Source organism: Leptonychotes weddellii, chromosome 6 (assembly GCF_054177405.1).
Source record: "Leptonychotes weddellii isolate Sample4059 chromosome 6, ASM5417740v2, whole genome shotgun sequence".
NCBI classification, from domain to species: Eukaryota; Metazoa; Chordata; class Mammalia; order Carnivora; family Phocidae; genus Leptonychotes; species Leptonychotes weddellii.
Window position 1 is genome coordinate 91,465,682 of NC_138374.1, and position 72,089 is coordinate 91,537,770.

The 72,089-nt window shown below is 36.5% G+C and overlaps 1 protein-coding gene across 1 annotated transcript; it reads left to right on the forward strand.

Annotated features, from left to right (window-relative positions):
* The first annotated feature begins 1,019 nt into the window (after positions 1-1,019).
* Positions 1,020-4,797, forward strand: GPR52 (G protein-coupled receptor 52). The gene has a single exon (XM_031027903.2). It carries the CDS (start codon positions 1,886-1,888, stop codon positions 2,969-2,971), a length of 1,086 nt encoding a protein of 361 aa, XP_030883763.1. The 5' UTR covers positions 1,020-1,885; the 3' UTR covers positions 2,972-4,797.
* Positions 4,798-72,089: the final 67,292 nt, after the last annotated feature.

The window sequence follows — 72,089 nt, forward strand, 5'->3', positions numbered from 1 at the left end:
CTGCTTTGTTCCTGAAGGAAATGTTTTTATTTCTAATGCATGTTATTTCTTCAAGAGGTATGACAACAAAGACTGACAAGAAACTCTCTGAAATACATGTACTTTAAAAAAGATTTTTGACAAATGTTCACCTGATGTCAGAATGACCTTGGAAGCCGTTTGGATGGATTCTATCATGCAAGCCTTTCAGTATTTCAAACTCTAGGATTTAAACTCACCTTGATGCTTTAGAGGTATTTTAAAATAAGACCATCTTATAACCTACCTAATGGCCCCTGTATTAATTGAGCACTTGCTCAAAATAGAATACAGAAATAGAAGAGGCATTTTCTTAACATATGGCTGCTATAAAACTGCAAATATAACAAACAAGGTAATTTTCCACTTTCAGAAGATTTAGTCGAAGTAATGATCTAATGTGTTAATCCTCTGATGAAAATAGAAGAGATAGAAACGTAGACTACAAAGCGTACTAGAAATACCTAAGTAATAAATAATGGCAGCATTTCTGGTCAAGTAAGCTCAGAGTATATAGGAAAGTTTCTATTGTCTAAATTTCATATATATGTGAGATATAGGTGTGGTTGCGAAGGTGAGAAATAACTTTGAGCTATTATTTTATGATCATGCTCCATTATTTAGAAGGTGGCATATCAGATAATGAAAGTTACTTTCAGTTATTGATGCTGAAATTAGTAACAGTTATTTATTTTCCTTTGAAAAGGAAAAAGTATAAATTACATTGTTGGTGGTGGCACTAGTAATTGTGATGGACTAAAACTGTTTTCATCTGAATGCTTAAAAAATTGCATGCAGGGGCGCCTGGGTGGCTCAGTCGTTAAGCATCTGCCTTTGGCTCAGGTCATGATCCCAGGGTCCTGGGATCGAGCCCCGCATCAGGCTCCCTGCTCAGCGGGAAGCCTGCTTCTCCCTCTCCCACCTCCTCTGCTTGTGTTCCCACTCTCGCTGTGTCTCTGTCAAATAAATAAATAAAAACTTTAAAAAAAAAAATTGCATGCAGAATTAAAACTTTAAAGTTTATCATCTTTTGTCAGGTGTTAACCTATTGTATATTATCTTCCCTACTGGAAATAAGCTTTTATTTCCTCATGAGAGTTATAGGACAATCTGGAGTCTTTTACCTCTGCTCTGCTCCTTTGTGCCCAAGTAGAGCTGAGTCTTTTAGAATTAACCTCGTGTGTGTGTTTGTCAGGGGAGTTAGCTTTTTTGAGAAATGAGGGAGAAATAGATCATAAAGTTGATCCACCAGCATCAAACCCTGAACTGAGTCCAAAGACACTCTTTGCTGCAATGAACTTTTTCTTAGATTTGCGACTAGATCTTAGATCTTAGTTATTTAAACTGTAAAGTATGAATCCACTTCTTATGATAGATGAAGCAGAAAGCCTGAGACAATTTAAGACTTTTTCTCTTCTCATTCATTCTAACTGACCCCTAACAAACTACCTTTCTGAGGAGACCAAACACCCCACAAAGGCTTTTCTTCCCTTGGCAATTGATATTTTTTTTTTTTACAGATTTAATTTTTAATAGTGCAAGGTAATAAGAAATCCATTTTCTCTAGAAGTGCCTGTGTCTTCAGAAAGTTGTTTGGGAGCACTGGAGGAAGCTAATCAGTGACCTTTTTTCACCTCCTTTCTAGCTTACCTCCCTTTCTCCCCCCCGCCCCAAAGTTGAGATGTGTCACTGCTGCACTGAGCTGATGAAGAGGCTTGAGTACTCTCTGGGAGGCTCAGCTGTGACAGAAGCACCGCCACTGTCTTCCGAAGCTGATCCCAAGACACTAATGTGCAGAGTGTAACACATGCTGGACAGGGCACCTGCTTGCTGGAACCAAGGCTACCCGTTCCCTTAATTCCAAGCCATGAATGAATCCAGGTGGACTGAATGGAGCATCCTGAACATGAGCAGTGGCATTGTGAATGTGTCTGAACGTCACTCCTGCCCACTTGGATTTGGCTACTACAGTGCAGTGGATGTGTGCATCTTTGAGACCGTTGTTATTGTCTTGCTGACATTTCTAATCATTGCCGGGAATTTAACGGTCATCTTTGTCTTTCACTGTGCTCCACTCCTGCACCATTATACTACCAGCTACTTTATTCAGACAATGGCATATGCTGATCTTTTCGTTGGAGTTAGCTGCTTGGTTCCTACTCTCTCACTTCTTCACTACTCCACAGGTATCCATGAGTCATTGACTTGCCAGGTTTTTGGATATATCATCTCCGTTCTAAAAAGTGTTTCTATGGCATGTCTTGCTTGCATAAGTGTGGATCGCTATCTTGCAATAACCAAGCCTCTTTCCTACAATCAACTGGTCACCCCTTGTCGCCTGAGAATTTGCATTATTTTAATCTGGATCTACTCTTGCCTAATTTTCTTGCCTTCCTTTTTTGGCTGGGGGAAACCAGGGTACCACGGTGACATTTTTGAATGGTGTGCCACCTCCTGGCTCACCAGTGCCTATTTTACTGGCTTTATTGTTTGTTTACTTTATGCTCCTGCTGCCTTTGTTGTCTGCTTCACTTACTTCCACATCTTCAAAATTTGCCGGCAGCACACCAAAGAGATAAATGACCGGAGGGCCCGATTTCCTAGCCACGAGGTAGATGCCCCCGGGGAGACTGGACACAGCCCTGACCGTCGCTACGCCATGGTTTTGTTTCGGATAACCAGTGTGTTTTACATGCTGTGGCTCCCTTACATAATTTACTTTCTTCTAGAAAGCTCCCGGGTCTTGGACAATCCAGCACTGTCCTTCCTAACAACCTGGCTTGCTATAAGTAATAGTTTTTGTAACTGTGTAATCTATAGCCTTTCCAACAGTGTTTTCCGGCTAGGCCTCCGAAGACTGTCCGAGACAATGTGCACGTCTTGTATGTGTGTGAAGGATCAGGATGCACGAGACCCCAAACCTCGGAAACGGGCTAATTCCTGCTCCATTTGAAGAGAACTATACAGAATTCAAATGTAATCTGTAGGAGTTTTGGATTGTATTCTTGGTTCATCTGGAAATTTGCCACTAGAGAAATATTTACTTGAATAGTTGACTTTGAGATGAAGGGACTAGAGGTTTCTTTCTTTTTTTTTTTTTCCCCTCTTTTTCCATGGTGGTGGTGGGGAGCTAGAGAAAAGAATGTACAGAGGGTAATCTCATGAGAGAATTATAGTGTGTGAATATAAATGTACAGTAATAGCAAAATTAAGAAGGAGGACAAAAAAAGTATTGAAAAAAGTATCTCAGATCTTCCACAGGACATGAGCAAAGCTCCTCGGCATCCCTGTCTTCTCTGACTGAGCTCTCTCCTCTGTCTTTTCCTCTCATTCTGTCCGTCTCTGTCTCTCTCACTCTCTTTGTGTTTGTGGAAATCACTTACATAAATTGCCCTTTATAGGAAAATGCTACATATTATATATGTGGCAAAGTACAATTTTTTGCATTGTACTTTGTGGTTTCTCCATGAAGGATGCGTAGTAAGTATTGTATTTTATTACCTACCACATAACCCTTTTGCTTGTGTTTTTATAATATCCACAGCATAAAATTTCTGCTATAAACAAAAAGAAACAGTATTTTTGTTTCTTCTGGGTAAAATTATGCTTAACCCTCCACCCCCTTTCTAACAGCCTGCTATTTTTTTCTCTGTCCATTTTTCTTGATCTGCATCCTTCAGTACCTTAATCCAAAAGTGTCTTAGCTAAAGAAAGAATCTACTATATAAAGCAATCATAATGTTAAATAATCTATTCCTTCCAATAAAGCAATCTATAGCTTGTTTGAGATATTGTGTTAAATATTTTTAATAGCTTTTGTAAACATTTTTATCTGGTTCCTTTTCATTTAGTTCATGTGCCCAAAGTGGTATCTTTTTTTGCTATAATAAAGCTTTGTTTTTCTTTAAGAAAATCCACAAATAATTCTCATGCAGACGCAGAGTATTCACCCAGAAGTGAGGTATTGATTGCCCTTTCAGACCATACTCCGTGTGACCCCCATTTTTTTCCCTCTTAAGAGTAAATATTAACCTTTTTGTGTTAGGTCTACAAAGCTTAGTGTTGCGTCCACCAATCGTTTGTGTGATATGAATTTGCATATAGTATATTTTTTACAACAAAGAACATGTAAATTATATTATGTGATCTGTGCCTGATGTTTTCTTAGCACAATATATAGATCAATGTTGCTTAAGTCATCAACATTGGAAAAAATATACAAAAACTTCTTTGAAGAGAAAAATACTTTTGTGTAGTTGTTATTTAGATATTTATATTAGACCAAGCTGCATTCTTACTACTGCTGAGAATACAATATACTTAATTATCAAATACAGGTAAGAGCTGTCAGTATTTTCTTTTGTAATGATCTGTTTTCATACACAAAGATTAAATTAACTTATTTTTTAGTGTGCTACATGGAATTGTATAATAAATTGTCAGGGGTTTAGATGTAGCAAAATGGCATTTGGGGAATAGTAGTGAAGCAGGTGTGAGTGGTAAAACATCTAAATCTTACTTTTTTTACTATAAGTTTCCTGCCTGACAGATATTTTAAAGTTTATATCAAACTACTGAGTATATTTCTTCTCAGCATTTTGATTTCTTTGTTTTATGAAATGCATTTAATGAAATGTGCCTATGACTTCAAATTGGAAGCCAACTGTGTTTGCACACCAGTGGTTTGACTTCAGAGGTCCTTTAATAGAAAATGTCATCATTTTATTGAGGTTGTTCTGAACCCATGTATATTTTTAAACATGTAAGAAAGGTTTAAAATAAAGAATAAAATAGTATTCTATATATCAAAATCAGACTTTGTTTCAGTTTAATAAACACTCACTTAGAACGAGAGTTTGCTTGTTTGGGAATCAAAATTTAATTGTTTAACATTTCTGTGGTTTGGGTTATGTATATTCTTGCCCTCTGTTTGCCAGTGACATTTTGGGTAAGTTGAAATGAGCCTTTTAGGTTCAGACCAGTTCAAGGAAAACAAAATTCAAGAAAGCATAATACTACTAACTTTTCAGCTGTCACAAATAGAATCTTCAACATGATATGCATTATTTGGGAATCAGATTTTGATTCCTTTAGTTTGGTGTGTAAATAGAGTTAGAAAGGACTCAGTAGATCTCTGTAGAGGAAATCTGAGGCTGTGTTTATTGCATTTTCCTCTTCTGGCTTTTCCTCATGATAATAACAGTTATGTGTCAAGTTTTAACACTGTTAAGTTTTACATACATTATAACATTTAATCCTCACTGCAGCCCTTTCAGATAGGTACTTTTATTATTCTTATCCTAGAGATGAGCAAACTAAAGAAGGGTGATTAATGCCAGGTCACTCAGTCAGTAACAGAGGTTCATTCACACTCAGCTGGGTTGGAGCTAAAGCCTATGCATTGAACCATTCTGCTCTACTGCTTTTCTTTCTTTCTTTCTTTCTTTTTTTTTTCTCAAAAGCTTTCACACCTTTGTATCTCTGTCTGTACCTTGTCCTTACAAAATTTCTCTGAGTTTTATTTCTTTTTCCTCGCCTAAATCTTTTGCTTTAGTCCTTTCCATGTCTTGTGATATCTTTTTCCTTGATCTTACAAATTTCTTTTATTAAAACACCAATCTGGTAAGCCCAAACTTGCCAGTTTAGTCTATAATCAAACAGAAACCCTAGGACATAGCATTTCCTTGACATTGCCTTTATTCACTTTTGTTAAGTTTTTGTTGAATAGTTTCTTCAGATCTCTGTAAATTTCCTATAGAAAAAAAATTTTTTGATGAAGGAGAGTAGAGAAGGAAAGCTTTACTCTAGGCTGCAGGGGGAGCCTCTATAAGGCAAGTTCTAGGTTTAGATTTTTCATTTATTATGTTTCACATGCAACTGGAAGGCAAGCCACTTAACTTCCTTTTGACATATTTTAATGTGTGTTTATATAATAAGATAATACTTATTTTGAAACCACTCTTTTTTAGATTAATGTGTTTTAAGAATAGAAAGCATAACCATTATTCTCATCATTATATTGTATTTGGTGGTAATTATCCAATTTGGTTATAAGTGACAGCCAAACAATAACACTGTAGTCTATTACTGGAGGTTCTATTATCTGTGGAGTCATTTCTAAAGTTATGTAGTCTTGGAAGTCTTTATAACCCACCAGTGTATGAAACCTGGACTGAAATCCTGGCCTGCAGAAGCTGTTTGTACCTAGGTAAGATACCAAGTCCTCAGTTTTCTCATCAGTGAAACCCAGAGACTTGTACCCTCCTGTTAGGCTGGATTTGAGGACTAAACAAGATAATGTAGTCTGTGTGCTCGGCATGGCTCCTGGCACATAGAAAATGTTCAGAATGTGGTAGCTCCTTTTCACTGTGGCTGCCATATTTGTTGCCATCACAATTTAAAGATCACTAATTCCAATATACATTTTATAACAATTAATCCATTGATTTTAAGAGCTTCCTAAAATGGCATTTTTCCCTATCTGTTTAAACTCAGATTTTGGCTTAAATTCAGGTGTTTTTAAATATAGAAAACTTCCATAATTTCTGAAAGTTCATTTTCCAGGAATACTATTCATGAAGACATTTGAGATTAAGGATAAACTAGCAAGCAGTTGTTGGGATGATTCTGAGATTGACTTACTTCCTTACCTGGTTGTATTAAAATATGCTTAAACATTTTTCTTTTGTCAGGTTGGCACTAGTAGGAACGGATTGTTCAGGAATGTTTTGCCATTTGTCTTTTTATTTTATTTTTCTTCACTTACTGAAATGGAATTTACACACTTACTGTATGTATTTTGTTACATACTTGTTCCCTGGAAGAAACAAAGATTAACCAACAAGTTCCTTGTACATATAGCACTGATTTATGAGTTTAGAAATAAATGAAGTTGTTGCTTTGAAGGACTTTCCTCTATCTCTTTCCACCCTGGAAGCTAATCATTAGATATGAAAAAGATATAATTGTGTGATAAATAAAGGAGGTTAAGATGTGGGGAATTTGCTAGTATAACATGTTCAGGTTGGGCCATCGCAATGCATAGGAACTGAGTTGTACTGAGTTGTACTGAGTACAGTGTACTGAGTTGATGTGATATTCTGATGTGTAGATTCCAACAGTTGCTCTTCTCCCTGAACAAAACTTTTTTTTGGATTAAGAAGACTATGTAGAAAGTGGCATACTCTACCACCAAATATATAGACATTGAGGAAAACAAAATGACTAGAAAAGAAAAGAAAAGAAAACAAAACAACCAGATTCCCTTTTCAGTGTTTCTTCTAAGTGAGTTTTATCCAGTGCTAGTTCTGCTCTATAATTTAAAATATTCATAACCTTGTTTAATAGTATAAATGGTTGTGTTTTAAAATATTAAAAGTGAAGTGATTGAGTCTTCTTTATTCATGTTCTGTTTAATTTTTTTAGAATAACATTTACTTCTTTTATAATCAGAAAAAGTAAATTGTTTTATTAAAAAGAACACTGAGGGGTGCCTGGGTGGCTCAGTTGGTTGTGTCTGCCTCTGGCCTAGGTAGTGATCCCGGGGTCCTGGAATCGAGCCCCATGTTGGACTCCCTGCTCAGTGGGGAGTCTACTTCTCGCTCTCCCTCTGCCCCTCCCCCACCACTTGTGTTCTCTCGCTCTCTCAGATGAATAAATAAAAATCTTTAAAAAGAATGTTGAAAAAAAAGAATGCTATTTTAAAAATATTTTGAGGGGCGCCTGGGGTTAAACGTCAGACTCTTGATTTTGGTTCAGGTTTTGAGATTGAGCCCACATCAGGCTCCGCACTCAGGATGGAGTCTGCTTGAGATTCTTCCTTTCCCTCTCCCTCTGTCCCTTCTCCTGCTCATGTGTGCTCTCTCTCTCTCAAATAAATAAATAAATCTTTTAAAAAAATATTTTGACATTTCACAAAACAGTTTTTGTTGGTTTTTCAAGTAACATTATCCAATTATGTCTCAATATTATTTTCTTTTGAAGATAATCTATATAGTTTTTTTTAAGTTTTTAATTCCAACTAGTTAACATAAAGTATTATATTAGTTTCAGGTGTACAATATAGTGATTCAACAGTTCCATACATCATCCAGTGCTCATCACAGGTACACTCCTTAATCCCCATCACGTACTTAACCCAGTCCCCACCCTCCTCTTCTGTGTAACCATCAGTTCTCTATAATTAAGAGTCTGTTTCTTGGTTTGTCTCTCTCATTTTCCCCCTTTGCTCATTTGTTATTTTCTTAAATTCTACATATGAGTGAGATCATATGGTATTTGTCTTTCTCTGACTTATTTCGCTTAGCATTATACTGTCTAGCTTCATCCATGTGATCGCAAATGACAAGATTTCATTCTTTTTTATGACTGAATAATATTCCATTATATATATATCACATCTCATTTATCCGTTCACCAATCAGTGGACACTGGGCCGCTTCCATATCTTGACTATTGTAAATAATGCTGCTATAAACAGGGGTGCATGTACCCTTTTGAATTAGTGTTTTTGCATTATTTGGGTAAATACCCAGTAGTGCAATTGCTGGATCATAAGGTAGTTCTATTTTTAACTTTTTGAGGAACCTCCATACTGTTTTCCATAGTTGCTGCACCAGTTTGCATTCTCACCAACAGTGCAAGAAGTTTTCTTTTTCTCCACATCCTCACCAACATCTGTTGTTTTTTGTGTTATTGATTTTAGTCTTTCTGACAGGTATGCGGATAGCTCATTGTAGTTTTGATTTGCATTTCCCTGATGGTAAGTGATGATGAACATCTTCTCATGTGTCTGTTGGCCATCTGGATGTCTTCTTTGGAGAAATATCTGTTCATGTCATCTGCCCATTTTTAACTGGATTATTTGTTTTTTGGGTGTTGTATTAGTTCTTTATATATTTTGGATACTAACCCTTTATGAGATATGTCATTTGCAAATATCTTCTTCCATTCCAGGTTGTCTTTTAATTTTGTTGATTGTTTCCTTTGCTGTGTAGAAGCTTTTTATTTTGATGTAGTTCCAATAATTTATTTTTATTTTTATTTCCCTTGCCTTGGGGATCTAGCTAGAAAAAAGTTGCTATGGCCAGTGTCAGAGACATTACTGCCTGTGTTCTCTTCTAGGGTTTTTATGGTTTCAGGTCTCATATTTGGTTTTTAATCCATTTTGTGTTTACTTTTGTGTATGGTGTAAGAAAGTGGTCCAGTTTCATTCTTCTGCATGTTGCTGTCCAGTTTTCCCAACATCATTTGTTGAAGAGACTGTCTTTTTCCCATTGGATATTCTTTCCTGGTTTGTTGGAGATTAATTGACCATATAGTTGTGGGTTCATTTCTGGGTTTTCTATTCTGTAATGTTGATCTGTGTCTATTTTTGTGCCCATGCTGTACTTTCTTGATTACCACAGTTTTGTAATATAACTAGAAGTCCAGAATTGTGATGCCTCCAGCTTTGCTTTTCTTTCTCAAGATTGCTTCTGCTATTCAGAGTCTTTTGTGTTTCCATACAAATTTTAGAATTGTTTGTTCTGTGAAAAATGCTCTTGGTATTTTGATAGGGATTTCATTAAGTGCAAAGATTGCTTTGGGTAGTGTAGATATTTTAACAATATTTGTTTTTCTAATCCATGAGCATGGAATATCTTTCCATTTCTTTAAGATAGTCCATATAGTTTTCTGATTTCTGTAATATTTACTTCAGAGAAAATTTTCTGAGATATTTGATGCAATATTAGATATTCTTGAGTTATTTTTGCTTCAACACAGTGAATACAAATGTATCTTTGAATGCAGTGTACACTAATGCAATGAATGCATTGCAGCAAGAAATGACCAGTGCACTTGTCTGAGGTTATACGAGACGCAAATAGTTGTTCATGTATAAACTCTGTAATGTAAAACATTTACTTTACTGACGTTCCTAAGAGAGTTTCAAGTTTAAAATAGATATTGTTAAGTTGTACATTTTATACTAATAGCCTCTTCATGTTATACTCTGTCAGGAATTTTATAATTAAAAATATTAAATTGGTAAAATTGATATTGTAAGTGACAGATTGGGGAATATTAAAAGAATTTCTGAAAAAGCAGATAAAAAATCCTGAAAATCCTTGTTTAATGTTTTAATATATTTAAATCTAATTTAAATTAAATTATATTTGGATTTTTCTTTATTATCTTGGCAAGGAAAGGATTCAAATTTTGGTTTTTGGAATTGCTTGAAGTTACCAATTTTAAAATAGATCATAGTTTTCTGTTTCTAAGAAAATAACTTCTGTATAATGTATACCTAGGTTTAAATGTAATTTGTATTGAAATTAAAAATTATAGTGAGATAGAATTTGATTTCTCTTTTCAAATAGATTTTGAGGAAAACATAACATCCCAAGGATTAGTTTTCTCTCATTCCCTACTTCTCTTGTCCCAAGGCAATTTTTTAAAAAATGTATTACATCTCCAAGATCTTAAAACTTTACTGGATTTCTAGGTATTTTTATTTGTAAAGAAATCTGGAAAAGTGCATTTTGAAGATTTGCATTTGTGATGTCATGTTACTAAAAAGGTCTTGTGATGGCTTCTGTTATTTCAGTCATCAATTTCATGTATCAGCCCTTTTTCTAAATGTGATTTAACACTTACAATTGAACAGACTTAAAATTTATTAGAGGACTATATTGGGATTTACTTTTGTAAATTTTGAAGTCCAGGACATCCATTGGTAGCACAGGGACAAATAAAGGTGTGTGTGTGGGGGCAGTGGGGGGGGAGGGCAGGGGGTTGTTTTAATGCTTTTACCACATTACAAATTTAGGGGGGAAAATCCTGGCATTTTTGATGTGCAGTCATTGTAGCATGTTTAATTACTTTTGCAATAATTAAAGGTACACATCTTCTATAGAAGACATATTAGGATTTGAAGCAATGTTCTTGAGCAAGATTACCATGATGGGATATATTCAAATGATTCAGTGTACCACGAGGAAAATGGAGACAAGTATGTGCCTCTCCTATCAAATCTGAGGATTAAGAAATTATTAGAAAAGACTTCAAGTTAAAATTTTTTTTTAAAGATTTTATTTATTTATTTGACAGAGAAAGACACAGCGAGAGAGGGAACACAAATGGGGAGTGGGAGAGGGAGAAGCAGACTCCCCGCCGAGCAGGGAGCCCGATGCGGGACTCAATCCTGGGACTCCAGGATCATGACCTGAGCCGAAGGCAGTCGCTTAACCAACTGAGCCACCCAGGCGCCCCTTTTTTTTTTTTTTTAAAGATTTTATTTATTTATTTGACAGAGAGAGACACAACACAAGCAGGAGGAGTGGGAGAGGGAGAAACAGGCTCCCTGCAGAGCAGGGAGCCCGACGTGGGGCTCGATCCCAGGACCCTGGGATCATGACCTGAGCCCAAGGCAGACGTTTAACGACTGAGCCACCCAGGCGCCCCTCAAGTTAAAATATGAAAAGAACTTAAAATGCTTTTGAACATGTGTAATACCCTTGACATTATTAATTAGATGTATTCTAAAAGCTTCTGTGAGTAAGCACTGTCTCATTTCACATATAGAAATCTGAGGTAAGATTTTTAAGTGACACTAACAAGATCATATAGCAAGACAGAGATACTAGTGAGTGTATATCTTTGTGATAAGGCTCTTGAATAATGTATTTATGGATGGCTGGTGGTTGAATGACCTGACCCTTCTTTCTTGAGTAGAAAATGAAGAATTATTTAGTTGATACAGGAAAAATTCTATGTGAAATTTTAACTTTTAACTTATGAAGTAGGAATCATTACCTTAAAATTAACTGTATGTTGTAGATGAGATTTTGAGATCATAGAAAATGTTAATAAAATGTATTATTAGCACTGCTCATTGTTTTGATATTTCTTAAAACAATTTCTAGTCCATAGAGGGTAATGAAAATTTATATCTTTTAAAAACACAACAGTCAGGGGAGCCTGAGTGGCTCAGTCAGTTAAGCGTCTGCCTTCGGCTCAGGTCATGATCCCAGGGTCCTGGGATTGAGCCCCGCATCGGGCTCTCTGCTCAGCGGGGAGCCTGCTTCTCCCTGTCCCTCTGCCTGCTGCTCTGCCTATGTGTGATCCCTCTCTCTCTCTCCCTCTTTGTTAAATAAATAAATAAAATATTAAAAAACAACCAGAAAAACAAAAAACAAAAAAACCCCACAACAATCATCTGCTAAATATATTAAGAGATATATAGGCTGAGTTGAATAACATTAGCTGTGTATTTAAAGCACTGTAATGATGAAGAACCGTCAAAAATCACACTATCTTTATGTAAAACTGCTTTTGAAAAGTAAACATGTCATAGCCATGCACTTTATATTCTGAATGCTGTTTTTTTTTTTTAAGATTTTATTTATTTATTTGACAGAGAGATAGCGAGAGCAGGAACACAAGCAGGGGGAGTGGGAGAAGGAGAAGCAGGCTTCCCGCTGAGCAGAGAGCCCGATGCAGGGCTCGATCCCAGGACCCCGGGTTCATGACCTGAGCCAAAGGCAGACGCTTAACGACTGAGCCACCCAGGCACCCCATATTCTGAATGTTCTTTGTAATGGATTTGTAGTATGGTTGAAATCATAGGATGGGTTTTTCTGAAGCATTATGATGGAAAAGGTTTTGACATTTCTGGCTATAGTGCTTTATATATGTTTTGTGTTTAGTATATAAAATAATACCCAGGAAATCAGAGATCAGTCTGAATCAGTGATGTTTTATTTTATTTTATTTTATTTTTAAAGATTTATTTATTTGAGAGAGAGAACACGTGCATGTGGGAGGGGCAGAGGGAGAGAGAATCTCAACCAGACTTTGCACTGAGCGTGGAGCCCAGTGCATGGCTCCATACTATGACCCTGAGATCACAGCCTGAGTCGAAAACAAGAGTTGGATCCTTAACTGACTGACCCACCCAGGCATCCCATGAATCAGTGACATTTTAAATAAAACCCTTCTAATATATGATTCAGTTTTATTTCAGTGAAATAAAAATGGTTACAGAAAAATTAAAGGAACTCAATTTAGTCTAACACAGGATTGTCTTATAAATGTCCTTAGATGGAACATTTTCTTAGTTTCTAGTATATGCAGCAATTGAAGTAAATAAATTCAACTCAGTTATTTGAAAAGTTTATTTTCTTACAAATTTAAAGTTTCTGTGATTGTTACTACTTAATTTATAGTACTAATTAAAATGACTTACAAAGTAAGTCATTGCATAATACAAATTTTTGAAATCTTAATTTGCATTCCATATTGACAAATTAGGACAATGAATATTTATGGATTGTGTTTTATGTGCAGAGTATAAATTGTGGTTTGTAATACTCCTGATCCTAGGTCCAAAGAATAACTTATTGAATTGTGGGAAGCAAGCAAGAGGACAGATCATCTAATTTCCAGGATTTGAGGGAGAGTTTGCGGAAAAGTCTTAGGAACAGTACAATAGATTGAGGAATTAAAGGGACCGGTGCATTTATTTGTTTACTGGAGCATGAGCAGGGTGAGGGGCAAGCGGACTCCTTGATGCAGGGCTTGATCCCAGGACCCCGAGATCATGACCTGAGCCGAAGTCAGATGCCTAATCGACTGAGTCACCCAGGGTCCCTGGACCGGTGCATTTAAAAAGATGAACTGACCTAAATATTTGGCCACATGTTTAGATTCTGAAGTCTCAGAAGATACCTTGGGATATTTGAGAAGTTATTAAAGTGAAAGGAAGGGCAGTGTTCAATATTCAACACAATACAAAAACATTATGGGGATACTTCGAGTTGCAGTATATTACAAAGAAAATGTTCTTTTATATGGGTTAAATCTGATTAGAGTAAAATAATTAGTTTAGATGTAAAGTATAAGCTTTGAGACTAGGACAAAAACATTAACATTGGTCGATACAACTTGAGGGATTGCACATGGGACACATTTTATCAACTCAAGCATCATCCTAGACACTACTTCTTAGATTTGTTTTTTTCTAATATTTGTCACCTGATTATAGGTGAATCTCTCTTTATGATGGCTGTCTTTATGACAGGTGGGTTTTAACTTGTCTGTCATTCAAGCTAATCAAATGATGTGGACCTGATATTTATTTATTCATTCTTTATTAGGTTGTTACTATATGTGAGGGACTATACTAAATTCTATGCAAAATGATGAGATTTATAAGTAAAACAAATTTGCAGTTCTCCAAGAGCATATAGACTATTAGGAGATACATGGACTACATATGGATAACTGTAGTATAAGATAGGAGTTGACAAATTAAAGCCCACTGCCTACTATTGTTAATAAAGTTTTATTGAAACATAGCTGTGTCCATTCATTTATATGTTGCCTGTGACTGCTTTTGTACCATAATGGCAGGGTTAAGTTATTGTGACAGAGATTGTATGTCTTACAAAACCTAAAATATTTACTGTCTGACCCTTTCAGAAAAAAATTTCCTGACGTCTAGTATAAGACGTTATAAATACTTTTTATATGGTATGCACATAATAATAGAATGTTGTACTTTTATAATTGCTAGGGATCTCATAAGGATGATTGCTAGTTTCAACCTGATTCATCCAGACATCAGGAAAATTTCTAACATGTGGGTAAAATGCTAGATCCAACTAATGGTGTTTTAAACTAAGATATCAGAAAGTTTTGGCTTTTCTCAAGTTTAGTCAGCTGGGCTAGAAAATGAATGAATGATCTCGACATTTATATTGAAGATATACTTCTTCAATAAGAATAAAAACGAACACTTATATATGCTTTTTATGCACTAGGTACTGTTCCAAGTCACTGAGGTAGGAGAGCCATTATTTGAACCTATATAGTCTAGCTGAACACCTCAGTAATTTATTTGTCATATATTTTCTGTCAAAAATGAATAGGAATATCACTCAGCCATAAAAAAGAATGATATCTTGCATTGGCAACAACGTGGATGGATCTAGAGGGTATAATGCTAAGTGAAATAAACAGAGAAAGACAGATACCATATGATTTCACTCATGTGGAAATTAAGGTAAAAACAAAGAAAAAAAAGAGGCAAACCAATAAACTATGGAGAACAAACTGATGGTTACAAGGGAAGTTAGTGGGAGGGATTAGAGAGTACACTTAATCATGATGAGCACTGAGTAATGTATAGAATTGTTGAATCACTATATTGTACACCTGAAACTAACATAAGACTATATGTTGGGACACCTGGGTGGCACAGTCAGTTGAGCGTCTGACTCTTGGTTTTGGCTAAAGTTGTGATCTCAGGGTCATGAGATTGAGCTCCGTGCTCAGTATGGAGTCTGCTTGGGTTTCTCTCTCTGTCTCTCCCTCTGCCCTTCTGCCCCTGCTTGCATATGCTTTCTCTTTCTCTCTCTCCAAAATAAATAAATCTTAAAAAAAAAAAAGACCATATGTTAACTATACTGAAATTAAAATTAAAAACTTAATAAAAATACTAAAGAAACCAAATGAATGAAGAAAAAACAAAACCAAAACCAGACTCTTAAATATAGAGAACAAACTGGTGGTTACCAGAAAGGAGGCAGGTGGGGGGTTGGGTGAAAGGCAAAGGGGAGAAAGAGCACACTTAGCGTGTGATGAGCACTAAATAATGTTTAGAATTTTTTAATCACTATATGGTACACCCAAAACTAACAGCACTGTATGTTAATTACAGTGGATTTAAAAATAATTTTTTTAAATGAATAGGATAATTTCACATAAAGCTGAATAATAAACAACAGCAAATTACCAGGTTTCCGTTAGTTTGATTTTAAGTGAAAGCTCTCCAAAGGATCATTGGGTCTTCTTGCCTTTTTCAGAGGAGTCGCTGGATGGCAGGTTCCTAAAAGAAGACCTTAGGGATTTCTTACAGAGTTAATTTGAGTGTTAGGATATTGTCTGTATTTCTTCATATATTCAGCAACTTGCCTTTCCATAATTCTGCCTCTTAATTCTTATCCCTTTTACGTAATTTCCCCTTTTCATCCTCAATCAAGGTTTATTTTAGTTGTTTTTATTTTTAATTTTTAAAGAAGTCATCTTCTTAAGGAAATACAGGGAATATATAAAAGGACAAAAAAGAGAATAAATCACCCATAATTCCATTATCTGTATATAATTGGAACAACTTTTCAGTTTTTTTTCATTCCATATTTTCACTATGGATTAGGACCTTTTCTGTGTGAAGGATTTTTTTTAATCCACTGTGTTGGTTTTTTTTTAAAGATTTTATTTATTTATTTATTTTAGAGAGGAAAAGAGAGAGTGGGGGGGAGGAGCAGAGGGAGACGGATAAACAGATTCCTCACTGAGGAGGCTCAGTGCGGGTCTGGATCCCACGACCCTGAGATCATGACCTGAGCCGAAATCAAGAGTCGGCCACTTAACCGACTGGGCCACCTAGGTGCAGCCCTGTGATAAGGATTTTTAAATGTATTTATGTATTCATATCTTAAGCATTATTCCACGTTATTGCGTACTCTTTACAAGCATCTTTATAAATGAAACTTTGTCTGTATTTAGTATTATTTTCCTACAGTTTTTAAGAAAGAGAAATACTAAGTCAAACTGTGTAAGATATTTTAAGATTATTTGCATATATTGCCAGTTGCTTTTCAAAGGGAGTGAGCCAGTTTTTCTTCACACCAATAACTATCAAACTAGGATATTTCACTACAAACTTGCCAGCAGCAATTCTACATTAACAAGTGAATTAAGGTAATTAGTTTTTCACTTTATTGCCTCCTAGTCCCTATCAGAGGTTGCTTTGTTAATGTGGTTTTTTATGGTATTTTTCTTCTCCACTTAAAAACAAAAAAAGTAACTAGGGTGGGTCTGCTCAGCCACATTTAAACCAAAGTGTCCAAATTCTTTATTTCAGATATTTGAGCTCAGATCATCTTCTCACTTTTATTAGCTTACCATTTACTTGGTGCTTCTGCTTTGTTAAGCCAAAACACTGAATTCTGTCAGTGCTGTTTTCCCATTGTTGGTGCTTTATCAGCATCGCCTCTTTCTTTGAAGGCTGTGTTATCAGCATCGCCTCTTTCTTTGAAGGCTGTGTATGCCGCATGACCACTTCTATAGTGGAGTTTGAGAAAGATTTAGAACATTTTTTCCGTTGTACTCTTCATCCTCTAGCAGTAATAACCCTACTGGCCTCTCTCATTTTAGGGGAGGATTTTTTTTATAATTGGAGACTTTCGAACCCTGTGTCCTTGGAATGTGTGTGGACATCAAGACTTCAGCTCTTAAGGGCTGAGAACCCCAGGCCTAGTTTTGATACTGAGGATTTCCCTAAAAACCATGGGTATAGTTCCCACAGTGATAACCTCAGCTGCGGTTAGCAATTGAGTGGCTTTTATCACTTTGGAGAAGTCAAACCTGGGGTGGATGTCTAAGTAGCAGGGTTGCTTATAAGTCTTTTCTCCTCATTGTGTTTTTTACATGTGTTTCTTCAGAGTGTTTTGTATATAATGATTATTTGTTGAGCTGAGTGTAAAGTACTCTCTATATAGTAAGTCATGTATTTTTTAGTGGAATGGAATGAAATTGTCCAGATTAACTGTATTTTTGGGTCTCTCCCCTTTTCCCGCCCAACTCAGTTGATGGCATGGTTGGACTGAAGATTACTTCAAAATCTTTTTCCTCTCTGCCCTTCTAGTAGAGTGTAAATGGGGAAGCTATGGAAAAGAGTATAAGAGTTGAAAGATTATTTAATACAGGTATCATTTAATATAGGTATCCACTCTAATTTAATTCTTCCTTCCACGGTCAGCATTCAGTAGACTTAAAGGCTTTGAATATGTGTTTTTAAGGAGGGTGAATGTACTTTGAGGTAGCTTTGGATTTGGGATAACTTTTATTATATTCAGCTGAAATGAATCTCTGATTTCTTCCCACCATGATTATATAGAAAGAATGAGGGGCACCTGGGTGGCTCAGTCAGTTAAATGTCTGCCTTCGGGGGGGCGCCTGGGTGGCTCAGTCGTTAAGCGTCTGCCTTCGGCTCAGATCATGATCCCAGGTCCTGGGATCGAGTCCCGCATCGGGCTCCCTGCTCCGCGGGAAGCCTGCTTCTCTCTCTCGCACTCCCCCTGCTTGTGTTCCCTCTCTCGCTGTGTCTCTCTCTCTGTCAAATAAATAAATAAAATCTTTAAAAAAAAAAAATTGTCTGCCTTCGGCTCAGGTATAATCCCGGGGTCCTGGGATTGAGCCCCACATTGGGCTCCCTGCTCAGTGGGGAGCCTGCTTCTCCCTCTCCCTCTGCCCCTCTGACCCCATTTCTACTCATGTGCTTGCACACGCTCTCTCTCTCAAATAAATTAAATCTTTTTTAAAAAAGAATTAAAATTTCTAGTTTGCCCAAGAACCTTCTGTATCCATTAGTAGAACTGTTGTTTCTTAGAAAAGTCTTCTCTTACTCTTGAACCATTCATTACTCGTAAAATACTGTTTTGAAGCTCATCACCAGCTTTTCCCTGAATGTGCTCAAATATATCCTTCTTTAAATGGTGCTCTGAGCTGAATATAATGTTCTGTATGTGATATGCCAATTAACAAAAGAGGATGGGGTTTTCATTCTTCCTTCATTTATATAACATACTGCTATTTATTCAGCACAAAAATTAGGTACCTTTGGTAGTTATATTTTATCACTTAACATATTGAGTTTATTTTCAATAAACCCTTAAGTCTTTTTCACACCTGCTTAATTATATATTCCTTCTTCTTACATGTACAATAGTTTGTGGGTTTTTTAAAGCACAATTTTATCTTTATCTCCTTTAAATTTCATCTCGTTAGAGTTTGGCTCAGTTGTTCCAGCCTTTTAAAAACTTCATTGTATCTTCCAATGTATTCATTAAACTTTTGCCATCTGCAGATGTGATGAACATTTTTAATGAGTAACTCCAGATAATTGATATTTAAAAAGTCAAACAATCTCAAACTATATTGGTCATGGGTCCCCAAACTACTCCCAGGTTTGGTGATTTGTCGGAAGGACTCATAAGATTTAGCATATGGTTGTACTCATGGCTAAGATTTATTACAGCAAAAGAATACAAAGTAAAACTAGCAGTGGGAACCAGACAGAAGCATTTGCGAGTCTTCTCCCAGTGGATCACAGCACACACTTCATTCCTCCAGTGAGTTGTGACAACATGCACAACTTATCGCGTACCAGTGAAGCTCTAGGATTTTATTGGAGACTGGTCATGTAGGCACTCTCTGCCTTGTGCCAACCAAAATTTCAGACTTCCAGAAAGAAGGCAGATATTTAGCATCAACCATTTTGTTTGCACAAACAGTCCAGGCATGGTCATTTAGTTAAAGTTTTATATCATGGTGGGAAACTGTTTATCAGCCACATTGCCGGAAGCCAGCCAAGGGCCAGCCTTGCAAGGAGGCAGTTCCATGGATAGACAGTCTCAGGCCTGCTATATTAACTCTTTTCTATACATTATGTTATGTTGACATTTGCTAGAATATATGTATAGTGTAGGTTTTTTAGGATCTTGGTCGGATACAGTTTCTTAGAATGTATACCAAGGGGAGTCATTCGATTCTTTTCATGCTCATAGAAATAACTTTGAACATGGCACTTTTTGATGAGGTTAGACTTGTTATTTTTACATAACCGGTAGACCTTTCATCTGAGATACTTTACCACTTATGTTGATTTCTTCTAAACAACAGTTTCAGTTATATAATTTGATAAGAATATTGGGGCGGTCATTAAGCATCTGCCTTCAGCTCAGGTCATGATCCCAGGGCCCTGGGACTGAGCCCTGCATTGGGCTCCCTGCTCAGCGGGAGGCCTGCTTCTCCTCCCACTCCCCCTGCTTGTGTTCCCTCTCACTGTGTCTCTCTCTGTCAAATAAATAAAGAAATAAAATCTTTTTTATAAAAAAGAATATTTAACAGTTGTATCTCCTTTTTCCTCTTGATTACTCATTGTAAAATATTTACTGATTTTGTAGATTCCAGACCTCCAAATGGCTAAATTATAAAGGTGCTATACAACTTATAGAACCTAATTTTTCTCTAATTTTTATATTTATTTTAAAATAAATGTTTTATGTTTATGATTGTGTAAAGTTGAGAAGAGAATTAGTAATAAATCACAATTTGGAAAAGAACTAAATCTTCATAATTTAAATTTCATGACTTATGATGTCCTATTTAAGTTGATGCAGAAAGATAACTGTTTATTTTAGAACATCAGGGCAGAAACCTTTTTTCACGGTGTGAGAAGTGCTTGATTTGATGTAATACAAATAGATATTTTGGACTTGTCTAAAAAATATATGTTTTTTTCTAAGCTTATACTATATATTGAATTATACATTTTTAAAAGGCCAGGAAAAAACTGTGTAAGCCCTTCTGCTTGTCCATTTAACAAATCAAATATAATTTAATATTTGATTATTTGATACCATGTACTATAAGAAATTTTATCATTTGTATTCTGAAACTACATTTAAAATATAAAAAGATTTTAATACATATATCTTTAACATTTGGGATATATTTTGCAGGGGAATTTTTAAGAATGCCTTTCAGTGGAGATTTTTAAGAAGATGAAAGATAATGACCTTTGGAGTTTTTATTTAAGTGCAGTTCTGCCCAAGGACAAATGAATGATTGGATGACATTTAAAAATGATCCTTACAAAGATACAACTTTGTGATGATCTCCCCATCCCTAATTTACTGTTTTCTTTGAATATTTCCACAGAAAGCTCATCCATTCTCAGGGATTGAACTACCATCCTTTTATTAATGATCTGAAATGGAGCTCTCTAAATCTGGCCTTGTACCTGTACTCAGTCAAATGTATCTAGCCTTCCTATTCTGGATTTCTCATAAAAATTGAAACCCAAAGAGTTATATGGGCAATTCATTATTGCCAGCTTCAACTGACCATTTCTGTTTTGTTTTCTTGTTAATTTCACTGGTACCAGTATTTTTCTAGATTTCCGGCTTGCCATCTGTGTATTTAATTCATGCTCATTTTTTAAATTTATTTTTTATTTTTTTAAAGTTATATATTTTTAAATTTTAATTTAATAAATGCTCATTGAAAAAAGACCACCAGACCTTTTTTCTTCTCCTTCTCTTCCCATTTCATTTCATTCAAAATCCAGTATGTACTGATTCTTTTTTTTGGTACTGATTCTGTCTACTGCCTTTTAAGATACCTTTTCTGAGTAACCACTTTGATCACTTGTTTCAGTCTTCTTGTATAGTTTTATCATATTCTTTAAAAAAATATTTATTTATTTAAATAATCTGTACACCCAGCATGGGGCTCAAACTCACGACCCTGAGATCAAGAGTTGCTTACTCTTCCAACTGAGCCAGCTGGGCGCCCCTAGTTTTATTATATTCTTACTGTACTTTAAGTCATAGGAGTTTTAGGTTAACTGATAATTTATGTACACAGCCTTTACCCCTAAGAATCCTTTCATAACTAGTAAGGTGGCCTCTTCAATTGTTGGACAGCTCTGTGACTTAGAAGATGCTTCCTAATTGTGAATCCAATTCTTTGTTGAAATGTCCAGTATTTTGATCCTTTTTCTCTCAGGAGAAAAACAGAAATAAGTCATCTCCCTTTTTGACATGACTCTTCTGATATATGAAAATTGCTTTTATATCTTCCTTCTCTTCCCAGATTAAGCATCTTTATTTCCCCACACTTTGCTCATTTAGTTTATTCAGTAACTATTTATTGAGCACCTCTTATGTACAAGTCACTATTTGAAATACTTGGAATATAGTGATAAACATGAATGGTTAGCTCTCTTTTCTCATAAGGCTTATGTCAAAATAGAGGTAAACAAAAAGTATTTCAAATTAAGATACCGACAAGTAAAAAATAAGATAACTTTAGACTTTAATAAATGCCATGAAGAAAATTAAATGGTTATAGGATAGGGAGGGCATGGGAATGGGAGGCTACTTCTTCATTTACTTTGGTTTTCAAATACCCCATCATCTTGGTTGGTCCACTACAACAACATACTTGGGCTTTGGCACTTTTCAAATCCCTATAACAATGGACTTCTGACCTGTTAATGTCCTCTTTGTACATAGGAAGGTAGAGGCTTCTTAATTATAGGTGAGATAGAGCTATTTGGACTATCATATCAGTTAAGGCCACTATTAAAAAGGAAGACGCAAAAATTTACACCTTTAGGGTAATTGTTGGACTTAGACATAGTATTCTCTGGCTTAGTGTGAGCTTTCATAGTACAAGACTAATAGTTGCTGTATCTAGATAATGTGCTTCCATTAGTGCGGTCTCAGCTAGGCTTATCTGTTTGAACAGCAGTGTTACCCTGGCTTTGTAGTGAACTTTTTCAAGTCTGTTGTTTTTGAACTGTTTTTCAACCACATATTTTCTATTCTGAACTTGGAAAATCAATTTCTTGAACTTTATTGCAGGGTTTTACAGTCATTCCTGTAAAATTTAATCACACTTAGTGACCCTTCCTTCTAACTTTATGTGATCTTTTGAATCATGTTATAGATTGGAAAAGCTTACCCTCTCTGTTGTCTTTCAAGTCAGAAATAATGACTTAAACAGAAGAGTACCAAGAACAGAACTTCGCAAAAGCCTCCTTCAAATGGATTTTGCTTTACTTAATTAGCACATTTTGAATATGGCTGTTTATCTGTCTCTAGATCTACCTAATATCTGGTTCCCATTTTATCTAGTGTTAATACCTAGTTTTGCTTTCCCCCCTCTTATTTTCAATCATTTCAAATAATTTCATGAGATGTTCCCTAAAGAAAATGAAGTATAGTTGTTCAGCCTGCATTCCAGAGTCAAACTGATTTGGATTTTAATTGTGTCTCCTATCTCTTGTTATCTGTGTAATACTGGGCATGTTACCTAACCTCTTTGACCCTTGGTTTCCTAATAATTGTACCTGCTTCATGGGGCTATATGAGATAATATAAATCACCTGTCATAGTGCCTGGCATATAGAAGATCCTGATAAATATTAGCAACATCAGCTGGAGTCATTCTTGTCAGTCCTGAAGAAATTAAATATATTCTATCTTAGGCTTTCTTGATCTAAAACCCTTTAAGTGCATGTGCACATAAATATACACATAGCCAGATTTTTACCTTTCTTCTTAGGGATGGGCAGTGTGGAACATCTTTGTTTTTTAAGTATTATAAGCCATCTGTCTATAATTTTACTAGATGAACCATCAAACTTAGCATCTCTGAAATTTGTACTTTCTTAGAAAGCCTAAACTTTGTCTTCTCTCTAATCATTTATTCTTTTTGGTGGTCCACATTTCTCAAGGAGTTGATATTAATACTGAACTTTTAATAGCTACCTTGGTTTATCTTTGAGCCTAGTAAAAAATGAGACCTGGGCATAGGATGCTGGAAGTATTGCTGGGCTGGTTCACTTAATCATGGTTCTTAGGTCTCTGGTAGTACAGAGAATAAAATTGTCTAGAGAAGGGAGATAACATAACACAAGTACTATATGATAAGCACCATGAAAATGTCTTCATGTGTATTATTTTGTCCCTTTTAGTAACTTCATTTCACAGCAGAGGAAACTGAGCATCAGAATTCAAATCCGTACTTCATCTCACATCCACTAAGTGGTGGCATCTCTAGAAGTTGAATCCAGTTTTGACTGATACTAAAACCATGTCCTTTCCACTCCAATATATGCTGCCTCCCCCTTTCCCCTACTATTTGGTTATTAACATTATACTGACATGTATATCAAACTGACCCACTCTTCTTTCACTGGGCATTGGGAAACCAATAAAGGATTGCTATAGAGGAGATTTGTGAAGTCAGAGAACTGATGAGGCCGTGACTAAAATTGGCACATTTCCCCTACATAGGAAAACTTGAGCATTTTACCAATATTATAAAATCATGGAATCTTAGGGTTGGAAGAGAACATTTTGGTCATGAGTTATGTTTTCTAGCTACATAACAGTCATATGTGGGATGTATTGTAAGGAGGTTATTTTAGTATTTTTGTATCTGAAATACTTTGTGACTTAAGATCAATTTTTGCCTTTTTTATACTTCTCTATAATACGTTGTATTTTAAAAGTTTTTTTGTGTGATCTGTACCTCTGAAACAAATAATGCAATATATGTTAAGAAAAAAAAAAGAAGAAGATAGTAGGAGGGGAAGAATGAAGGGGGGGAAATTGGAGGGGGAGATGAACCATGAGAGACGATGCACTCTGAAAAACAAACTGAGGGTTCTAGAGGGGAGGGGGTGGGAGGATGGGTTAGCCTGGTGATGGGTATTAAAGAGGGCACGTTCTGCATGGAGCACTGGGTGTTATGCACAAACAATGAATCATGGAACACTACATCAAAAACTAATGATGTAATGTATGGTGATTAACATAACAATAAAAAAGTTTTTAAAAAGTTTTTTTGTGTTTCCGTAATCTAATGGTTACACAAACTTGATATATGTGAATAAGGATAAGTGAATAGAAATTTTAGAATTCTTTTTCTGTACATGACTCACTATGAAGGGCATCTCTTTAGTTACCATGGAGGGTTCCTAATGACTTATGCTAAACTTCTGGAAGAGAGTTCTACACACACAAAAATAAGTGCAGGTAGGCTGATTTTGTGTTAAGTAATTCTGCATGTGTGTGTGGTTTATCAAAGTTTATAATAGTTTATTTCATGTTTCTCTCAGCCATATTTACAGAAAAATTACCTTAGAATATTAAAGTGCAAATAGAAATCATCTTTATTATCTAATATTCTAATTTTATAATTTTTCCAGCTTTATTGAGGTATAATTGACAAAATTGCGTATATTTAAAGTGTGGTTTTTTTTTTTTTAATAAGGATTCATCCTGTTTGATCTTGGCCAGTGGTGGACTCACATTCTACACTGATTTTTTAATCTTGCAGTGTTACAGCATGAAACACGGTCACTATCTAATTCTGTTTTAAACAAATGTGAAATTTTAAAAGTTCCATATGATGGAGTGGACAGATATTTTTGTGTAAATATCAGTGAATTTATCAGTGAATTTCAAGTAGTGGTTAGTTCTTTAGGCTAATATTGGACATTATTACCTTAAAGAATCTAAAGAAAAAATTTAAAAATTAGATAGGACATTGACATATATATGTATAAAATCATTCCAAAAATCTTCTTCTAGAACCTTAAGTTCTGTGGGGGGCAGGGACTTTGTTACATTCACCACTGTATTCCTATCAGCCAAAATAATACTCCATACATGGTAGGTGTATAATAAGTATTTGTAACAACATTATCTTGGCTTTATGGATGAGTGTTATACTAAAAATGAGGGGAATATTTTTGCCTTTGAGTAGATTATGCTGCTAATAATTTGGGGGCTTTGCTTGAATACTTCTAAGAATTTATGTTTTCTTTCTCCTAAATTTCTAGATGCTATTAGCAAAGTGTTTTACACAAAAGCTAAGAACGGAGTATCCTTACTTGGGGTAACTGTACTAAACACATGCTTGTGGGTGTTTATACTCATGTCTTTTTATCTGAAATGAGAAAAATACAGCTGTGACTGTTAAACAGCTTCTCATAAATTGCTGCGTTGATTTACCGTCCTAGATAACAGGCTCAAATCTTAGTGTGTATATATAATTGTATAGGAAAACATTGGTGATGAGGGATATTATTTTGGTTACCAAATATGAGAAAGTTTCATGTTGCTGCCTGTATCTTTCTTTCTTTCTTTCTTTTTAAAGATTTTATTTATTTATTTGAGAGCGAGAGAGAACAGGAGCAGGGAGGAGGGAGAAGCAGGCTCCCTGTGGAGCAGGGAGCCTGATGTGGTGCTCGATCCCAGGGTCCTGGGATCATGACCTGAGCTGAAGGCAGAGCTTAACCGACTGAGCCACCCAGGCGCCACTGCCTGTATCTTTCTAGCAAGGATATCTTTACAGCTTTCTAGTAAATCAGGTCTTGTCTTTGACGTGAATTAATTTTTCTAAGTCACTAATCCAGGATTTCTAAGTATAGTCTCGACAGTTTACATCATATTCACTGGCAGTGAGTCCCAGAAACTACCTTAGACCCACTAAATCAGAATACCTGGAATGTGGGTCTCTGGAACCCGAGTTTTTTTGTTTTGTTTTGTTTTGAGAGAGAGAGAGAGAGAGAGAGAGCACGTGCACATGCACACATGAGCACATGAGTGGGGGGAGGGGCAGGGGAAGAGGGAGAGAGAATTCCAGGTACGCTCCATCTTAGGACTCGGAGATCATGACCTGAGTCTAAATCAAGAGTTGGATGCTCAACCTACTGAGATACCAAGGTGCCCCTGGAACCTGAGTTTTTGACAGGGTCTGCAGGTAATTTCTCTCTGCACTTAGAAGATTGAGAATCATTGTATTAACCTTTGCTGGAAGTGTCTCCGCCCTGGGGAGAGACTGGATCTTGGAGGCTCTGCACAAAGCATCCCTCACTGGAAGTTCCCTAGCCCCACTTTTAAGTCCCAGATGAATCAGTTTTAAGACGCTGATTGTGTCAATGTGAGGCAGAACCAAACCGTTTTCCAACCATACTGTACGATTCTAACTCTCGGGTGTGATCAAGTCTTCTCTGCAGCCCACCTTCATTCTCTTACCAGTCATACAGGACCACTGCCGCATTTGGCAGGGACCTACCTAAACGTCCTGGCTCAGTGCTACCCCATCTCAGAACCAGGTACCATTTCCTGTATTGATCCACCTTCTTCTCACCTCTCTAGTATCAACCAGAAAATGATTCTGAATTTCGGGACTTAAGAAAGGCACTCTTTCTTTCTAATGCATCAAAGCTCAGTTAAAAAAAAAAAAAAGGTAAATTTACATATGTACAATCTGTTTAAACTTATTTGTATCAAATAAATAAAAAAATCTTAAAAAATTTTAAACTTATTTGTATCAGCAAAGTACATGGTAATGCTACCTTTTATAAACAAAGACGGTGATACTGAACTAATTTTCTAGAAGTAATGATGAATTTTTAGTTTTACATCCATGTTGTAATGCCTGGCCCTCCTTGAATTCAGGAGCATTCTACAATGCAGAATTTAGAGGACAGAGCACACCAATTAACATAAGCAGATTAAATCCATGACTTCATTGGCATTGTGCCCTTGCCAAGTTAATTAGTCTCAAAAGTTGGATATTGCCTGTACATTTGTCTCATTTTCCTAGGCAAGAGTTAAGAGGGCTGACACTGTGTATTAAGCTTTTTTGTACCCCCTGAACTAATCACTACAGTGGCTTATACATAGCAGATATTTAGAAAAAAATATCCTGATATATTGATACTGATCCAATACAAGGGCGTTTCAACCACTTTGCATGGATTTCTTTGGGAAGGATCTACTAGGATTTTAAATTTCTATTCTTGTTTATGTAGTTTTTGTGTGTGTTTAAATTCAGTCATATTAGGACTTACCTGTCTTCTTGCTGAAACTCCTTGTTAAGTGCTTGTTGCATTAATGATATATTAGTTGTCTTGGAGAATTGATATTCTTTCTAGTTCAATTAAAAAATTTATTGTAAGCCTATGATGTGACTCAAACTGGAGATAAAAGGTGATATTAAGACAACATTCACCTTCTCTAGTAGGGAAGGAAGGTAAAAATATTCAGCTTGCTTTTAAATACACAGTATACCTGTTAGGGAGTAATTTATTTAGGAAAGTGATAATTTCTTCATATATTAGAAATTTTGCTATATTAGACAACATCTTAGAAAAGTGGGTATTAGAATTTGATACTAGGCAATTTTATATATATATATATTCTTTTTTTAAAGATTTTATTTATTTATTTGACAGAGATATAGCGAGAGAGGGAACACAAGCAGGGGGAGTGGGAGAGGGAGAAGCAGGCTTCCTGCTGAGCAAGGAGCCGGATGCAGGGCTTGACCCTGGGATCAGGACCTGAGCCGAAAGCAGATGCTTAACAACTGAGCCACCCAGGTACCCCAGCAATTATATTTTTTAGAGGACTTGAACATATCCACATCAGAACTAGGTGCTGACATAAATTGCTCTGATTTCTTGATCTCTAAAGCAAATCCCATTCAGATGTTAGATATTGGCTCTGTGGTAACCAGGTTAAAATACTTGTTCTGTACACCATAGATTTTGGAGACTTCTCCTTAGTAGACTTTGAGCCATGGAGACTCATAATGATTACAGTCTCCTGGGAAACTGGCTGCAGATTGCAGAATTTATTTCGGGAGGTACAGACCAGATAGGAGACTGTTATGAACTAGTGTTTCTGGTCCACCTCCGAACCACCCCCCCATTCAAATGTTGAATTTCTAACACTCAATATGACTGTATTTGGATATGCTTGTGAAGCAGTGCTGAAGGTTAGATGAGGTCATAAGTGTGGTACCCTGATATGATAGGGCTGATACTCTTATAAGAAGAGGAAGAGATACCAGAGTGTTCTCTCTCTTTCTCATGTGAGGACACAACAAGACATCAGCCATCTGCAAGCCAGGAAGAGAGCTCTCACCAGAAACTGAATTGGCCAGCAGCTTGATCTTGCACTTTCCAGCCTCCAGAACTGTGAGAAATAAATTTTTATTGGTTAAGCCACCAGTCTGTACTAATTTGTTATGCCAGCCAGAGGAGACTGAGAGAGAGACCATTGTATAATCTGAGCTTGAGGGGATAAGGGGAGTGGTGACTGGAAGGAAATCAAAGAGATGGGTACCGTGGAAATGAAAAGAAAGTGATATTATGAGAAAAGAATCTATAGGACCTGGTGGCTAACAACATATAGGAAGCAAAGTTGATGAGTCTTAAAATGGAATATTTAGGGCGCCTGGGTGGCTCAGATGGTTAAGCGTCTGCCTTCGGCTCAGGTCATGATCTCAGGGTCCTGGGATCGAGTCCCGCATTGGGCTCCCTGCTCCTTGGGAGCCTGCTTCTCCCTCTGCCTTTCTCTCTCGCTCTGTCTCTCATGAATTAAAAAAAAAAAATCTTTAAAAAAAAAATGGAATATTTATCCACTTTTCCCAAAATGGGGAGAAGTGCTTTGGGAGTAATTGTGTTGAGTGTTCCCAAGACCATTGCAGTTTTGGTGATTTGCTTAAAGGACTCACAGGACTCAGCCTATAGTCATATTCATGGCTGTGATTTATTACAATAAAAGGGATAGAAAGCAAAATTAGCAAAGTAAAAAAGGCACATGAGGCAAAGTTTGGAGGAAATCAGGTACAAGCCTCCAAGAGTTCTCTCCCAGTTGACTTGCACAGACAAGCTTTATTCTTCCACCATCATGTCGTGAAAGCATATGCAAAATGTTGTCTGCCGGAGAAGCTCACCTGAGCCTTGAAGTCCAGGGTTTTTATCAAGTGTTAGTTACATAGACACCCTTTGTTTAGCATGTACCAAAATCATAGACGTTCAGAAGAAAAACAGGTGTTCACCATAAACTGCATTGTTTGTGCACAGAGTTGAGGTACAGTAGGCCACACTGGGAATGCTGGGAATCCTCCCAAAATTCAAGTTCCCAGATGCCAGCAAATGGCCAACCTTGCAAGTGGGCCTTTCTAAGGATAGCAGTCTCTGTCTTGCTGTATTAACTCTTTTCTGCACAGGAATATTTTTAACGAGAAAGAGAAAATTACACATATGTCACTCTGTTTTTATTAATGAAGTTTATGCATAACATTTAAATTCTGGTCATTATCTTCAGTTGGCAACACATAAAGATACTTTTGACAAGTGTTAGGAAGTGAAAACAATTCTGAATGCAGTGAAATGTTAACCACACTTTTAAGGTCAAACCATGGAGCAGCATTTTAGGTTACATTCTCTTATATAGTAAGAATAATTTTATGATACCTTTAGTAATAAATACCTAGACAAGTCAAAGAGGTATGGCCACTTTATAATAAATTTTGAGTTAAAGAACTCTTCCACATTATATTACTAAATGTATGTGTACTTTCTATTTCCATTAGATTGTTTCTTATCAATTTGCCAAGAGTTCATTATATAGTAGGAATATTAGCCCTTTTTCATATATGGTATATTATTACCTTCTTTCCTCACCCTGGGCCAGAATGTCATTAAGACAAAGCATTTAAAATTTTTATTCAGTGTCTAGAAGGATTCTATAACTTGCCATGAGATTGAGTTTTTGCTTGGTTGCTAAAAAATAGGCATGACTAAAATGTGAACATGTTGAAAATCAAATGGGCTGTGTTAATTTAATTTCCAAGAGAGCTATTTGAGCATTTCAGCATTTGTGAAAATCTACACTCTATTTAAATGGACTTTTAACTTTCTTCATATGAAATGAGCCATGAGCTAGCCCATTAGGTGATGTTGAAAAACTCAGCATCAAGAACAGTGTTATCCAGGACCATTTCCAGGATAATATTTAGTTGAATTGGAAATGGAGATTGATATTTCTTGACTTATGTGACATTAATTTGTCTTAAATGTTTGTCCAAGGTCTTGGATTTAGTTTATTGATGTTAAACATAAAACTCTCAAAGATCCATTTCGATGAGTGATGAAAATGTTTTAAGTCTAATTAGGAATTATGATGGGGAAAGAAAAAATATAATAGCTACATTAAAGAGGATTTGGCCTGATCTCTGATTTTTGTCATGAAGTCAGGAGAGCACCATACATGTTGTTTGTTTCACTCTATGGAATCTTTTCAAATAATTGCAGACAAGTAATTTTTCATGATTTTCAAAATAGTGCTGAGAACTGAACTCCCTGCAATAGAAATAATACTAGGAAATTTACTGCCTCCAAAAAATCAAGTACAATAAACAAAGTTGGCCAGTCATGTCTCCTTGTTATATTTTCCAGCAATGTTTCCTAACCATAACAGGGGCAAAATCATGGTACGGGGTATTCAAATGGTTTTTGGTATTTTTCTGGTTCCTCCCTATGAATGTTCTCCCCACTGCTTGTATACTCAAGAACTAGTTGGTCCCATCTACCTTTCTTTCTCTCCTGCCTTGGCTCTCATGCTTTTGCAGTCGTAGCAGTTTGGTGATGTTCACCTCTGCCTCCTGGGAGGTCACTGCCGTTTGATGTTTGTGCTGAGAGCACTGTCTCTCGACAACACAGGACCTCTGTGAACCCTGCTAGTGTGCAGAATTCCTCCTATGGCAGGTGTGTGTTGCTTTCTCTGGAGCTCTGCAGAAGCACACTGCATTCTGTAGTGTCTTAGCAAAAATCCAGCTCTTCCCACCCACCAAAAAATAGATTTGTTAGAATGTATGACATAGATCCTAAATGTTTCCTGTCTTACACTCCAAGTGTCTCAGAGAGATTTTTCAAGCAGCATCTTGTTCTCTTGTTTTGGTATAGCATCTGCTGTCCAGAGCTCTGGGGCAAGTCCCAGTTAGAAGTGGGAGGTAGAACAGCGTACGCTCAAGGGCATCCAGAGGACAAGATGCCCTGCCAGTGTTTTCCCTTTCTGTAGCACGTATGGCCTTTTATTTCCTTGGGATGAGCTCTTACCTCAGAGATGCCTTAACAGTTGATAGAGATAGTTTTCTGGCAGACTAGACATGCCTTGATGTAAGCATAATTTGTTATATATAACTACATGATGAGAGAATTTTTAAAGTTTTCAAACTTTCTCTTAAAGCCAACAAAATCTCCTTTACACACACACACACATCTACCCACCCATACTGGCTCAGGTGCTCTAATTGAAGCAGGTTGCAGTCTTGCAGTCATTCATCCCTCGGAGGTTTATACATAGAATATGATAGGTTTTTGGAGATTCCTGATCTCTTAACTCCACTGTTTTATAGATGAGAAAAAGAATGTCCATGGAATCCAAATCTGTCATTTCTCAAAAGCATTACTAAACTTTTTCTAGACCTTCTTTGAGCTCATTTCTTCTTTGTGAGACATGATGGAAATAACTATTCATGTGTCATTTTGTGTACACAGATCATGTAATGCTTACCTTTTTGTTTTATACTTAAACATTAGTGCTCTCTCATAGTCTCTAACCTCAGAGTTTATTTTTTAAAATTAATTTTAGATCCTCAGTGCCTAATGTCATCTTAGCATATATTAGGTAGCTAATACATGTTACATTAAAATGAATAAATTTATTTAATACTTTTCTTGGAAATTATGAATTTGGTCTATGAAGTATCATTTTGTATTTGTTGATATTTTAATTTTTTATATTTTAATTTTTAATAAACTGTTAGTTTATGTGAGATAGTTCTATTTCTTCAACTAGATTGTCACTCTTTTAAAACATGCCATATCTACCCCTCACCATAAAACCCAGCATAATAGAAGCACATTGATTAACCAAAGAGAATCCCACAGAAAATGTCAAGATACTGTTGCTTTAGTCCCTTCTTAGTGCCTCTTAAAAATCTTCCTGACATTGACAAGTAACAGTTTCGAGTGCTTCTTGTTTCTTGAGGCTGTTGGATAGAGAGGCGATGTATAATAATAATATAATAATTTGTGTTTGGGATCTACTGCTTATTAGCTTTTGACCATGACCATGTAACTTAACCTCTATGACCCCTTACTGCATAACCTATAAGATGGGAGAAATAATATCTGTCGTATTGTGGTAAGTAAAGGAAATTACACCTAGTGTCTAGGAGTACAACGTGTAATAATTGATAACTCTTTAAATGATTGTTCTTGTCATGTATAAGCAGGTGTGATGAACCTGCTAGTCCATTGGTGTTTAAAGTTTAATGTGGATACAAATCATGTGGAGATCTTGTTAAATTGTAGGTTCAGATTTATTCAGTCTGAAGTGATGCCAGAGATTCTTCATTTCTGATAAACTTTTAGGTGCTCTAGAGACACTTGACATATTCAGAATTCCCACTGTGCATTTTTCCCCCCATATGTTGAATGATTGGGTTGTCTTTTACAATTACTGTATGTCTTGTCAGCCTGTGTTTTTAAGGTAGTTAACAATAATATCCTGGACTTATGCTTGCTTTAAACACCTCTTTTTGTTAAAATACCAAAGGTCTGATATATTTTTTTGAAAGCTTGCAGTGCTGGGTATCAAACAGTTAAGGGCAAACAATTAAGGTGCAAGTGATGATCCTGTCTACTTTTGGAGGTTTTGAATTTGAAAGGATTATCAAGCAAGGACTTCAGGCAGATCAGGTCGTTAGCCATTTTCTTCCTCCTGTGTATGAATTATCTATAGGTCAAAAAATTACAAGTATAAATCTAAATATCTCATGTATGATGAACTTTATAAATCTTCCTAAATTGAAATAAAAAGAGCACTAGACTGGGAGTTGGGAGATGAGAATTCTGGTTTTGGCTCCAGCAAAGATGAGCAGGGTGACCTTGGAAAGCTCAGTGTTAATTCTAACTTTTTCATGCATTTGTAATACTTTATAAAACAAACTTTTAAATAAAGCTCTCAGTTTCCTCTGTAAAGATGGATCTCACCTATAACAACTTTCTAATCTTCAGTATTCTGAGTTTAAATTTAAAACTATTAAGTACTCTAACAATTAGTTGATTATGCCTAGTTTTATTTTAATTATGTTCATTTTTGTTAATAAGATTTTAATAATACTTTTTGGAGCAATTTACTGGCTAATTGAATATTTCAGATATTTCATCAAAATTTGAATATATTTTTATAAAAATACAAATTAAGGCAAATGTAAAAAATTCTTTTTTTTTAAAAAGAGATTTTCATTTTTTTTCAAGATTTTATTTATTTATTTGACAGAGAGAGACACAGTGAGAGAGGGAACACAAGCAGGGGCAGTGGGAGAGGGAGAAGCAGGCTTCCCGCGGAGCAGGGAGCCCAATGTGGGACTCGATCCCAGGACCCTGGGACCATGACCTGAGCCGAAGACAGGCACTTAACAACTGAGCCACCCAGGCGCCCCCAAAATTCTTTGAACTATAATTATTTTCAGGTTATTTTTCTTCTTATGTGTGCAGAATTATCCACTGATGTAAAAGACAAAACACAAGAGATTTATGAATTCCTGAATATTATAAAATACTCTTCAGCTCCTATGTGCAACTCTTGCAAATACCATGTTAATTTGTGAGTACCTGCAGAAGCACAAATTAAAACATGAAGCAAGAAAATGGACCTTGGCACTCTTGGGAAATGATAGTTAAGTGGGGATTTATTACGTTCATGATATCTGAGAGGAAGGATTTGACAAGTTAATTAATTTGTCTTTTCTCTTACCTAAGTGCTTTCATTGCTCAAATCCTCCTGAAGCTCCAAAGCAGAATCTATCTCTGTCCTCCGCAGCAGCCCACAAACCTTCAGGGCATTCTGATATTTATTTTGAGGGGGAAGGGCAAGAGATGTGGAGAAGCATTTCCCTGGGCTAGAAGAGTTGCTTGTGAGAGATGTTTAGGGTCATAGGTCACACTGTGTCAGTCTTAGCACCAAATCAAAGTGGCAGACGGCATCCACTTGCTCTTCAATAGATTTAACTTGGGATATTTGTGATAGCTAGGGTTCTCTGAAACACAGAGTCTGTGACAGTGTCCCCTCCTTGCTGGATCTGAGGCTGGTACTGCTTTGAGTACCATAATCGTAGGAGCAGAACCGGATGTGCTCAGATATCAATACTATGCATATGACCTCTGCCACATCATTTATTAAATAAAGTATCATTTTGGGTACCAGATAAAGTACAGAAGTTATTACTGGGTAGGCTTTTTCTACAAACCTCTGCAGCTAATCTGTATGTTTGAATGGCAGCCAGACTACTGAAATATATGAACATATAGCATCGCAAGCTAAAATTATGCTGTTTATAAGCAAATAAACTCCACTGCTCTTCTAAGCACCTTGGAGTTATTTTTGTGGTTGTAGCCATTGTTTTGATGTTTACATATAGTAATCATCATTATCTAACACTTAGGACTTCTGAGCAGTGGTAGTAAGCATTGTATTTCTTAACTCATTTCTAGTATAGAAAGTAGAAAAGGAAGTAAGGTAAATTTTGAGTTTAGTGTTGATTCAAAGTCAACAAATAAGTGATAGCTATTTCACATAATTTTCTGGTATTTGCTTTCTGGAGCATTGTTTTCTTTTTTCTTTTTTTTTTAAAGATTTTATTTATTTATTTGACAGAGAGAGACACAGCGAGAGAGGGAACACAGCAGGGGGAGTGGGAGAGGGAGAAGCAGGCTTTCCGCTGAGCAGGGAGCCCAATGAGGGGCTCGATCCCAGGACCCTGGGATCATGACAACCCGAGCCAAAGGCAGATGCTTAACGACTGAGCCACCCAGGCGCCCCTCTGTAGCATTGTTTTCAAACTCAGTTCTTAAGTACTGAATTGGGGAGAGATGCTGGACATGTGGGAACATTTTATTCCTCTGCCAATATTGTCATAAGCTGTGATGCATATTTCATCTTTAAAGCTGATATAATAATCAGTTAATATTGTACAACAGGAACCCTGACATAATGCATGATAATAGCAAAATTATATTTATCAAGAGGATAGTGACATGTCCTTAATTGTACATAGAACTTACTGTATCCACATTAATACGATTTCCAGTAAGTGCTCTGAGATCAGCTAGTGCTTAAATGAGTGCTTAGAGATCAGGTCTCCAAAGAGATTTTTAAAAAGTATTTATGTCAAACTGCACTGCATAGTATATTTTATAATGAGCTGAATATGTAGATAGTATTCCCATAGTTGAGTGATAATACTGTCATTAGCAATAAATTTTATAACTAATTTAATATGCTTCTGTGATTAAGAAAATAAGTTGTCATTTCTATGTGAAGTATTATTTATAAGACAGCATGATATTTTTCCAGGAAGCATAGTATTTATATATATGCTCATGACCTCCCGTTTTGCCTATCTAGTTTTCAGGTGTATCGTTGTGGACTGTAGTCCTCTCTCTGATTTATTCCCCACTTTGTTTAAAAAAAAAAAAAGCAGAAAGATTCAAGGAGGACTGTCTCTTAACGTTTTGCGTTTTTTCCTGCAAGTCTTTTTATTATATAAGAAACTGTATCCCAACCTCAAGTGCACTCATATATGGGAAAACAACTTTTAGAATGTGCTAAATTAAATGAATAAGGTCTTGGTTATTCTTTACGTCTTCAGTGAGTCTTAAATTGGGGACAGAGCAACTCACAAACCATTGCTGTTTATAAAACCTCTCTTTTTCAACTTTTGTCTGTTCTCAGTTGTATTTTGAATGACTTCTGTCTTCTATGATTAGTACAGTGCTTGGTGGAGTAGAATGGGAAATGGTATTATCGTGCAAGTTTTAAAATTCACCAAAAGATAATCAGAATTTTTCCTCTGCATTTCAACAGGGAGGGCCTTGGCTTTGCCTATTTTACTATAAAGTATATTTCAGGTGTTTACCACAATATTCTTAATATACTTTGCTGTTTACTGATACAAGGTGCCCCAGGACACCTGCATCCAAGAATAACTGCTCTAGACCAGTACAACTCAAGCATTAATGTAAATATGAATCACCTGGAGATCTTGTTAAAATGCACATTTTGATTCAGCAGAGCTGGGTTGGGCCTGAGATTCTGCATTTCTGACAAGCTCTCAGTTGATGCCAGTGCTCTATCTAGGGATTATATCTTGGAAGTATAGGTTATATCCATATGTCTAATGCTTCTTAATGTATATACCATGTGTTCTAGGAATAGCTTGTCCTTAGGCAGTGATTCTCAAAATTTAGCATGCCCCAAATCATGTGGGAGAATGTTTGCTAAAAATACACATGCCTGGGCTCCCCTCCTCAGAGTTTGTTTCAGGCGGGGGTGGGGGGCGGGCGGCTTGGGAGTTTAGGAATCTGCACTTTTCAGAACTCCTCAGATTTTGATGCAGGTGGACTAAGACCACACTTTGAGAAATAGTACTTTAAAGTCTGGAATTGCTGTGGAAATTCACAGTCCTTTCTGGAACGACAGCTTTTTAAAGCCAAAGTTACGTTGAAAAACCCATGTAAAAGGTGATTGCTTTGGATGCCAATGTAGGGTTTGGTTAATGAGAAAGCAGTTGTATAACTTTATGGGTTTCTCTGTTCTGTCCCATTGTCTCAGGCAAAAGGCACATAATATTTTACACTATATCAATGGAGAAGGCCAGGTTTAATTTAGTCCCTAACTAACCCTGAAGGGGTCTTAATTGGATAATTGGGTGGAAGTAATAGGTGAGTAGGTATATTAAATGATGGTGAATGGCTGCTGGTATTGATTCTTCTCTTGGATATTCTTACCAGGATATTGACTCTCTCTGTGTTCCACCTACATCTCTGGTATCATCTGCTATTATATTTACCTAGTATACCAAGACTAGCTGGTACCTTACATAAAATATAGAGTTGGTCTGCAAGTTGAAACAAAAATTAGGAATTCAGATAACTAATGAGTTGTTTGTCATTTTAGTTTGATAGCAGTTAAATTCTGAAAGTATGTCATTCAAAGTGAATTTTTAAAAATGACATCTTTTCACAACTTTAAAAGTGATTCTTCACCTGCACATGTCTCTTTCTCTTTTAAGGATGTGGGTGGTATTTATATAATACCTAATTGACTCTCTACAAATTATTTAAAACAACAAGGTTGTACAGAGGTTGCAGTTATTAGATAATCTTACCAGAAACAGTAGAATACTGTGTTCAGCTAACTGTGTAATGTTAACCAAAGTGATTTAAAAGCTTTATTTAGGATTAATCTGTCATATGGTTAAATTTATTATCTCATTTATTCACTAATTTGCATATGATTTTACAACTCAAAAATTTTAAACAAATAGAAGTGTACCCAAAAATGAATTATAGGATGAACTGAATTAAAGCAGATTGTAACCAAGGCCAGCCCTGGACAGAAATGTGGGATTAGTGAGCTGTGATTACATTATTCCTTTTCTGCTTCTCTGCTCTCAAGAGCAAATTCCTTTGTGCTGCTTTTGGATGGTTCTATTCCAGTGCCACAGTACCCCTCTGAGATCTCCCTTGCCCTTGAGGATTTCAGGGTCTAGAACAAAGACAGTTTTGAAACCATCATGACCTAGTATAGTAAGTGCTGTGTGAGAAGGTATTTATCACATAAAATACTTTAAGATCACACAGATTAATTCTGCCTGAAGGAAACGGGAAGAAGATAGACAAATACTCCCAGGGGCAATTAACATACAACATAATCCTCTCTGGGATGAGGATATAAACTAAGTGACCTTTTTGAGATGCCTTACTGTTGTGAATTTTCTAGTTTAGTGTATTAATAGGCTAAGAACTGTGGTTTACAATCTCTAATATTCATACCTCTTAACACAAAGGTGGTTAACATTGGGGAGGAAAAAGTGTCTACTGGTTTTTAAAACAAACTAAAAATTTTTATTACATGCTGGGAAGTAATTTTGTTGAAATTTGGGTAAAATTTTGCTTTGAGTTAAGAGAACATATGAATGAAAAAGAAATGTAAAAAGTATTTAACTTCTGACACATTTTTATGAGCAGTTGAACTCTAATTAAGAAGAAAATCAGGATAGCTATTTGTACTAAAGTGGAAAGTCTGTTACAGACTTGTCAAGTTGTTTTTATTTTCACACCTAGATTTTCTAGGTTTCTACATGTATGGCTCAAGATAGGTATAATAAAATTACTCTAGCAAAGTATAATTAAAAGCATATATACCTTATGAAATGAAAATAATGTTTAGAAGTTTATTGTTATATATAAATTAGGAACTTTATATCATCTTAAATTAACTCAGTTATAATTTTGATGCTCCTTGATGGCTAGAACTATGGTAATACAACAGTTACTAGTCACTTTGACTTTTTACATTTAAATTAAAGTGAAATTAAATAAAATATGAAATTCTGTTTTAAATGTTAAACATTTCATGTGGCTAGTGGCTACTGGGTTTGACAGCAAAGATACAGAATATTTCCATCATCACAGAATTTGGACAGCATTGGTGTAGATTTTAGAGTATATGCCAGGTGTGGAATTGCTAGGATATGCACCTTGTATCAGTTAGGATTAGGTTCACTTACATAAGGCTAAATACCATAAATTACAGTGGGTTAAAGAAAGTAGAAGTTTTCTCCCATGGAAATAAAGTCTGGAAGTAGACAATCCAAGACTATGGAGGTAGCTCCGTGGTATAAAGAAATGAAGCTCATTCTTGCTTTGTGCTCTCCTGCCATCACATATCTTCTACGTTGTGATTCAGGATGGCTGCTCAAACTCCAGCCTTTCAGTCTGTATTCCAGATAGAGGGAAGAGGGAAAGAAGGGAGGAAGAAGTTTCCCTCTTTCTTTTTTAATTTTTTAAAATATTTTATTTACTTGAGAGAGAGAGTTGGCGAGAGATTGAGCACGACGAGTGGGGAGGAGAGGGAGAAGCAGTCTCCCCGCGAGCAGGGAGCCCGATGCGGGGCTTGATCCCAGGACCCCGGGATTATGACCTGAGCTGAAGGAAGACACTTAACCGACTGAGCCACCCAGGCACCCCGAAGTTTCCCTCTTTTTGTAAAGATGATTTCCCATTTAACTGTCATAGGACACTTGACTTATATTTCTTTGGCTAATACTTATGTTTTATATTTCACAAGGCCAATATTAAGCACAAGTGAGAATGGGAAATGACTTATAGCTGGGCAGAAATGTGTTTCCCTTGAGAGGGCTTGCTGTTGTCAAGTTCTTCAGAAGAGCCAATGAGAAATTAGGCTTAATATTTAGAAATTAATGTAAATTAATTTGTAGTATGTTTTAAAACCTAGGAGAGCAGTAGGAAGCAAATAACATTACCTCATTTCACTGGGGCAGAGAGGCCATTCAGAAATCACAAATTTAGTTGCATAATCCCTGTTGTGCCCATTTTCCATGTACTTGGAGCTTAGTATTGAGCTGTTTATTTTTTTTTAAGTAATAGTTTGTTATATAAGTTATCTGTGAAATATTATTGGAGTTGAGGTTTCAATTGTGTGGGGTTTGCCTCAGATAGCCAAAATCTTCCAAATTAAAATTTATTGAGATTAATGAAATGAGCAAATTAATCACAGTCAGAAATGATGATTGTCATGAGTAGTGCTCTACATTTTATAAGTGTTCAGGGATTAATAATGTTTCCTAATATTCTAGGGACGTTTGTTAATAGGTAGCATAGTTTAAGGTTGATTTCCTATAGAGCTACCCTATAACCCAACAATTGAACTACTAGGTACTTACCCCAAAGATACGAATGTAGTGATCCCAAGGGGCACGTGCACCCCAATGTTTATAGCTACAATGTCCAAAATAGCCAAACTGTGGAAAGAGCCCAGATGTCCATCGACAGATGAATGGATAAGGAAGATGTGGTGTACACACACACACACACACACACACACACACACACACAGGAATACTACTCAGCCATCAAAAGGAATGAAATCTTGCCATTTGCAAGAACACTGATGGAACTAGAGGGTATTATGCTAAGTGAAATAAGTCAGTCAGAGAAAGACAATTACCATGTGATCTCACTTATATGTGGAATTTGAGAAACAAAACAGAGGATCATAGGGGAAGTGAGGAAAAAATAAGACAAAATCAGAGCGGAGACAAACCATAAGAGATTCTTAATCATAGAAAACAAACTGAGGGTTGCTGGAGGGGAGGGAGGTGGGAGGATGGGGTAACTGGGTGATGGGCATTAAGAAGGGCATGTGATATAATGAGCACTGGGTGTTATATAAGACTGATGAATCACTGACCTCTACCTCTGAAACTAATAATACATTATATGTTAATTAATTGAATTTAAGTAAAAATTTAAAAAATACATATAGTTGATTTCACTAAGTAAAATTACTAAAAAATTAAAAATTATTAATTTTTTCTGTATTTTTTATCCTTTATTCTGTTGAAAATTAGGAAATCTTTTTTGGCCTATCTTCAAAGCGAGACAGTTATTATAATGATGTAAGCTTCCGGGGTTTGTGATTCCTGTTTTAACAATTTGTGTCTTTAAATCATTAGGCGGTTCCAGTGCTCTGCAAACACATGTTTTTATTGTCATAGATTTAGGACAGACTCTGGAAGCCCATATTCTAAGAATTCAAAGCAGTTAATGTATATTTCCTCTTCTAAAGGGAACCATCAGTAAAACCTTGAGAAAAAACTTAGTTTTTATTTTCTTATGTTCTGGGTGGTGACCATTACTACTGTAGGATTTCTATTGGAGTTCTGATTTTGCCTGAGAGCCTGTGTGATTTTGCTTGTGGGATTTCCTAGGACATTTCATGTTTGAGTCTGGTAAGAATGAAAACACAGTATTTTCAATGGACATAACCCAGTAGTCTATTCATAAAATGAGTTTAGCTGAATCTTGCCTCACCATTTCCCCCAAAATTAAAATTTTAGAATAGATTGTTAATTGATATTGTCAGCAACTTTATTATAAAGCTCTTTACCCTCAGGTATTGCCTTGAGAGTTGCGACCTGTGTCTTTTATCTGATTTTTATTCTTATTCTTCTTTGTCTAGTTTCACTGACTTCTTCCCTTTGGCACACAGGGTACTACCAAACTTTTTATCTTACTGTCTTCTCAGATTTCTTTTTTAAAAAAAAATATTTTGCTTTTTAAAACTATAGATTTATCAAAAAAAAAAAAAAAAAAAGGACTTACATTTGCTGCCCCTATGTAAGAGCTGCCATCCGGCTCCTGCCATCAGCACTTTGCTTCTTTGAAGATCTCCAGTGATACATTAATTAAAACTCCAGTGGCCCTTTTCTCTTTGTGTTTCTTCATCTCTGCCACAGTTGAATTTTTGACCACTTTCTCTGTGAAATTCTCAGTTCCTACTGTTTCCCATTGAGTGTTCTTTACTCCCCCCACTGGGACTTGTTAAATGTGTCGTCTTTCTTCTTCTTTTTTTAATCGTCCTTCCATTTAGATACACAAAGCTCCCACCTGAAATATCACCCCATACTTACCTCGTCCTGTTACAGATCCTACCAGGGCTTTAAGACCTTCATATACCATCTTCCCTTTGAGCTAAAAATATTCTTTCTCATTTCTATCTCATTTTCTCATTTCTCATCCAGTTCCTACTTGAAGTACTTTTAGGATGGGTTTTTTTTCCTTGACAGTATGATTTTGTACAAATTTCTTATCTACCCTAGCAGATATTAATCACAGGAGGAGAGAGGCTACCATGGCAGCTTCCTCAAGGAAGATGTGGTATACACACACACACACACACACACACACACACACACACACACCTATACCTTAAGGTGTAGTCCATAACCTTAAATATTTGTGTTATGTACTGTGGTAGGCAGAATAATGACTTGCCAAAGATATCCATGTCCTAATCCTCAGAACCTCCATGTATGTAAAGTTACATGACAGAAGGGAATTAAAGTAGCAGATGGAATTAGGTTGCTAATCAGTTAACCTTAAAATACAGAGATTAGCCTGTATTATGCTTGTGGACTTAATGTAATCACAAAAATCCTTAAAAATGGAAAAGGGGAGGCAGAAGAGAGAGTCAGGATGAGGCAGTGTGAGAAGAGTTCAACCAGCCCTTGCTTAAAGGTGGAGGAAGGGAGCCAAAATCGAGGAATGTGGCCAGAGATTGAAAGCTGGAAAAAGTCAAGAAAACATTCTCCCCTTGGAGCCTCCAGAAGGAATGCAGCCCTGCTGACACCTTGATTTTTTTTTTTTTTTTTAGCCCAGTGAGACCCATGTCAGATTTCTGATCTACTGGACTGTGCACATATTCTGAAAAGTCAGAGACAATGGGATAAGAGAAATAGGAATATAGATAAACTAGGTATTTCAAGACTTAATTCCTTCACAGGGAATTTATTCAGTTTTAAAGTAATTTTTTTTTTCTGGTTGTTCTTCAAAGGAATTCTGTATAATGGAAAAGAGAAAGAGCCCAGTTAGAGAGAGCCCACATCCAAAGTATTGCTTTCCTTTTATTTGGGCTTTATAATTTGAAAAAGATAAAGATACTCCCTTGTTGAACAGGGCTGCTAAATAAGGGGAGATGTCAAATGATAAAATCAGAACAATTCTGTTACAAGTTTGATGTCCTTTATTCAGAGGAAAATAGTCCATGGATTGGAGGAGTACCATGCCTCACAAGCAGTGGAACATTATTCTGGAGGAATTTGAGGTAAGAGTGAGTTTTATGCACTGTTAGAAGAGGCAACTCAGAAACAGGGCATGATTGGCTAGGAGGTCGGGAATTTCCCTATGAGACAAGCAGGCCCTATCTTCTAGGGCTTGGTAAGCTAGCTAAAGCTGAGTTGGTGTACATTAGGTTTTCTTGACAGTAAGGTGGTCCCCGTAAGTGCAGGCTGACTTACATTTTGATTTATGATGTGGACTGGGCCACTGTAGTGGCCTCTATTTTGTGAATTGCTATATATAAATTAACGTTATCAGAGTTCAGTAAATATTAATTGAATGAATGGAGTTGATGAGTGAAGGGAGTATGTTACTCATTCTCCTAAAAAATGAAATACTTTAGTTTCATAATTGCACTATTATTCTCCCCTCCTCTCTTAGAAATAATGCTTCCTTTACTTAGAGCCTTCTTCCTCTTTCCCTTTGAATAAGTCCTAGTGATCCTTAAAGTCTTGGTTTAAATGTTAAATCTTTGGGGAAGGATTTCTTAAATTCCTTCACCACTCACTACCCTATCTCCCCCTTTTCCATGCTAGTCAGGTGTACATACTTTGTGTTCCCACAGCACTTTGTATTTCCGTCTTAGCCTTAACACACTATAGCATTATTACCCTTTTAAGGACCCTGTCTTTTTTGCTCATTATTGCATTCCCAGAGCCTGGTGTAATGTGTACTTGTTAAATATTTATTGAATGACATTCATGAGATATAAGAGCAATCTCAAATGTGTCAAAAATAGCATGTTCAATCTAAGTAGGTATAAAGTATTGTTTTCAGATTCTTTATTTGCTTACCTGTTGATGTTCATCACCCTACCCAGAATTAAACTTAATAATAGCTTTTTTTTTTTTAAAGAATTTATTTATTTGAGAGAAAGAGATAGTGAGAAAGAGCATGAGATTGGGGGGAGAGGGAGAAGCAGGCTCCCCACTGAGCAGGGAGCCCAACACAGGGCTCGATCCCAGAACTCTGGTATCATGACCCGAGCCAAAGGCAGATGTTTAACCGACTGAGCCACCCACCCGCCCCAAACTTAATAATAGTTTTATAGGCAGAATGCAGTCTCTAATAGTAAAATCTTTTTTTTTTTTAAAGATTTTATTTATTTATTTGAGAGAGAATGAGAGAGAGAGAGAGAGAGCACATGAGAGGGGGGAGGGTCAGAGGGAGAAGCAGACTCCCTGCCGAGCAGGGAGCCCGATGTGGGACTCGATCCCGGGACTCCAGGATCATGACCTGAGCCGAAGGCAGTCGCTTAACCAACTGAGCCACCCAGGCGCCCCAGTAAAATCTTTTATTTTTAAGTAAACTATTGAAGTTTATCCAGACTTCAAGCTTGACATTTAATCTCAAGATTTAATCTGTTTCACTTTTTATATTTGAATTTAAATACTTCTTAGAAGTTGCCATTTTATACTTAGATACTATTTTTCAAGAAATAATTTTACTCTTCTGTGACTTTTCTACATTGGAGTCTAGTATTTTTGAGAGCATATATTTAGAACATTGATTGTGTATAATTTTTTTTTTTAGAGAGAAAATGGCATTGATCTGTTTCTTCCTTTTTGAAAATAATACTCTGTTGGAGGCTTGGAAGGGTTTATGTAGAATTAAGTGGGCTTGTGTTGGTTGATAGGCTCCTGCAGATAAAGCCACAGCCACCTTCAGCCAGGCTGCTTTTGTGTTGATGTACTATTTTTCCCTTGGGCCAATAGATGTTGTTTCTTGTAAGATAAGGACGTGGTTGGGAAGGAAATTTGTTCTGTTTTGCTGCTATTTAAAGCACTGTGGAACTGGTTGGTAGACCTTGACGCTCTGTTCATTTCATCTGCAGTTGAATTTTTATTGTTGTTATTTTTTTATTAGGGAAAAAATTTCCTCTGAGATAATTTCTACACAGTAGTTATAATTTCATGGTTTTCCATGTGAAATGAAATGATTCCCTGGAGATTTGGGCCTATTTAATTTGGTTTCAGAATCTTAACCACTAGATTGTTTTGCCTCCAGTTTGGATGATTAAAGTTAATAAACGTAATTTATTTCTTCGGTTTACATTGTTACTGTGAAATTTTAAGTTGCCTAGTAGAAAGAATTCCTAGCAGCCAAAATCTTTGGTCTTTTAGAATATCATTTTAAGCTACTTTTCTCCCTCTCTCCTTTCACGTGTTTGCTCTCACTCTGCCTTCACTGTGGCGTTCATTTACCCTGAGACTTGGGATGCTAAGGGCTGCAGGAGATAACTTTTCATAGCCAAGAAAACGGGGAGAGGGTTTTGGTGTATACACAAATCCAGGTGGGGGAGACATGGGTGAATCATGCATGATACATCATTGCCAAGTCCTGCCTACTGAGAGAGGCTCCATTTCTGCAAGGGAAACACCTTTGGTGAGGAACCAGTTTAGCTTTTAGCATTTATCACCCTATTCCACCCCTCATCTTCTTACTAGAAGAGGTGAATTGCCCCAGGAAACTGCTAACTGGGATCCTTGAAGTATATGGGACCCTCCACCATGGACTGTAAGGCTTGTAGTGAGTGTTTCCTGCAGTCTGGGGACTCTTTCTACCTTGTGAGTGTTTGATGGAAACTAATCTCCTTCTGAGACACACAGCATGAGATCTCATTGTTCCAGTTTACCTTCTTCCAGTCTCATAAATTCATGGAGTGGAAGTGTATCAGAGTGAGACTTTGCCTCGTTTCTGTGGTGATATGAGGAATCTGTTGGGAATATTAAAATGATGTATTTGTGTTTCAAGCGTTCCCTTGTTCCTCCTGTTCCCAGGCTTCCCCCTAAACCCGTGGAGTCATTGGCGTGCATTATTTCAGGAGGAGAGTAGATACAGTCTCAAATAAAGGGTTTTTTTTTTTTTTTCAGCCCTGTTTTTTTTTTTAAATAGTTTTCTTGATGTGAAATACATGTACAGTAATAAAATTTAAAAGGTACAAAAGGATATAATTTTATATAAATCTTCTTTCCCCTCCTTCCCCCCCCAACACATTGCCACCCTTTTTCTCTGTCATTCAGTTCTGTGTACACAAATGACATGTCATTTACACTCTTGTACACCTTGCTTTTCTCACATAATATCTTTGCTCTAGTTCCATATCGGAACATATAAAAGTACCCCATTTTTGTTATCAGCTTTAGTAGCCATATCTGATTGGTGGACAGTTCAATTCCTAATCTTAGGCTTTAACATATAATGCTACAGTAAATAACCCTGACCATACATCATCTTGCAATCATATGAATTTATCAACATGATAAATTCTTAAAAGTAGAGTTGCTGGGTCAAGGTCTAATACTTTTAACTCTCAGTTTTAAATGTGTTGGGGTTTGTTTTGTTTTGGTTTGGTTTCTCCAGAGTAATACTCATGATGGTCTGGATTTGCTGAGAGAAATAAGGATGTTCTAAACTCTAGAAACTCCTCAGTATGTGTTGAGCACAAAATTTGGAAAATCTGTACATAATTTCATTGTAAACAATGGCATATAAAAGACTCAGGATTATATGTATGTTACACACACACACACACACACACACACAGGCAGTCTCTGTTACCAGAAGAAGAAATCTTTCCAGCGCTGAGAAAAGCCATAGGTCTGTGTCTTCACCCCCCTATATACCTTTTCAGAGGCTGAAGGTATTGATGAGAGTGATGGTAATTAATAAATAAATAAATAAAAACCAGTTAGCTTTAGGAGAGAATCTGAGCATACCAGGATTGCCTGAGAAAGCTGTCTCTTAGGGGACAGAGAAATTCTAAGAGCACTGGTAGACTAACCAAAACCTGTAAACAGAGGATGGATGCTATAGAGTTCCTGGATCTCAAAACCAGAGGTCCTTGAAACCAGAGACTACAACAAGATTCAAGATCAGCCAAAAAGACTGGCAAAAATCTGAGTAGACATGAGCATAAGGCATGTAGTGACTAGGTGGAATGGCAGATGTTGAAGGTAAAGCCAATCAATTGCCTGGCCTATAGCAAGTGAATCAGCATTCACTGCCCCCCCCACCCCCACCAGGACCATGAGACAACTCAACCTCCTCCTTATAACTAGTGGCCATCCTAAGAAAAAAGATGGGGTGGAGAGATTCCTTAAAAAGATTGAATTTTTAATTGAATGATTATTTATCTGAAAGAGATTGCTTTATTTTTTATTTTTTATTTTTTTAAAGATTTTATTTATTTATTTATTCACGAGAGACAGAGAGAGAGAGAGAAGCAGAGGGAGAAACAGGCTCCCAAGGAGCAGGGAGCCCGATGCGGGACTCGATCCCAGGACCCCGGGATCATGACCTGAGCCGAAGGCAGACGCTTAACCATCTGAGCCACCCAGGCTCCCAGAGATTGCTTTAAATAGAAGAACTTGAGTTATTTTTAGTTGGTAAATTTTTAACAATTCTCAACCCTGTTCCACCCATCACTATTAGAAGAAATGGATGTGTAGGAGCAAAATTACTTAAGTTGTAGAAAAGAACTGTTATTTTATATTTTTGTACATCTGAGTCATGTAATATACATTTTATCACCTCTCTCCAGTGTGTACACACATGTACACTCATACATGTTGCAGAAGAGTATCTCTCTGGTTACTTCTACCATGCCATACCATAAGGCATATCCAAAGGTGAACCATGGATTGCAACATACATAAGTTTCTATATGGCTTCTAATATTTTTAATGGAATTCTGTTTGAGTGTAAATATAGCAACTTCTGGTTACCTGTAGGTATCTTTACCAACCTGTTTCATCATATTTTCACCATACCACAGTTACCTACATACAGTCTCTTCTCCTTTTATCAGAAACAATAATAATGAATATTAATGAGTGCTATTTGTGATCTCAGCACCGTGCCCCTGCCTAATATTTTGTGAGGATCACTTCATTTATATGAGGGGAGTGGCACAAAGAAGCTAAGGAACTTCCATGTGGAATTTATTTATTTATTTATTTTAAAGATTTTATTTATTAGAGAGAGAGTGGGAGCACAGCCGGGGGAGGGGGGGGCAGAGGGAGAGGGAGAAGCAGACTCTCCACTGAGCAGGGAACCAGACATGGGGCTGTCAATCCCAGGACCCTGGGATCATGACCTGAGCCGAAAGCAGACACTTAATCGACTAAGCCATCCAGACGCCCCTCCATGTGGAATTTAAAGTTGGAGTTCATACTCTCAACAAGGAAGCTATATTGTATGCCACTACCTTGCATTTTTGCTTTCATCCCTTCCTTCGTAACTCCACTGTTTTTTTTTTAATTTTATTTTATTATGTTATGTTAGTCACCATACATTCCATCGTTAGTTTTTGATGTAGTGATCCACGATCCATTGTTTTCGTATAACACCCAGTGCTCCATGCAGTACATGCCCTCCTTAATACCCATCACCAGGCCAACCTATCCCCCCACCCCCCTCCCCTCTAAAACCCTCAGTTTGTTTCTCAGAGTCCATAGTCTCTCATGGTTCATCTCCCCCTCCGATTCCCCCCCCCTCTTTTTCCCTTCTTACTATCTTCTTTTTTTGTTTTTAACATATAATGTATTATTTGTTTCAGAGGTACAGGTCTATGATTCAGCAGTCTTACACAATTCACAGCACTCACCATAGCACATACCCTCCCCAGTGTCTATCACCCAGCCACCCATCCCTGCAACCCCCACCACTCCAGCAACCCTCAGTTTGTTTCCTGAGATTAAGAATTCCTCATATCAGTGAGATCATATGATACATGTCTTTCTCTGATTGACTTATTTTGCTCAGCATTAATACCCTCCAGTCCCATCCATATCATTGCAAATGGCAAGATTTCATTCCTTTTGATGGCTGCATAATATTCCATTGTAGATATATACCACATCTTCTTTACCCACTCATCTGTCGATGGACATCTTGGCTCTTTCCATATTTTGGCTATTGTGGACATTGCTGCTATAAACATCAGGGTGCACGTACCCCTTCGGATCCCTACATTTGTATCTTGGGGGTAAATACCCAGTAGTGCAGTTATTGGGTCATAGGGTAGCTCTATTTTCAACTTTTTGAGGAACCTCCATACTGTTTTCCAGAGTGGCTGCCCCAGCTTGCATTCCCACCAGCAGTGTAGGAGGGTTCCCTTTTCTCTGCATCCTTGCCAACATCTGCCGTTTCCTGACTTGTTAATTTTAGCCATTCTGACTGATGTGATGTGGTAGCTCATTGAGGTTTTGATTTGGATTTCCCTGATGTTGAGTGATATTGAACACTTTTTCATGTGTCTGTTGTCATTTGGATGTCTTCTTTGCAGAAATGTCTGTTCATGTCTTCTGCCCATTTCTTGATTGGATCATTTGTTCTTTGGGTGTTGAGTTTGATAAGTTCTTTATAGATTTTGGATACTAGGATAGTAGCCCTTTATCTGATACGTCATTTGCAAATATCTTCTCCCATTCTGTCAGTTGTCTTTTGGTTTTGTTGACTGTTTCCTTTGCTTCCTTCTTGATGAAGTCCCAATAATTCATTTTTGCCCTTGCTTCCCTTGCCTTTGGTGATGTGTCTAGGAAGAAGTTGCTGAAGCTGAGGTCAAAGAGGTTGCTGCCTGTGTTCTCCTCAAGGATTTTGATGGATTCCTGTCTCACATTTAGGTCTTTCATCCATTTTGTGTCAATTTTTGGGGGTTGTGTAAGGAAATGGTCCAGTTTCATTCTTCTGCATGTGGCTGTCCAATTTTCCCAACACCATTTGTTGAAGAGACTGTCTTTTTTCCATTGGACATTCTTTCCTGCTTTGTTGAAGATTAGTTGACCATAGAGTTGAGTGTCCATTTCTGGGCTCTGTATTCTGTTCCATTGATCTCTGTTTCTGTTTTTGTGCCACTACCATACTGTCTTGATGATGACAGTTTTGTAATAGGGCTTGAAGTCCAGAATTATGATGCCACCAGCTTTGCTTTTCTTTTTCAACATTCCTCTGGCTATTTGGGGTCTTTTCTGGTTCCATACAAATTTTAGGATTATTTGTTCCATTTCTTTGAAAAAAGTGGATGGTATTTTGATAGGGATTGCATTAAATGTCTATGCTATCTAGATTGCTCTAGATAGCATAGACATTTTCACAATATTTGTTCTTCCAGTCCATGAGCATGGAACATTTTTCCATTTCTTTGTGTCTTCCTCAATTTCTTTCATGAGTATTCTATAGTTTTCTGAGTACAGATTCTTTGCCTCTTTGGTTACATAACTCCACTGTTTTGTGCAAATTCTTTGTTTTTCCCATTCTCCCTTTCCCCCATCCCCTTGTCCCTTTGATTTTCTGGTCTTTCTGTGTTGTATGAGTTCTGTTTCACTCCTTTTATCACCTGGAGTCTTTCTGGTACACTGATTTCTCATTCTCTGAGTCTGTTCCTCATGCTCCTCTCCCCCTCCCACTCTTTGCCCTTTTGTCATTGGCAGCTTCTTGCAGGTTCCCTTGCTCTTTTTCTCTCTTTCTTAGTCCAACAAAGACTGCTTAGAGAGAGCAGCAGCCTTGTCATTGAACAAAAGATTCCAAGAAGCCTGTGTAGGTTGGCTATTGATTTGCTTACTTGAAAAACTGATTAGCCACTTCATCTGTGGTTGAGCATCTCTATTAATATCAGGGTGTTGCATGCTATAGATCTGACAGTGACCACTTTTACATTAATTTTACTTACTGATTTCTATCTCAGAAGTCTTAACTATACAGTGATTATTAAAGTATCTCCCAGGAGGGAAAATGAAATCCCTGAAAGCATCTTACCTTGCAGGTTTGATTTATTTTAAGATCCTGTTAGTTTCATAGGTATTATTTTCATCACATTTGGAAAACCAATTTTATATTTTAATTCCATATTTTTTAACTTCTAAATCATGCTTAGAAAAAAAAGTTATAATTTAGCCCTTTCATTTTTGTTTTAGCTTTGATTTCTATTTTTTCTTTAGTACTGAAATATGGTAATTCAGCTAAGGAAGAGTGAAGTTACATATGAATTTATGTGTAAATCTATTTATAGAAATATATGTATGCTTCCATAAATATTATATGTGATTATGTATGTAATATGCATATGTTGGTTAGGTATATTAATTGATAAGGAGCTTATTGAAATCAAATATGTTTTATAATCTTCCTTTTAATGATTTCCTATTATTACTGTGTAGACTCCAATAAATCTAATCAGTAGGTAAGATTTATTGAGTCTTAATGGATATGGAGAATAAGCATATTTTAACTGAAACAAAATTTTTAATTGTGACTATTTAGCATTTCTTTCTCCTCATAAAAGATGAGAATTGGCTCTTTGATATTTGTTATCTAGTGGCAGACCATGAAATAAATTTGATATAATTTTTATTGATTTCTATGTATTTTATCAATTCAAGAAGTCTCTCTTTCCAGAGGAGCAATCTCTTAGTTGATATTAGCTGGTGATGTGCTATGGCTTGTATTGGAACAAAGAGGTTTTCTTTACAGTCTAAACTCCTTTTGGATAATATTAGGAATTAGTTCTTATAAATGGAATAAGCTTTCTATTCATTAATAATTATTCACCCCAAATTGTTTTACTTTCAGTCTTAAGAAGGACCAAAATATCACAATGCAATATGCACAGTAGAACTGGGAAAAAATAAAAAATGAATTTAAGCAAGATCAGTTACCACATATGATGTATTCTGATCTAGGAAGTGGCTTAAATTATAATGTAGTTCATATATTCCTGATGAAATCTTACAGAACCTAGAAATTCAAGTTTAAAACATCTGATCATTTTTATGCAAATTAATAATTTTTAATAACACACTAGAAAGATAATTGTAATCATCAAAGGTTTTCAAATTAGCGCATGCAGTTAAGACTTAGAAGGCTTAGGAATACTAGGAGGTGCATTTTGGTGTAGAAGAAAGTACCATGTGGGTCATTGCTTCTTATTTTGGGTTTGAGGTCAATACTTAGATGTTTGTAGTGGTGAAGTTAAAATATTTATATAGAATTTGAAAGCTTATAGATATCTAAAAACATGGATTCTTAATGGTGGCCTTTGGCATCCAACTTCAACCAGTGTGACTTTGTGCTACCGCTGAGCCTCAGTTTCCTTGGGCATAGCGATAGTAATTATCCCATAGAATTCTGAAGGTGAAATGATGAAATTTACATAAAGAATTTTAACACAGTGCTTGGCACAGTTTGAGAATAAGTAAATAGCAGCAGCTGCAGTGTTGTTTAATGTGAGGAGATAAAATCAAGCCTGAAACGTTATAATTTACTACTTTCTTGGTTTTCTCCTTATGTCTTTAATCTGTCTTCCTAGGATTCTTCTTTAAGTTCATATATTATAAAATTATGAATTCTAGACCCTCGTAACTTTTAGACTGTTTAGAGTCACAGTTATATAATTATAAAATTTTGGAGCTGGAAGGGAGTTTTTGGATCATTTTTCCCAAACCTCTAATCTCACAAGGGAGAAAATTACATCCAGAGAGGTTAAGTGATTTACCCAAAGTAAACTGCTTACAGCAGGTTTCCTGGTGAGTGGAACAGTGTTCATTTTACTGCAACATTCTGCTGCTTCCATACCATTCATTCAATTCAGATATGAATGGACTCTGTCAATATGGTTGACTCGAGTCCTATTCTGTACCAGTTACCATGCTAAATGCCCAGATAACAAAGAAGAGGAATATAGAGTTCCTACAACACAAGCATTCATAGTGAAAGGAACTGAATGACAATCACAGGAGAGTGGTATTATAAAAGTGGGGTGTAATAAGTCTAGTTAAAAAGGAAGGATAGGAACTAAGGTTTATGAAGTGCCTATGTGACTGGTAACTCACATGCACTATCATTTAATGGTTGACATGACCCTCTAATGTAGGTGTTACTTCCCGTAGTTTTGTTTCTTGGCAAAGCTCAGTGCCTGGTTGAAGAGTGGAGACACAGTAGCCCTGAGTTCCATTGAAAAAAAACTCAGTGCTTGTCAGGACTTGGAGCTTCCAGAAAAGATTTGGTAGATATTGGTTGATGAATGGGAATGATGAATCATTGAGACTTCACATTTTTTTTTTACCTGCAGCTGAAATTAAAGACCAAGTTGCTTTTTTTTGTAATTTGTTTTCTATAAATCTATTGCCTTAATTGAGTGGAAGACACTAAAAATTGTCTGATTTCTTAGAAGAGCAACCTTAGTGATCTGAACTGAGGAACAAGCATTTCCTGTTGTAAATGTACTTCTTTCAGTTTTCTTAATGTTTCTGAGTCAAAATCTAGGGCAGGGGCCAAAGCCTGGGAAAGGCACAAAACTTCCATGTCCTTTGAGACTCTGCATTTTCTAAACTACTTGATCTTCTTACCTCATTTACTTTTATCACTTGGTTTTTCCTCCCTTTTTTAGTTGGTTCTCAGATGGATACATAATGCACTGTGAGAAGATTTAATTGTTCAGTGACAACTGTGAGTTGTCATTTTTATTGTTTACATTATTGTATACATTTTGGGAAAGCAGCTATCTACTAACAATTAGGATACTTTTAAAAATGTTTCTGTTGCAGAAGAATTTCCTTTTGTAGGTGTTTCAAAACACTTGTTTGCTCTGGCTTCCAAGAAGTGGAAAAATATACCCATTTAAAAAATATTTAGTATAGTATGTGTACCCTCTTTTTGAGGGAAAATACCATTCTGGGATTCTTAGGATATCTATGAATTTAATCTTAAGTTTCAATTTTGGACATAATGGAGCTGGTCCAGAATATATTCACAGTTTCTTTTATATCTAAAAATCTGTTATTTTATTGGAACTATTGATTATCTTTGTAAACTATTAATTGCAGTAAAGATATATAAGATATTGTGCAGAAGCTATGAAAATTACACATACAAAATTATGTTAATAAAATGTATCACAACTTGCTGCTCTTTGTAATTATCAAAATGTATAGAAAAATAAATTTCCTGACATAGTGAACTTTTTATAAGCAACAGGTACACAAAAAGTTCATGTAATTAGTATAAGCAGCTAGAACACCAGGCAGAAAACTAGCAGCCAGACTTATACCATATAGTCAAGAAATTGGAAAGAATCCTCTCTGGGAAAACTGACCATTCCAAAAGAAGAATCCCAAAGAACTGGCCAGGTCACTGCTCCATGTAAACAACAATGTGTATATTGCATACCCTCTCAATACCTGTAATACACAGTAGGGTTTATTGAAGGGTATGCATGTTACTTAGAAATATAAGGGGGCACCTGGGTGGCTCAGTCGGTTAAGCATCTGCCTTCAGCTCAGGTCATGATCCCAGGGTCCTGGGATCGAGCCCTGCGTCGGGCTCCCTGCTCAGCGGGAAGCCTGCTTCTCCCACTCCCACTCCCCCTGCTTGTGTTCCTTCTCTCGATGTGTCTCTGTCAAATAAATAAATAAAATCTTTAAAAAAAAGAAATATATAAGTAAATACAGGAAGAAGTAGCTAAAAGAATTGAAAATTATTTCCTCAGGACAATAAGAATCAGAAGTGGGGAGGGATGTGACAGAATCCTGCAGCTTTTCATTTAAGCTTAAAAGTACTATTTTAAATCCATGTACATTTATTACTTCCAATTTTTAAAAAAGTCTTTAAACAAACAAGCATAGGGGGACAAAAAGAGAGAAACAGAGACACCAAGATTTAGACTCTTAACTCTAGAGAATAAACTGATGGTTACCAGAGGGGAGGTGGGGGGGGGGCCGATGAGTGAAATAGGTGATGGGGATTAAGGAGTGCACTTGTGATGAGCACCAGGTGGTGTATGGAAGTGTTGGATCACTAAATTGTGCACCTGAAACTAATAAAAAGAGCTGTCAGAATTATGTTTTTTGATGTAATGTTGCCATGTTACATTGGTGCTTCCATGTATCACTGCAGATATGCAGAATTCAGTGAATATATAAACAAGAGGCATCAGAGATACCATAGAAATTATATAGATGTTAAAATGTACAAGTACCTTCTACCGCTCCATTCTATTAATTTTTGTTATTTGTTTTTAGAGGACAACTATGGTAGATAATTGATATTTACAGATAATATTCACCTCTTTAATTTTATCAATAGTTGCAAAACTTCTTTGTAGCAACTTGTTTTTACTATAGCTGCAATCAAGAAGTCAAAAAAAGGAAGGAAGGAAGGAAGGAAAGAAGGAAGAAAAGGAAGGAAGACCAAAAACCAAAACAAAACTGATTGACTGTCATGACACACTCTGGTGGAGGTGATAAGAGTAAAAAGACCAGAGGGGGGAAATAAATGAGAGTTCCAATGGCCTTAAAAAACTATAGGCTAGTGAACGGGTTCAAAGTGAATCAGGTGAGTGCCCTGGGGGTTAATAAACCCTATAACTTGATGGTAGATAATAACATGTCACTGAATTTTGATTTACTATTAATTATCTTTCGTGTACTATATTTAATATTCACCCAATAGAGCCATCTCTCTCACACAGTTATATGGTTCTTAAGGCAGAAACCACACTTTATTCCGTCTTTGTAACCACTACGGCGTAGTCATGTCATAAAGGCTTGCTTTATCGTGAATTCCACGATGGAATGCTTTCCATCGTGGAAATAATGACATTAAACACATTATATGACTCTGAAGACCTGTGACTCTGAATGCTAATTCACTACCTATGAATAAGCATGTTGGAGCTGTGTTTCAAAAGCATCTTAGATTTGTGCACAAACAGTTGTATGAGTGTTATGCTATCTTGAATAAGTAAAAGCGTTTCTTTTTCCTGATTTCACATATGTATGGTTTGTGCTAGAATAAAGACTTGGACATTTTTCACTTTGTCAGAAGGGAACCGTATCTTCCCTACACAATTCCAGCAGCATGTTGCTGTCAGACAGGCTCAAGATCCCTTATATTATTCTTCCCCCTAAATTCCATGATCATGGCAGAGAACCTTTTTTTAAATGTGGTTTTCTACAGCGGGCTCTCACTATGCATGTATTTAGTAAATCTCTTGTGTACTTTTGTGTTACAGTTCTTTGCTTTTTCTCTGAACCAGTACAGTTATGCAGTTACTTTGCTATTGAGTCTTGGGCTTATTTTCTTACCCCTAATATAGTTTTTAATCATTTCTGCAATGTTCTCTTTGGAAGAATCTTGATTGCTTTGTAGCTAAACGGTACCACTGCCAGAGAAAAAGTGGTTAAGATCTGATGACATATGATGAATTGGCATGTCATTTGCAATTGTGTATTCTACCTAGTTCTCTATTTGAAGGAGATGTTTTCTTCTGGGAGTGCTAGAAAAATTGTTACAGCATCATTCCTCAGAAAAGTTATTCATAGTAACGTAGCTGAGAGACACATCTAGTCTGAGGCTATCTTAAGGAAATGATTGTCCTTTTTGAACAAATGTCACATATCTTTACTGGAAACCTTATTTTCTTCCCATCGTGGAAATAATGACATTAAACACATTATATGACTCTGAAGACCTGTGACTCTGATATATAAGCAATGCCTATTTTATTACTTCTGTGCAACTTGCAAGTCCTGTTCAGTTGTGTTCATTTTGTTAGGAATGAAAAAAAGCACATTTGTGTTTAATTAAATTGGAGTGATATAGTATTATGCCATCTTTTAAAAACTACTGGCAAATTTTAAATGTTCAAAGCACTGTATAAATAGGGATGAGCAGAGTCTATTCAGGGCAAGGTAATTAGAGCATATTTGGCTAGAAGATCTCTGAGTAAAAATAGCTAGTCTCAGATAGTGTTGGAGAAAGGTAATTAAGGCTTAAAGAATAATGATGAAAACCTTTTGCTTAGATACCTTTATTTTAGGTTTAATGCCTTTTACATTAAAAATAATGAACCCTAGCTTAGAAATCTCTGTGCAATCAAAACTAGCCCAGTGAGTACTAGTGAGTAAGATAAATTATAATACCCTATTCTATATCCCTGATGAAGAAGGGAAATGCATGTGGCCTGGTAACATAACAGCTTATAAGTTAAAAATATTTGTCTTGCCTCTCTTTTGTCATATTTCAACTTCATGTATATTTATATATAATCCCCTAACCCTCCCTCTTCCTTCTTTCCTACATAATATAGAAGAATGTGTTATGGTACTCTAAACTGAGATTGCCAGATTTTTATGTCCTTCTAAACTCTCTGACAAATCATATCATCTCTTTTTCTCAAATCTTAAGTATAGGCATCCTTCAGTGAGCTATCTGCAGTCCTTTCTCCCCCTCTAATCCATTCTTTAGAAGTGTTTTATATTTCTACTATTATACCCTAGGCAGTGATTCTCAAATATATGTTTCTGGTCTTCAGGTTTCCTGGACTCCAGAACTGCCTTTTCAACTGTTACCTGGATATCTATACTTGAATTGTAGTGACATCTATGTATCTTCAAAGTCAAGAGTCATTCTCTATTGTCTCTAACCCTCCAACCTCAACTACACGTAGCCTTCGGTATCTAAGTTCATGGCAGTATCAGTATATATATATATATATATACAGTATATATATATATAAAATGTAGTATTACTCAGCCATAAAAAAGAATGAAATCTTACCATTTGCAACAACATGAATATATCTACAGCCAAAATAAGTAAGTCAGAGAAAGACAAATACCATATGATTTTACTTATATGTGGAATTTAAAAAAACAGAACAGATGAAGAAAGGAAAAGAGACAAACCAAATAACCAGGCTTTTAACTATAGAGAACGAACAGAAGGTTACCAGAGGGGAGGTGGTTGGGAAGATGGGTAAAATAGGTGAAGGGAATTAAGAGTACACTTATCTTGATAAGCACTGAGTAATATATGAAGTTGTTGAATCACTGTATTGCATACCTGAAACCAATACAACACTGTATATTAACTACACTGGAATTTTTTTAAAAATTTGAAATTTTAACTAGTAGATATGAGTTAGGGGATTTCACATTCCCAACATGATAAAATATCTCTTGTTTAAAAATTAAAAAAAAAAAGTATGAAGATACTAAGTTACCAAAGTTAAAAAAAAATCTCTTGTTTAACTAAATGCTTAGAATACCACTAAAAGCCAACCAAATGGCCTCAGTTATATGGAAGAAAGTGATAAAGACAGCTTAGATTTTAAAGATAAAGTCACGAGATACATGTATTTATAATGAACAGAAGGCTACAGATTAAGGAGGATGAGATCTCTTTCTTTACTAACAAAGCACTTAGGCAGAAATGTATGTTTTCAGTGAAGGATAGATGCTAACAAGTAGGTAATTTTCATTGGTTATAAAAGAATCTAGGAGGTTCACATGTGATGCTAAATGTTTACAATTAAATAGGCCTGCCCCTAAAAGCACAAATTTAGAACACTGGAACTAAAATAAATTAAGCCATAATTTCCACCAAAGAGAAATTAAAATTTCATGCTTCCCCCACCCCCCATGGCTCCTGGAGTAATTTTAGGTATACTAAGTATGCTTCTTCCATTTGATTAAATTTTCTGACTCTCCATCAAGTCCTCTGGTTAATTTATCTCCTAGTTGACTTTTCAGTAGCATGTGGCTTCTTTACGCAACCAATCATTTTGTAAAATATTTTAGGTGATTTTTAATGAACACTAAGCCAATCAGTTCTAATTAGTAAGAACAAAGGATTCCTGCATATATTATTCACAGCCGAAATACGTTCATGAGAAGGTAAGACTTACCATTTAGAACACAACATGTCTGGCCTAGTATTCTGTCCATGATAAGAGCTGGCGGCTAGCATTCTTCTTAGGAAGAGTGGTAATGGTAGTATTATCACTTTTACTGCTTCTACTCTGCTTACTGGCTTCCAGCAAACTTGTTCTTACTGTGTATTTTCTAACACTTCGCATGATTTCTCAAAGGTATGGTAACAGGTATTTAGCCCATTTTACTCTAAAATATGGACATAAGGAGGATAAACATACACATAAAAAGTCCATGTTTAAGGCTGTACTAGAATTTGCATGTTATGACCTAACATATCTCCTTGGAAGCACAGGGAACGACTAAAATTCATCATCTTGTATAAAGCCATGTTTTCAGAGTATAATGATCACATGGTAAGCCTTCAGTCTTTCTCTGTTCCTCTTTAAATCTGCATGTGGGTAGCAGGCCAAGAATTCAAGATGAAATAGTAAGATAAATTGGAATTTTGGTTATATGGATCTATATAGCTCACCTGTTGAATTGGGGAGCCCTTTGGGATGGTGGTGCTAAATGTACTCTTCTGGAGCCCAAAATGCTGAAGACACTGCTTTAGGCTAGATTGTTCTGCTCAGAGACAAATGAATATTTAAACATGTACATACATGAAAATATGTTATTCAGGATAGTTATATTCTAAATGCAGAGATATATGTATGAGTTTTCTAGCTTTTGCTCACATTCTTCATCTATAGTACCATAATACAGTGGAATTAAACCTGTTTGATAGCTACAGCTATTGAGAATGAGCTCTGTCATAGCACTATCATACTAAAGGGTCATGTAAGTGCACTAAAGTAAGGCTTCGTGACAGTGTTAATATTGCTACCAAACTATGCCTTTATTCCAATTTTAATCATTCATATAAGGCTTACATAGATTTCACCCATTAAGTACTTTTAAAGCAATGATTCTGTAGCATCCCTCAATAATATTTTTAAATATATTAAGTATTACTTACTTTTACCTAGTTTGAAATGTAATGTCTGACATTCAGTGGATTATTTGCTAACTAAAGAATTAACTGTGAGCCTAGTAGCTGTTGTCAGTTGCCAGTTTTCTAGGAAATCGTTATGGTATAGACTAAAACATATTATTGGCATCATATTTTGACTAATGTAAAAAGTTTTTAAATTTTAACTTATAGCTTGTCTGTTTTGATGTGGAATTTCTCCTAATGTGTCCTGAAATTATCTAAAATTAATTGTATTTGTTTAGATAAAATTATCTAAAATGAATTTATAACACAAATAACTTATAATTAAGCAGACTATATTTTAAGCACTCTTCATATGAAAAATTATAAAACTAACAAAAGGAGTTGCACACATTTTTATGAGTTTGTGGTTTATGCTGCTATTCATTTAAAGGTGAAGGCTCAGCTATCAGAGCAGGAACCTATAGGCAAAATCCAAAATGAATAAATCAAGAAATAGCTATGTCAGTACATGCATATTTAGGTATAGTGCTAATTATTATTAGAAGGGGGGAAGTTGTTTCTGAAAAGAGGAATCGTGTGAAAAGAGGAATCATAAGCTGTTTTGTGCTATTTGATTTTTTTTATGCTATTTGATTGGTTTTTAAAGATTTATTTTATTTATTTTGAGAGAGAGAGAGAGAGAGAGAGCGTGTGAGTGGGGGGAGGGGCAGAGGGAGAGAATCTTCAGGCAAACTCCCTGCTGTGCACAGAGCCCAATGCAGGGCTCAATGAGGGGCTTGATCTCATGACCCATAAGATCATGACCTGAGCTGAAACCGAGAGTTGGATGCTTAAACAACTGAGCCACCTATGTGCCCCTTTTGTGCTATTTGATTTTAAATCATGAAGCATGTGCTATATTTTAAGCCAAAAAAAAGAGAGAGAGAGAGAGAGAGAGAAGTTATCTTTTATTGGTGGAGTTCATTTGACAACTTTAAAAGCTTAAGGTTTTAGGTTGGGGTGGAGGCCAGACTGTGAAGGGACAAGAAATGGGAAGGAAGTGGAACAGCAACCACAGCTTATTCTTTCAAGAAGCTAGTTCTCAGGCGCCTGGGTGGCTCAGATGGTTAAGCGTCTGCCTTCGGCTCAGGTCATGATCTCAGGGTCCTGGGATCGAGTCCCGCATCGGGTTCCCTGCTCAGTGCAGAGCCTGCTTCTCCCTCTCCCACTCCCTCTGCTTGTGCTCTTCTGTCTATCTCTCTGTCAAATAAATAAATAAAATCTTTAAAAAAAAAAAAAAAAAAAAGCTAGTTCTCAAAGAAGTTATGTAGAAGTTAAAGGCCATGAGATAGATGAACACAATTTGCTGTAAGTTATAACTTACAGTTTGCTGCTATTTATCATGCATTAAATCTACTCTCTTCTTAAAGCATTAAACCCAGTTATTGTTTGAGTAGATGCGTAATGGGCCAAACTCTGTAAACAAAGATGAAGGCAGAACCTATAGTCCGAGGAGCTTCACAGATTCCTTGAATTTTTTTTCCTCAGGGAACTTTTGCTTTTCCTGGTCTTTTTTATTAGCTGACCCTGGTTTCTTCATCAAGAGAGTGATTTTTCGTTTTGTTTTCACAAGGCACTCCATTCTTTTTAAACACAATTTTTTTTTTCTGACAGATTTTTGATTGGATCCAAATTTGCAGCCCAGGCCCTGAGGATGAATTTATGTGTTTATTGCAGCAGTTCTCAAGATTTTAGTCTCACGGCTGCTCTATACTTTTTGTTTTGTTTTGTTTTTTAAGTGCTCTCCAACACAGGACTTGAATTCACGACCCTGAGATCAAGACCTGAGCTGAGATCTGGAGTCAGACACTTAACTGACAGCCACCCAGGTGCCCCAGGGCTGCTAAAGATTATTGAAGACCCCAAAAAGTTTTAGATGGTTTTATCTATTTATATTTACCATATTAGAAATCAAAAACTGACATTTTTAAAATGTTTTATCAGTTACTTTAAAGTAACATCAATAACCCCATTATATGTTACCATAGCATTTTAAAAAAAAATTTTATTTATTTTAGAGAGACAGAAAGAGTGAGAGTTTGAGCAGGGGGAGGAAGAGAGGGGGAAAGAATCTGAAGCAGACTTGGTGCTGAGCGCAGAGCCCGACACGGGGCTCAATCCCACAACCCTGAGATCATGACCTGAACTGAAACCAAGAGTCAGACGCTTAACCGACTGAGCCACCCAGGCACCCCGCCATAGCATTTTTTAATGAAAAATAACTATTTTCCAGTATAAAAATGATTTACTGAGAAGAGTGATGCTGTTTTACATTTTTGGAAATCTCTGTAATACCAGCGTAAGACAGAACCTCAAATCTGCTTTGCATTCACTTTATTGTAATGTGGCGTCTGGAAAATTCCACAGTATATTTGAAAGACAGAGAGTTCCAAAAAGGTAAATAACATCTTAGTATTAGCAAGAAAATAGTTTTACTTTGAGGATACTCTAAAAGATTCTGGAGGGGCTCCCCCCACCAGATTAAGTTTTGATGCTATTTTGTCTTTTGCTCTCTTCAAGTACCATCTAGTTAGCATATGTGTGTGCACCCACCTGCAGAATTCTGGTGCTAAGAAGCCCTGACTGCTATGCTCTGCTTTTAAGTTATTTACACCAGTGGGATTTTTTTTTCAACTGTGTCTTTCTTCTTCCTCCTTGTAAAGGAGGTTCAAATTCAGCAACATTCTCTCTCTATTCTTAAACCCATGCCCAGACGAGAAATTGGAGGTGTTAAATCACTGCCGAGGTGACAAGAGAGGCCTCAGGCATTCCCCTCCGGCTCAGAGCTACCATTGGCTGTTTTCCAAGCTTTTTCAAATGCATACCCTGTCAGTAAAACATAATTGAGCACAGAGCTCCAATTTTTGTACATTTACTCATTTAGGAGTTACGAACATATCCTGTTGCACTCATATATTTATGTATTTATGAGTTATATACGTATGCTCTTGCACTCATGTTATAACATGTACAAAAATACAAATAGAATAGATTATATTATAATAAATGTGAAAAATTTGACTGTTCTCCTTCTACACCCAAGTAGATTATGGCATATACCTAGTTGCCTTTCTGTCAGATTGCAGACCCAGTCAGTTTGGGCTTAAACCACAAAAGAAAAGGATGAGGAGGTGGTATCTTGAGAAGGGCTCTTAAGGTTAAGGGAGGTTAGGGCGCCTGGGTGGCTCAGTTGGTTAAGCGACTGCCTTCGGCTCAGGTCATGATCCTGGAGTCCCTGGATCGGTCTCCCTGCTCGGCGGGGAGTCTGCTTCTCCCTCTGACTCTCCCTCCCCCCTCTCATGTGCTCTCTCTCATTCTCTCTCTCTCAAATAAATAAAAATAAAATCTTAAAAAAAAAAGATTAAGGGAGGTTATTTTATTGTTTGTTTGCTTGACTGGGAATCAAAGATGTAAAAGATTGTTCACATATCAGAGTAGAAGGTAGAAGGAGATGAATTATGAGTCCATGTCCAAGGTTTACACTGAGAAACAGGAGGAACAGTTTCTTTTTTAAAAGATTTTATTTATTTATTTGAGAGAGAGAGGGAGAGAGAGAGCATGAGAGAAGAGAGCAAGCAAGCAGGGAGCGGGCAAGGGTAGGACAGAGGGAGAGGGAGAAGCAGGCTCCCCTCTGAGCAGGGAGCCCAACGATGGGCTCAATCCCAGGACCCCAGGATCATGACCTGAGCTGAAGGCAGACGCTTAAGCAACTGAACCACTCAAGTGCCCGGGAAACAGTTTCTAAATATCCAGTAAATAGAGCAAATAATGATGAAGTATGAAGTGAAGAAGATGGAAATTAAGAGAATTTCATGTTTGCAGTAAAGATGAGGTCATCTGCTAAGACTGAGGGTAGGTGAGATGGAGTTAAAGAGAGAAGAAAAGATTTTAAATACCTGTTGTGGGACATGTAAACTTGCTTAAGACACAAGATAAGACCACAGGAATTGCTCAACCATAGTAAAGACTGTACTGAATTTAGATACCCATTGTTTGGGGCCCAAAAAGCATAGTTTGATGACTTTTTTTTTTTAAAGATTTTATTTATTTATTTGAGATAGAGAGAGAGAGAGCATGAGAGGGGGGAGGGTCAGAGGGGAGAAGCAGACTCCCTATTGAGCAGGGAGCCCGATGCAGGACTCAGTCCCAGGACTCCAGGATCATGACCTGAGCCAAAGGCAGTCGCTTAACCAACTGAGCCACCCACGCGCCCATTTTGGTGACTTCTTTAGCAGTGCTTAGCATCTTAGAAATGGGAGTAAAGAAACTAAAACAAGAAAAAAAGAAAAATAGAGTAGGAAATATCCAAAGTTGGAAATGAGTAAATTCTGTATAGCAGAAATTCAAGAGAAGACATAGAGAGGGTGCTGCTAGTGATGATATATTTGAAATGGTTGCAAATGGGTCTGGGTAGAGAAGCAAGTGAAACAGAGAGGGTTTCGATGAATTAATGAGAGATTAAGGTGTTTACTAGAGTGAGGAATCACATAGAGGAAAGTTGAGAGTTACAATGTTCAAGAGTCTGGGATATGAAGCACCATCTAGTTCATAGTTATTAGGATGGTCGTAATGGTGGATAGTTAGAGTGGGTGGAAATGATCACTGAAGTTCAGAAAGTGCTAGTGGCCAATGTAACTATTAATGTCACCTTTGAGGAAAGGGACTAGGCAGAGACTCAGCTTTAAACTGTTAAAGTTCATAGAGGAGGGTTATGAGGCTGGGAACAGCATGGTAAAAGTAAGTATATGGCTAGGACTTGAAGAATGAGAAGTTAATAGAACATTGTTCTGCAGTTAGCCAAGAGGAACTGAGGAGTGGAGGTGGCACAAGAAATCATTCACGTTGGAGAAATTGAGAAAGAAAGCCAGATTTTTAAATTAAGGTGAGGAGTTAAAGGAACAATCAGTGAAAACTTGAAGGATGTAGGAGAGTAACTCATTATTCCTGAGAGTCCAATGAAAGGAACCATCAGAATGGTCTAGTGGACTGAGGAGGAGTAGAGTAGGCACGGATGATGATATGCATTTGGCTGGAATGTGCCAAGGATAATAAATATAGATAACAAAGAGGAAGGAAATGAGCAAAAACTTTGCTAGTGATCCTTGGTGTATTTGACTAAGGAGAGCTTTTGTTGTTAGAGGCACTTGTGAAACCAACCAATCCCAGGTTTCTAGATTCAGTGTGAGTTTGCTGGAGAGAGCCTCTGCAAGTCTGCCTTCCTAAGTTCTGAGGTTCTCACCATGGAGATTAGCTGATGTAGTACTCCAAAGAGTTTGCATATATTGCCTTCCTGAGAATCAGCCCACCAGTATATATTAAATTTTTTGTGGTATAATAGAAAGGACTAGTTATATGAAGACTTAGACCCAGGAGCTGGATCTGGTTCATCCCTTCACACCAATTTATGCTCTACCTAGAGCATCTGAATTTCTCATTACACCTATATATATATGGTTCTAGGTACACCATGTTCTTCAGGATTTTACCCATTGACCCTCTCTTCCCCATCCAGATGACTTCCTTCTTTTCCTGTTAGGTCTGAGTTCATATCTACTCTAATAAATTAATCTTGCTTGTGAAATACATCATTCTTTAACATTCACACATGCCATCCCCTGGCTTTGAATAAATTCCTTTGATGTGTGTTTTCTAATATTCCTATTTGTTTTTGAATGTTCCTTTCCTCATTTCAACCATTGCTTAAAACTGTTCAAGAATTGTTTTCTGCCTACCCACCTGCAGGTATTGTATTCAAGGCTGATAACCTGCAGAGGGGAGCCTGGCTGGGAGTCAGCTTGCTACTCAACTCACTAGGTGTGTCCCTACGCTTGGGTTGTACCACCCAGCAGCCTGGGGGAAGAGTGCATTTTTCTAATGTGCATAAAGAAGCTTTATGAACTAGCAGGGCCATGACTAGTCATTCCAGTAAAAACTGCCAGCACTCTTACATATTATTTACTGAACAATAATGAGAAGAAAAATCACTAATCAACAATGAGTACTTGCTAGTTAGTCAAGTGTTGTGTTAAAGATTAGTTCATTCATATCTCAGAATAATCCTATGAAGTGGGTCCCATAATTACAAATAATTTAGGGGAATGGAAAAATACTAAGACCAAGTCAGCTGCATCTGAAATATCTACTACCTTTGCAACGTAAAATTATGTGCTCTTTTAATAAGATTAGACAAACTCTTGAAATCAGTTAGAAGTTACTTGAGCTATTCTAGCTTTGAAAAGTGTGTGTGTGTGTGTGTGTTGTGTGTGTGTGTGTGTGTGTGTGTGTGATTTATCCAGCAGAAAGCTCTCCCACAGAACTTGCTCCCAGTTGGCAGAGAAGCTTTTTTTCTTGCTCATCTGTAGTTTGAGGTAATATGTCTACCAGTTCTGGGAGATCTTAAGTGTTATAATCTAGTTGAAAGATTGATTTGTTTCATTTGCACATTGGCCATTTCAAAATATGTTTCTAAATATGGTGTTTAATAAATACACCTGTTTTTAGTCACTCTTTATGTTTTTGGTATTGTTACAACCATACTTATATATTTTTCATTGGATTTCAAGTTCCTTAAGGACAGTGATGATATTTTTTAACTCTGCAGTAACCCACCATGACTAGATGTATTGTATTGAGGTGCTCACATAAGAAACATTTAATACATATTGGCTGACACATACTCAGGTAAATTTTACTATAAGTAGAGGTAATCTTTCTTATTGCTCATAATAGTGTGAGAGGAATAACTCTGAGAGTTATTTTTATTTTAAAAAATGTAGCTGGAGCACCTGGGTGGCTCAGTCAGTTAAGTGTCTGCCTTCGGCTCAGGTCATGATCCTGGGGTCCTGGGATTGAGTCCCGCATCGGTCTCCCTGCTCAGTGGGGAGCCTGCTTCTCCCTCTGCCTCTGCTGCTCCCCCTGCTTGTGCTCTCTCGCTCTTGCTCTTTCTCTGTGTCAAATGAATAAATAAAATATTTTAAAAATGTAGCTAGTATTCCATCTTGAGTTTGGGTTCTAATATGACTTTTGTCATTTAGATCAGCTGGAGACATTTCTTGGGTACCTGCTAAATCTTTGTTAATCAAAAGAGGAATAATCTTTGAACACTACATCAAAAACTAATGATGTACTATATGTTGGGTAATTGGACATAATAGAAAACAAAACAAAAACAAAATAGGAACAATGGTTCTTGGAAGATGGCTTCCGAATATTCACATGCCAAAAAAATTCAACTCTTATCAACAATATAGAAATTATAAAGTTAAGAGACTAAGACTGAAGCATTAAAATTTTCATATTAATAGGAAAAACATTCTAAAAACAGTGATTATTATTTTAATGTAAAAACCAAATTCCAACCAGTTTATCATGATTAAATTATAATAGATAATTATAGTGGGTAATATATATTGAGTGAATGTTATGTGCCAGGCACTGTGTGAAATGCTTTATGCCTTATCTCATTTAATCTTCAAAACAACCCTATAGAGTAGAATTACAATTACCTTCATTTTGTAGATGAGCAAACTGAGGCTTCACAGGGTTAAATAACTATTAGTAGGCAGTGGAGCTAGGATTTGAACCCAGGGATTTGAACAGTGATTTTTTTTTTATTATAGATGCTGTAAAATGCATATTAATAAATACATTTCTGTATTTAAGTGTTAGCTTACAATTCTAAAATGTGGAGCTAATGAGGTATTCCAAAAAGAAACCTATTGAAAGGTCCCTGCAGTTTCACTAAGGGGAAGGGCTCAGATACAGAAATGAATAATATGTCACTAAGGTATAACAGCATTAGGGGAATATTATGAGGATGCAATCTAACATTAACATATGATATTAAAATAAGTTTATTACATTATTGAATTAAACATGGGAAATACTTATCTCAAATATGTTTTGTAGGGGGAAATGTAGAAGCAGGACTTCGTTTTAAGGACACATGAAAATTAACTTAAGAAAAATACTAACATCTTTAGCAATATTTTTGTGCCCTTGACTGTGAGATCCTCCATCTTTATTTCTAAGAGACCCAGAAATTCTCTCCTGGCAAGTGACTAAGCTGGTGATAAAGCATAGATCTGGACAACTAATATCCCTCCAGTTCTAGGAGGCTATTGATACAGCTGGTAGGAAGACAAGTTTTTTAAAAGTCTATATCCACAGAAATAGACTCTATAGAAATACACAGTAACATAACTATAGCTGTTAAAACTCCCCCTTTCCAATGCATGCACCCCGATGTTTATAGCAGTATTATCAACAGTAGCCAAATTATGGAAAGAGCCCAAATGTCCATTGACTGATGAATGGATAAAGAAGATGTGGTGTATATATGCAATGGAATATTATTCAGCCATCAAAAAGACTGAAATCTTGCCATTTGCAATGGGTAGCTGGAGCTAGAGAGTATTATGCTAAACGAAATAAGTCAGACAGGGAAAGACAAATACCATATGATTTCACCCATATATGGAATTTAAGGGAAAAAAGATGAACATTGGGTTGGGGGGGCGGGGAGAAGAAAGGCAAACCAAGAAACAGACTTAACTCTAAAGAACAAACTGATGGTTACCAGAGGGGAGGTGGGTAGGAGATGGGTTAAATGGATGATGGGGATTAAGGAAGGCACTTGTGATGAGCACTGGGTATTGTATGTAAGTGATGAATCACTAAATTCTACACCTGAAACTAATATTACAGTGTATGTTCATGAACTGGAATTTAGATGAAAACTTGAAAGAAAAATAAATAAAGCTCCCTCCTTCCTTATTAGGAGGTAAAAAATCAGCTAAGCCCCTATAAATGCTACTTGGTTATAGTGGAGTCTTCCAGATGGTACCCCACTCATCTCAGTAAATGTATTTCTCTCATGAAGCAGAGTGTTCCACTCCCAAAGATAATTAATAGTCTTTGATGTATTTCATTGTAATTCCCTAATTTGTTTTATACCTTTACAAAAGTGACATTTTTTTATGTTATTTTGCATTGATACAGTGTTTTATATTTGATATTGTTGCCATTTCTCAGTTAAGGATATTTCTGATTTTTTACAAGATTTTATTAATTTGAGAGAGAGAGGGAGAGCATGAGCGGGGGAGGGGGAGCAGTAGAGGGAGAGGGAGAAGCAGAATCCCTGCTGAGCAGGGAGCCCAACACTGGTCTTGAGACCATGACCTGAGCTGAAGGCAGACATTTAACCAACTGAGCGACCCAGGTACCAGAATATTTCTGATTTTTTTAAATCTTAAAGCTAGGTAAAAGGTTTTGGGTTTTTGTTTTAAGATTTATTTATTTATTTGAGAGAGAGCAAGCAAACGTCCATGAGCAGGGAGAGGGGCAGAGGGACAGGGAAAGAATCCCAAGCTGTTCCCCTGCTGAGCACGGAGCCAGACATGGGGTTCCACCCCATGACCCTGAGATCATGACCCGAGCCGAAATCAAGAGTCAGGCGCTTAACCGACTGAGCCACCCAGGCACCTGGCCAGGTAAAAGTTTTAGGTAAATTTTTTATGGAGGTATAATTGACATATATCAGTTTCAGGTATACGACATAATGATTTGGTATTTGAATACACTGCAAAATAGTCACCATAATAAGTGTATTTATCATTTGTCACCGAAGTTACAAGAATTTTTGTTTCTCGTGATGAGAACTTTTTAAAATTTACTCTCATGGGGCCACCTGGGTGGCTCAGTTGGTTAATCATCTGCCTTTGGCTCAGGTCATGATCTTGGGGTCCTGGAATTGAGCCCCACTTTGGGCTCCCTGCTCGGTGGGGGGCCTACTTCTCCCTCTCCCTCTGCCGCTCACCCTGCTTGTGTTCTCTCTCTGTGTCAAATAAATAAATAAAATCTTAAAAAAAAAAAAGATTTACTCTCTTAGCAACATTCATATATGCTGTACAAATTTATTAACTCTAGTCACCCTGCTGTATATTGTATCCCCATGACTAATTTATTTTATAACTGGAAGTTTATACCTTTTGACCCATTTTTACTCTTGTTGCCTAACCTCCAACACCCCTTCTTTCTGGCAACCACCATTCTGTTCTCTGTATCTATGAGTTTTGTTTTGTTTGTTCATTGGGTTTTTCTTTTAATTCCACTTATAAGTGAAATTTCTCTGTTTGACTAACTTAGCATAATATCTTCAAAGTCTGTCCATGTTGTCACAAGTGGTAATATTTCATTCTTTTTTATGGCTGAGTAGTATTCCATTGTGTGTGTATACCTCATCTTCTTTATCCATTCATCTATCAATGGATACTTAGGTTACTTCCATATCTTGACTATTATAAATAATGCTACAAATGAACAAAGAAGTGTCTATATTTTTTTGAATTAGCGTTTTTATTTTTTGGGGGGTTGGAAATACTCAGAAGTGGAATTGGTGGTTCATAATGTAGTTCTATTTTTATTTTTTGAGGAAACTCCATAGTATTTTCCATATGACTGCATCAATTTACATTCCCATCAACAGTGCATAAGGATTCCTTTTTCTCTACATCCTCTCCATAACTTGCTATTTCTTGTTTGTTTGTTTTTTATAATAACCATTCAGGCAGGTATAAGGTGATATCTCACTGTGGTTTTGATTTGCATTTCCCTAATGATTAGTGATGTTGAGCATTTTTTCATGTGTCTGTTGGCCTTTGTATGTATTCTTTGGAAAAATATCTATTCAGATCCTCTGCCCATTTTTAATTAAATTATTTAGGTTTTATTTAATTTAGTATTATTATTTGCTATTGAGTTGTATGAGTTTTTTATATATTTTGGATATTAACCCCCTATTGGATATATGATTTGGAAATATTTTCTCCTATTCTGTAGGTTGCCTAAGTTTTATGTTTTTGGTGTCACATTTTACATGTTTTTGTTTTATATACCCCTAAACTAATAATTGTAGCTACAGTTATTTTTACTACTTTTGTCTTGTAACCTTCATACTAGCTTTTTAAGTGATTAATCAACTGCCTTTACTGTATATTTATCTTTGCCAGTAAGATTTATATTTTCATATTTTTTTAAGTTTTTATTTTAAATCTAGTTAGTTAACATACAGTGTTATAGTACTTTCAGGTGTACAATATAGTGATTCAACACTTCCATACATCAGCCTGTGCTCATCACCACAAGTGCACTCCTTAATCCCCATCAGCTGTTTCACCCATCACCCCCACCGCCGGCAACCATCAGTTTGTTCTCTATAGTTAAGTCTGTTTCTTGGTTTGTCTCAATCTCTCTCCCTCTTTTTCCCTTTGCTCATTTGTTTTGTTTGTTCAGTTCCACATATGACTGAAATCATATGGTATTTGTCTTTTTGACTGACTTATCTCACTTAGCATTATACTGTCTACCCCCATCCATGTCACTGCAAATGGTAAGACTTCATTCTTTTTTATGGCTGAATAATATTCCGTTGTATAAATTACACATCTTCTTTATCCATTCATCAATTGATGGATACTTGAGCTGCTTCCATATCTTGGTTATTGTAAATAATGCTGCTATAAACATAGGGATGCATATATCCCTTTGAATTAGTGTTTTTGTATTTTTTTTTTTTTTTTTTAGTAAATGGTCATTGTGCTATTACTTGGGTAGGATAGTTCTATTTTTAATTTTTTGAGGAACCTTCTTCATATGGTCTTCCAGGGGCTGCACCAGTTTGCATTCCCACCAGCAGTGCATGAGGGTTCCTTCTTCTCCATGTCCTTGCCTATGCTTGTTGTTTCTTATGTTGTTGATTTTAGCCATTCTGACAGATGTGAAGTGATATCTTACTGTATATTTGATTTGTATATCCCTGACGATAAGTGATGATGAGCATCTTCTCATGTGTTTGTTGGCCATCTGGATGTCTTTCTTTGGAAAAATGTCTGTTCACATCTTCTGCCCATTTTTTAATTGGATTATTTGGTTTTTTTGGGTGTTGAGTTGTATAAGCTCTATATTTATTTTGGATACCAACCCTTCATTGGATATGTCATTTGCAAATGTCTTCTCCCATTCTGTAAGCTGCCTTTTAGTTTTGTTGTTTTCTTCACTGTGTAGAAGCTTTATTTTGATGCAGTCCCAATAGTTTATTTTTGCTTTTGCTTCCCTTGCCTTGGGAGGCCTATCTAGGAAAAAGTTGCTATGGCCAATGTCAGAGAAGTTACTGCCCATGTTCTCT

Coding starts and splice junctions, on each gene's coding strand:
- GPR52 (XM_031027903.2), top strand. CDS start 1,886: ATGAATGAATCCAGGTGGACTGAATGGAGCATCCTGAACATGAGCAGT.